Source organism: Balaenoptera musculus, chromosome 20 (assembly GCF_009873245.2).
Source record: "Balaenoptera musculus isolate JJ_BM4_2016_0621 chromosome 20, mBalMus1.pri.v3, whole genome shotgun sequence".
NCBI lineage: Eukaryota > Metazoa > Chordata > Mammalia > Artiodactyla > Balaenopteridae > Balaenoptera > Balaenoptera musculus.
The window spans coordinates 20,004,837-20,076,925 of NC_045804.1; the positions used below are offsets into that span (position 1 = coordinate 20,004,837).

The 72,089-nt window shown below is 37.9% G+C and overlaps 7 protein-coding genes across 7 annotated transcripts in view; all 7 read right to left on the minus strand.

Moving 5' to 3' along the window:
* Positions 1-10,049: 10,049 nt before the first annotated feature.
* Positions 10,050-16,510, minus strand: KRT39 (keratin 39). The gene is given in 8 exon segments (XM_036835979.1): positions 10,050-10,209; positions 10,211-10,294; positions 11,682-11,902; positions 13,231-13,356; positions 13,469-13,630; positions 14,280-14,436; positions 15,092-15,174; positions 16,034-16,510. Coding segments are annotated over 8 exon segments (1,470 nt in total).
* Positions 16,511-26,126: 9,616 nt separating this feature from the next.
* Positions 26,127-29,824, minus strand: KRT40 (keratin 40). The gene is given in 6 exon segments (XM_036836728.1): positions 26,127-26,182; positions 26,185-26,231; positions 26,749-26,963; positions 27,903-28,059; positions 28,326-28,408; positions 29,378-29,824. Coding segments are annotated over 6 exon segments (1,005 nt in total).
* A 3,814-nt stretch (positions 29,825-33,638) lies between these two features.
* Positions 33,639-34,587, minus strand: LOC118886367 (keratin-associated protein 3-3-like). Its single transcript, XM_036835990.1, has one exon. It carries the CDS (start codon positions 34,298-34,300, stop codon positions 34,004-34,006), a length of 297 nt encoding a protein of 98 aa, XP_036691885.1. The 5' UTR covers positions 34,301-34,587; the 3' UTR covers positions 33,639-34,003.
* Positions 34,588-40,072: 5,485 nt separating this feature from the next.
* On the minus strand, positions 40,073-40,369 carry LOC118886369 (keratin-associated protein 3-3). The gene has a single exon (XM_036835991.1). It carries the CDS (start codon positions 40,367-40,369, stop codon positions 40,073-40,075), a length of 297 nt encoding a protein of 98 aa, XP_036691886.1.
* Positions 40,370-49,725: 9,356 nt separating this feature from the next.
* On the minus strand, positions 49,726-50,324 carry LOC118886370 (keratin-associated protein 3-1). The gene has a single exon (XM_036835992.1). The coding sequence runs from the start codon at positions 50,283-50,285 to the stop codon at positions 49,989-49,991; it is 297 nt and encodes a 98-aa protein (XP_036691887.1). The 5' UTR covers positions 50,286-50,324; the 3' UTR covers positions 49,726-49,988.
* Positions 50,325-68,279: 17,955 nt separating this feature from the next.
* On the minus strand, positions 68,280-68,711 carry LOC118886362 (keratin-associated protein 9-3-like). The gene has a single exon (XM_036835985.1). The coding sequence runs from the start codon at positions 68,709-68,711 to the stop codon at positions 68,280-68,282; it is 432 nt and encodes a 143-aa protein (XP_036691880.1).
* A 3,155-nt stretch (positions 68,712-71,866) lies between these two features.
* The window catches only part of LOC118886363 (keratin-associated protein 9-3-like), a 432-nt gene continuing 209 nt past the window's right edge, over positions 71,867-72,089 (minus strand). Inside the window, exon 1 of the mRNA XM_036835986.1 lies at positions 71,867-72,089. This exon is cut by the window's right edge and continues 209 nt beyond it. Coding sequence (XP_036691881.1) covers positions 71,867-72,089 — 223 coding nt within the window.

Consider the following 72,089-nt stretch of genomic DNA (forward strand, 5'->3'; position numbering starts at 1 on the left):
GTCATAGAAGCAAACTATAGAACAGTGGTTGCCAGGAGCTTGGAGGAGGGGAAAAGGGGGAGTTACTAATCAACAAGTATAAAATTTCCGTTATGCAAGATAAATAAGTTCTAGGGATCTACTGTACAGCATTGCACCTATAGATAACAAAACCGTATTGTTCACTTAAAAATCTATTAAAAGGGTAGACCTCATGTTAAGTGTTCTTACCACAGTAAAATAAAATTTAAAATAAACTCACTTAGTCTATGAATTTCTGGACAAAGAGAAAGATCAGTGCTAATGACATGAAGATTCCTTTGATGGTTTCTCACTAGAAGTAGTGACAAGCAAGCTGGAGAAAGGTGCTTTGAATTGTTGAAAATAATCTGTTGCTACTGTGAATTGTTTCTGTTCTTGGAGACTGATTATATAATGTATCAGGTGCTATTTTGACCTTTCCTAAGGAAATCAAAGTACTTAAAGTTCAGTCTTTTTATTGAAAGGCATTGAGTGAGTCTCTTCTCTATCCGTTGGTTTCTTTATCTTTTTTTGTATTTTAATTTTTATTTTCTATACAATTTTGAAAGGTTACTTTCCATTTACGGTTATTACAAAATACAGGTTTCTTTATCTTTTAAATGGGAATGTTAATAGTAGCTACTTCATGGTAGTGTTGTGAGGATTAAATGAGTTAGTAACACTTAATGTATTTATTATTAATTAACCCCACTTTATAAACAGGTGGATGGGTATGTGGAGGAGGAACTGTCTACAAGTGTGGTCATATATCAAGCTAGTGTCAGAACCTAAAAGAAAGCCTTGAAAAGGCATCAAGTCAGCCAGATCTTTAAACCAAAATGCACTTGTCAATTAGAAAGCAGTGGCTTTTAGTTCAGCATACATTCTTCAGCTGAAGATTTTTGTTTAAATTTGAATTTTAGGTTCCCACACCTGGAGATGCTAATGTAGGAGGTCTGGGGTAGGGCCCCCAAATTTGAATTTTACAAGCTTTCCAGGGGATCTGGATGTAAGTGGTTTCTAGAGAAATCCTGGTGGAAAGTAATGAAAGGGGTTATCACTAACCCAACTCTTGGGGAATAATTTTTAGGCTGCTTCTTCTAGCAGAAATTTCTGTTAGTAATTATTATCAATATTGATAATAATAACTAACATTTATTGAATACATGCTGTTTCCCAGATACTCCTGTAAGTTCTTTACACGCTTTATTTAATTCTCAGAATGATCTGGTGGTAGGTACTGCTAATATCCCTATTTCAAAGATGGGGAAAGTGAGGCCCAGGAAGGGTCAATAAACAGCTTGAGGTCTCACAGAGAGGAATCAGAGGTGGAATTTGAACTCAGACTCCAGAGAACATGCTGTTTCCTGATTCATGGTTGTCTTTTGAGCTGTGATAAAATTATACTTTTAAAAGAATTTATTTATTTTTATTGAAGTATAGTTGGTTTACCATGTTGTGTTAGTTTCAGGTGTACAGCAAAGTGATTCAGTTATGCATACATATATCAATGTATCTATTTTTTTCAGATTCTTTTCCCTTATAGGTTATTATAAAATATTGAGTATAGTTCCCTGTCCTATACAGTAGGTCCTTGTTGGTTATCTCTTTTACATATAGTAGTGTGTATAAGTTAATCCTGAACTCTTAACTTATCCCTCCCCCAACTTCCCCTTCATTAACCATAGTTTTTTTTTTTTTTCTTAATTGAATCCCTCCTTTCCCTCTCCAATAGCCCCTTTTCTACTGCAGCTGCGGGCCTATGTAAAAAACCCTTTAACTCTCTCCTGTGGCTGTATAGAATATTGATTTAGCTTCCTTATTACATTTTACTTTATTTATTTATTTTTATACAGTAGGTTCTTATTAGTTACCTATTTTGTACATATTGGTGTATACATGTCAATCCCAATCTCCCAATTCATCCTTCCCCACCCTGATATCCCCCCTTGGTGTCCATACGCTTGTTCTCTACATCTGTGTCTCTATTTCTGCCTTGCAAACCGGTTCATCTGTACCATTTTTCTAGATTCCACATATATGTGTTAATATACAATATTTGTTTTTCTTTTTCTGACTTACTCCACTCTGTATGACAGTCTCTAGGTCCATCCACCTTTCTACAAAGGCCCCAATATTGTTCCTTTTTATGGCTGAGTAATATTCCATTGTATTTATGTACCACATCTTTTTTATCCATTTCATGTTGATGGGCATTTAGGTCGCTTCCATGACTTGGCTATTGTAAATAGTGCTGCAATGAACATTGGGGAACAAGTGTCCTTTTGAATTATGGTTTTCTCTGGGTACATGCCCAGTAGTGGCATTGCTGGGTCATATGGTAATTCTATTTTCAGCTTTTTAAGGGACCTCCATACTGTTCTCCATAGTCGCTGTACCAAATTACATTTGCACCAACAGTGTAAGAGGGTTCCCTTTTCTCCACACCCTCTCCAGCATTTGTTGTTTGTAGACTTTCTGATGATGCCCATTCTAACCGGTGTGAGGTGATACCTCATTGTAGTTTTGATTTGCATTTCTCTAGTAATTAGTGATGTTGAGCAGCTTTTGATGTGCCTCTTGGCCATCTGTATGTCTTCTTTGGAGAAATGTCTATTTAGGTCTTCTCTTCATTTCTTGATTGGGTTGTTTGTTTTTTTAATATTGAGCTGCATGAGCTGTTTATATATTTTGGAGATTAATCCTTTGTCCATTGATTTGTTTGCAAATGTTTTCTCCCATTCTGAGAGTTGTCTTTTTTTGACTTGTTTATAGTTTCCTTTGCTGTGCTAAACGTTTTAAATTTCATTAGGTCCCATTTGTTTATTTTTGTTTTTATTTTCATTTCTCTAGGAGGTGGGTCAAAAAGGATCTTGCTGTGATTTATGTCATAGAGTGTTCTGCCCATGTTTTCCTCTAAGAGTTTGATAGTGTCTGGCCTTACATTTAGGTCTTTAATTCATTTTGAGTTTATTTCTGTGTATGATGTTAGGGAGTGTTCTAATTTCATTCTTTTACATGTAGCTGTCCAGTTTTCCCAGCACCACTTATTGAAGAGGCTGTCTTTTCTCCCTTGTATAGTCTTTCCTCCTTTATCAAAGATAAGGTGACCATATGTGCGTGGGTTTATCTCTGGGCTTTCTATCCTGTTCCATTGATCTATATTTCTGTTTTTGTGCCAGTACCATATTGTCTTGATTACTGTAGCTTTGTAGTATAGTCTGAAGTCAGGGAGCCTGATTCCTCCAGCTCTGTTTTTCTTTCTCAAGATTTCTTTTGCTATTCGGGATCTTTTGTGTTTCCATACAAATTGTGAATTTTTTTGTTCTAGTTCTGGGAAAAATGCCAGTGGTAGTTTGCTAGGGATTGCATTGAATCTGTAGATTGCTTTGGGCAGTAGAGTCATTTTCACAATGTTGATTCTTCCAATCCAAGAACATGGTATATCTCTCCATCTATTTGTATCATGTTTAATTTCTTTCATCAGTGTCTTATAATTTTCTGCATACAGGTCTTTTGTCTCCTTAGGTAGGTTTATTCCTAGATATTTTATTCTTATTGTTGCAGTGGTAAATGGGAGTGTTTTCTTAGTTTCACTTTCAGATTTTTCATCATTAGTGTATAGGAATGCTAGAGATTTCTGTGCATTAATTTTGTATCCTGCTACTTTACCAAATTCATTGATTAGCTCTAGTAGTTTTCTGGTAGCATCTTTAGGATTCTCTATGTATAGTATCATGTCATCTGCAGTGACAGCTTTACTTCTTCTTTTCTGATTTGGATTCTTTTTATTTCTTTTTCTTCTCTGATTGCTGTGGCTAAAACTTCCAAAACTATGTTGAATAATAGTGGTGAGAGTGGGCAACCTTGTCTTGTTCCTGATCTTAGTGGAAATGGTTTCAGTTTTTCACCATTGAGGACGATGTTGGCTGTGGGTTTGTCATATATGGCCTTTATTATGTTGAAGAAAGTTTCTGGAAGGTTTTTTATCATAAATGGGTGTTGAATTTTGTCGAAAGCTTTCTCTGCATCTATTGAGATGATCATATGGTTTCTCTCCTTCAGTTTGTGAATATGGTGTATCACATTGATTGATTTGCATATATTGAAGAATCCTTGCATTCCTGGGATAAACCCCACTTGATCATGGTGTATGATCCTTTTAATGTGCTGTTGGATTCTGTTTGCTAGTATTTTGTTGAGGATTTTTGCATCTATATTCATCGGTGATATTGGTCTGTAATTTTCTTTTTTTGTAGTATCTTTGTCTGGTTTTGGTATCAGGGTGATTGTGGCCTCATAGAATGAGTTTGGGAGTGGTCCTTCCTCTGCAATTTTTGGGAAGAGTTTGAGAAGGATGGGTGTTAGCTCTTCTCTAAATGTGTGATAGAATTCACCTGTGAAGCCATCTGGCCCTGGACTTTTGTTTCTTGGAAGATTTTTAATCACAGTTTCAATTTCATTACTTGTGATTGGTCTGTTCATATTTTCTATTTCTTCCTGGTTCAGTCTCGGAAGGTTATACCTTTCTAAGAATTTGTCCGTTTCTTCCAGGTTGTCTATTTTATTGGCATAGAGTTGCTTGTAGGAGTCTCTTATGATGCTTTGTATTTCTGTGGCGTCTGCTGTAACTTCTCCTTTTTCATTTCTAATTTTATTGATTTGAGTCCTCTCCCTCTTTTTCTTGATGACTCTGGCTAAAGGTGTATCAATTTTATCTTCTCAAAGAAGCAGCTTTTAGTTTTATTTATCTTTGCTATTGTTGTCTTTGTTTCTATTTAATTTATTTCTACTCTGATCTTTATGGTTTTTTTCCGTCTATTAACTTTGGGTTTTGTTCGTTCTTCTTTCTCTAGTTCCTTTAGGTGTAAGGTTAGATTGTTTATTTGAGATTTTTCTTGTTTCTTGAGGTAGGATTGTGTTGCTATAACCTTCCCTCTTAGAACTGCTTTTGCTTCATCCCATAGGTTTTGGATCATCGTGTTTTCATTGTAATTTGTCTCTAGGTATTTTTTGATTTCCTCTTTGATTTCTTCAGTGATCTGTTGGTTATTTAGTAACATATTGTTTAGCCTCCATGTGTTTGTGTTTTTTACGTTTTTTCCCCCTGTAATTGATTTCTAATCTTATAACATTGTGGTCGGAAAACATGCTTAATATGATTTCAATTTTCTTAAATTTACCGAGGCTTGATTTTTGTCCCAAGATGTGATCTATCCTGGAGAATGTTCCTTGTACACTTAAGAAGAAAGTGTAAACTGCTGTTTTTAGGTGGAATGTCCTATAAATATCTATTAATTCTATCTGGTCTCTTGTGTCATTTAAAGCTGTGTTTCCTTATTATTTTTCTGTCTGGTTGATCTGTCCATTGGTGTAAGTGAGGTGTCAAAGTCCCCCACTATTATTGTGTTACTGACAATTTCCTCTTTCATGGCTGTTAGCATTTACCTTTTTTATTGAGATGCTCCTATGTTGGGTGCATATATATTTATAATTGTTATATCTTCTTTTTGGATTGATCCCTTGATCATTATGTAGTGTCCTTCCTTGTCTCTTGCAACATTCTTTATTTTAAAGTCTATTTTATCTGATATGAGTATTGCTACTCCTGCTTTCTTCTGATTTCCATTTGCATGGAATATCTTTTTCCATCCCCTCACTTTCAGTCTGTATGTGTCCCTAGGTCTGAAGTGGGTCTCTTGTAGACAGCATATATATGGGTCTTCTTTTTGTATCCATTCAGCAAGCCTGTGTCTTTTGGTTGGAGCATTTAATCCATTCCCGTTTAAGGTAATTATTGATATGTATGTTCCTATTACCATTTTCTTAATTATTTTGGGTTTGTTTTTGTAGGTCCTTTTCTTCTCTTGTGTTTCCCACTTAGAGAAGTTCCTTTAGCATTTGTTGTAGAGCTGGTTTGGTGGTGGTGAATTCTCTTAGCTTTTGCTTGTCTGCAAAGCTTTTGATTTCTCTGTCGAATCTGAATGAGATCCTTCCCGGGTAGAGTAATCTTGGCTGTAGGTTCTTCCCTTTCATCTGTTTAAGTATATTCTGCCACCCCCTTCTGGCTCGTAGAGTTTCTGCTGAGAAATCAGCTGTTAACCTTATGGGAGTTCCCTTGTATATTATTTGTCAATTTCCCCTTGTTGCTTTCAATAATTTTTGTCTTTAATTTTTGTCAATTTGACTACTATGTGTCTCAGCATGTTTCTCCTTGGGTTTATCCTGCCTGGGACTCTCTGCACTTCCTGGACTTGGGTGGCTATTTCTTTTCCCATGTTACGGAAGTTTTTGACTATAATCTCTTCAAATATTTTCTCGGGTCCGTTCTCTCTCTTTTCTCCCTCTGGGACCCCTTTAATGCAAATGTTGTTGCGTTTAATGTTGTCCCAGAGGTCTCTGAGGCTGTCTTCATTTCTTTTCATTCTTTTTTCTTTATTCTGTTCCACAGCAGTGAATTCCACCATTCTGTCTTCCACGTCACTTCTCTGTTCTTCTGTCTCAGTTATTCTGCTATTGATTCCTTCTAGTGCAGTTTTCATTTCAGTTATTGTATTGTTCATCTCTGTTTATTTGTTCTTTAATTCTTCTAGGTCTTCGTTAAACATTTCTTGCATCTTCTTGATCTTTGCCTCCATTCTTTTTCCGAGGTCCTGGATCATCTTCACTATCATTATTCTGAATTCTTTTTCAGGAAGGTTGCTTATCTCCACTTAATTTAGTTGTTTTTCTGGGGTTTTACCTCGTTCCTTCATCTGGTACATAGTCCTCTGCCTTTTCATTTTGTCTATCTTTCTGCGAATGTGGTTTTCATTCACAGGCTGCAGGATTTTAGTTCTTTTTGCTTCTGCTGTCTGCTCTCTGATAGAAGATAGAGATAGAATGAGGCTATCTAAGAGGCTTGTACAAGCTTCCTGATGGGAGGGACTGGTGTTGGGTAGAGCTGGGTGTTGTTCTGGTTGGCAGAGCTCAGTAAAACTTTAATCCTCTTGTCTGCTGATGGGTGGGGCTGAGTTCCCTCCCTGTTGGTTGTTTGGCCTCAGGCGACCCAGCACTGGAGCCCGCAAGCCCTTTGGTGGGGCTAATGGTGGACTCCAGGAAGGCTCACACCAAGGAATACTTCCCAGAACTTCTGCTTCTAGTGTCTTTGTCCCTGCAGTGAACCACAGCTGCCCCCTGCTTCTGCAGGAGACCCTGCAACACTAGCAGGTAGGTCTGTTTCAGTCTCCTATGGGGTCACTGCTCCTTCCCCTGGGTCCCGATGAGCACACTACTTTGTTTGTGCCTTCCAAGAGTGGAATCTCTGTTTCCCCCAGACCTGTCAAAGTTCTGCAATCAAATCCCACTAGCCTTCAAAGTCTGATTTTCTGGGAATTCCTCTTCCCATTTCTGGACCCCCAGGTTGGGAAGCCTGACGTGAGGCTCAGAACCTTCACTCCAGTGGGTGGAATTCTGTAGTATAATTGTTCTCCATTTTGTGAGTCACCCACCCAGTGGTTGTGGGATTTGATTTTATTGTGATTGTGCCCCTCCTATCATCTCATTGTGACTTCTCCTTTGTCTTTGGATGTGGGGTATCTATTTTGGTGAGTTCCAGTGTCTTCCTGTTGATGATTGTTTAGCAGTTAGCTGTGATTCCAGTGCTCTTGCAAAAGGGAGTCCAGACTCCTTATTACCTTTAAAAGGTTTGACCACTCATGTACAACTTCCAGTAGATGGTTTTATCTTCCCTTATATAGAGAAGACACTTAAGAAATCTATTAGCTCTTGAGTGGTTAAACCCCTTCTTACCATGCAGTTTATAATAACTTATTTTGATCGTGGAAGGCATGTGGGATACTTTGCTCTGAGCAGGAGGAAGATGTCCTATTTCTGGGAAAAGTTGACAATGGCATTGCCATATCAGCCTGAGGTTTGCCTGAGTCCAGCGAGGCTCCTAAACCCTGAATCTTGTTGGAATCAAACCTCAGAGCAGACCGAGCAGCTCTGACCCGTCCCCAGTTGATTTCCCAGTTAGTGTTGATGGCGTGTATGGGGTCTACTGGGGACCATCTCTGAACCAGACACAAAGGAAGAAGGTATGGAAGGAAATGACATATGCCTAGTTTTCAGCATAGGGAATAAAAACTCCCTTCTGCATGGCATTTTACAGCTTACAAGACCCTTTCACCATCATTATCCCATTTAATCCTTCCAGCCATGCAGCAGGCAGGGCCCAAGTTGTTATGTCCCTTTTATTCAAGGGCATAGAAACACACAAGCTGGGATGAGACTCTGTCCTGGGGTTTCTGAGTCCAAGCCGTATGCTCTTTCCACGTTTCGATCCTTCAGTCTGAGACAGTATGCAAGTAAGTGCTGACCAGGAGTAATCTGAGCATTCAGAGAAAAGAGAGATTATTGATAGAAAAGAGATCCCTCTGGCAGTTCTGCATTCCATTTGCTTAGTGTAAATTGCTACTTGTCTGGTGGAAGTGGATGGCTAAACTGTGAGCTAAACAATGCTTTTGTCTTTGATGTGGGCATCAGTCATCAACTGATATCTGATACATATGCCAAGACTTCAAAAATGCTTTCTTGAGTAGAATTGAGGGCTTGATCACAGGAAATATTGTTCTATTCTTTTTATCCCCCAAAGCCAAACACTGTTAAAACTCCAAAATCATGACTGGAGAACTAAATTCATGGAGAAAGAATTTTAACATGAGATAATAATGACATAATTAGGTCTAGAGCTTATATAAAAATAACATTTGTATAGTACTTTTCAGCATACAGAGCAGCATTACATAAAAATTTCATTTGATCTTCACAACAACCCTGTGAATTAAGCATGATCCTCATTTAACAAACAAGGAAATTAAATTTGATGAAGCCTAAATGTTTTGTCCAGTGTCACAGTTAGGAAGCGGCAAGTATAGAACTTCAGGACTTTTGACTTCACATTCTGTGTTTGACCTGGAATTATTTACTAAAAACTCTGGAAATGTCAAATATTTTTTGTAGGGACTGACTTAAACACTCTTGACCCTACTGTAAGAAGCTTTGATAAAGACTGGTTCCTAAATGGTGCTTTCTCAAACTGGGACTGCCTTGTGCTAGCAAGCAGCAATTATTCATGATTACTTTTCTGCAAAGTTTGTTGCTATTAAGTCCATTTCTCTCTGATGGATAGATTGAAGTAAGCATCTAAGTTATTTTTTCATGGCACCTGTCACAGGGACATAGAGGAGCAGGGTAATGTCTTGATAGTTCCAGCTACATGTTCCTTGTCAAACAATCAGAACCCAATCCCATTCCCTAAAGAATAGAAAGAGAAATAGCAAACATTTAATGAGAGGATCCATGCTATTTCTTCAAAATGCTCTAGATTCACTCCCCACAACGATTCCTGATTCTCGATGAAAATATTTGGAGAGCCTGATGGTTCACAGAATTTTGGAGAATGTGGACATCTTTAAAAATATCTTAGGGCGGGTGAAGTGTGTACGTGTGGATAAACAGTAATTGAGACAGCAGAGGTGAATAGGATTCAGACTCATGACTATTCAAGGAAACTAAGTATTAAAGATATTTTTCTCTGTTCATGCTGTTACCATATAAGCTTCTTTCTATATCCAAAGAAGGGGTTTAGAAGGGAAGGTTGTAGATTTTCACCCTCACGTGTCATGGCCCAAACCAATTCTTGAACTTGTCTGACTGGCTCTAAAGAGGAATGTAAGTAAACAAGGCCTGAATGAACACAAGAGAAACCTGCCCATCACCTGTGGAGTCAAGTAATGTAGGTCACCTTCTCTTGCACCTATAAATCAGTGCCTGACCCTCAGATAAATGGGAAATGTGCTTCCAGAGAAATGTCATTTATTATCATGTTGGTGGCAGTGACTTAGGGAAGGAGCAGAATAAAAGATATTCTATCTAGCGATGGGGACCCAATCTAGTAGCAAGAAAATAAGTACCTTAAGGAACTGGGAAGTTCTTAAACCTCTCTGGCAGGAGCAAGTATTGGCCTCTCTTTCATGAATGAGGGTCATTTTTATCACCTTGGGATGTCAGACTTTGGCAGTTCTGGTGATGAAGCAAGGCTGCACGTGCTCGTGAGAAGAAATGACTCTCCCATCCTTAATCTCCTCGGTGATGGTGCAGATTTTAACCAGAATTCTCAGCAGGGTTCTGCAGGCACCGTGGGACTCGTGTATCCCACAGGGGGTGAGGATGATGTGTGAACTAGGGCTCTGCCTTACTGGATATGCAAGTGGAAGGCTCACATTTGGTGGCACGTGAGTGACAGGGAAGCCTAGGAAAAAACAAAATTTTACCTGTGGTTGAAAGAAGGCAACAGTGGCTATGGAGAAATGGCAGTGGTTAAGTTTTCAACATTTGTCACTCAAAACAAGTACTTCCCAATGCTTGATTATTCATTTTGTACAGTCATTAGTTGAAGAAAAGGAATCAGACCAGACCCATGGGAAAGCAGCATCCCAGGTTTAGAAGTGCTAGATTATGTAAGCTGCCGTTACAGCCAATGCCAGAGCATTGGACAAACACTCCAATAGTCCAAGACTGGGGTTGAGCCCAGCTCTGTCATTTGCCAGCTGATGACCTCAGATAAGTCAGCTAACCCTCTTGAGCTTTAGTTTTTCATCTGCAGAATGGATATAGTGGGAACTCAACAGTGATAAGGGACAAGTCGAAGAGCTTACTATCTGAGGAAAGCAAGTTAATCTGGTATTTTTCTTAACCAGAGAGTTAGTCACAGTACTTTTGGTGGCCTGGTCCCCATCTATGGAAGAGTCCTCAACGCATCATCCAGAAGCTCTAAGGTGCCTTCTGGGTGTCTATAAATGAATAATCTTTAGAGAACTGGAATTAGGAGGAGTTAAAAGTAAGAACCCTTTTTAGAAAGCATCATGTGATTCAAGGCACTTTGGTACATTTGGTATATTGGAGCTCCTCAGGGTGATTGCATAGGTTGACATTGTGCTAGAACAATGTGGACATGCCAGTTAAAAGATTTCTGTGAATGGCGTTCACTGATTGTTTTTGGGATGGATGTCCCCTTAGCAATTGTAACTAGGTCTACATTTGGGGTGTTAGTTTGGACTGAGTTGATTCAAAGAGCTCATGCTCCATGTCATTTCCTTATGAGTTGGTTAGCTTCTTATTTAAAAACTTACAACTTCTATAAAAAATGCTGATGCACACATAGGTACATGCTGTTGTTGGCCATCAAAGACAAGTGGCTGGACAGGGCTGGGGGTTTCAGCCTGAGCAGAATGTTCCTCCAAAGGAGGAAGCAGGGTTGTCCTGTTTGATCTTGTGAAAGTCAGATGTTCATCTTAGTAGGGGGAAATCTGTAAATTGCCAGGAATGTTCATCTTTGAGGAAACCATTTTTTTCCCCTAGTAATTTTTAAAACTCTAAGAAGTTAGCCAACCTGTAAGGTGTCAACCTGGAACACTGGCTCTTCAAAACGACTCAGTTCAGCTAACCCTTCAAATTTGGACTAGGCTACAATTATAGGTCTCCAAATGGCACAGCTTGAGAGAGTGGATTGACTCTCCCGGCCAAAGCTCTCCATCACTGGCAAGAAGACCAAGGCACTTGTCCCCCATTGCCAGTGGCAGTACATACATATGTGTGTTTGAGCCTCTTTCTTGCAGAAACTGGTTTTATTTTCATACTTGCCATCTGAGCTCTCCAGAAGGCTGCGGTATGTGGTAATCTCACGCTCTAGCCGGGACTTGACGTCCAGCAGAATCTCATATTCTTGGTTTTGTCTTTCCAGAGTCCCCCAGATCTCTGCCAGCTGAGCCACTAGGTTATCGATCAGACACTGGATCTGGGCCCGGAAGGCTGTGTAGCGGGCCTCTGTCTCTGCCAGGGCACATTCCTAGGACTATCTCTACCATGGAGGAGAAAAGGAGGATTTATAATGATGACTCCTTTAAACCCAAGTCATTTGTGATCAGTGTCATTTTAAACAATGGTTTCTTGATGACAGGTACTAATGAATCTCCAAGGCTTCTTGACTTCTTATTACTTCCTAACCAAATAAATCCAAAAATAAAATTATCAACTATGCTAAAGCTTGCTTTCCTTTATCTTCTTTTCTGGGGCTTCTCTTTAAATATTTACTTATCTTCTCCCTCCTTAATCACCAGACAATCTCCTGCCACACTCTCCTACCTAGGACAGAAAAAAAATTCCAACTTATTTCACACCCAGGCATTAAAAACGCATTACCACAACACCTCTTTCTATGAGGGTTTCTACCTAAAAAGGAAGTGAGCAGCGTTTAGCCATAAACAATTTCTTTATAGGTAAAAATGAGAGTTGAAACTTTGATAATTAAATTTCTTTCCTGATCTATCATTCTGTAAGCCTATGGATAATGGAATTTTAGTTTTCAATAACCCATTACTTGCATGATTATTCCAATTTTTATAGATGAGAAAACTGCGGTTCAAGAGGTTAAATGAGTTGATTAGCTGGTGACAAAACCAGCTTTGGGGCAAGGTCTTCTTAATACCCTTCATATCAGAGCATTTAAATAAGTTCCTACTTCAGAGAGGCCATGCGTAGAATGAGGAAGAAGTGGTTCCAGCTTTGGAACCTGTATTCTGGCTCAGACTCTTACTTCTTTTGTGACTTTTGACAAGTTACTTAATGCCTCAGGAGCTTGTGTCTTCATCCACAAAATAAGTGAAATGAAACTTATCTTGGATTTGTCTTGGTAAAATCACCAAGATTTTACCAGATGAGCTTTCTGAGCCTCATCTGTAAAACTGGCTTAATAATTATGCCACCTCCTTCATAAGATTATTTTATAAATTTGATAGTTTGTAAAAATGTTTTGCATGCAATAAAATGCTCTCTTAGTGTTTCCCAAAGCGTACTCCATGGATTATCATTGCCATGAAATGCTCTTTAAAAAAAGGAGTCCACAGTCAAATGAGTTCTAAAATGCTGAATACCAGATATCCCCTTCTTGGAGAGTCATGGTGAACATCTGCTTATTAAAGGCCCGAAGGAAGGTACCTTGTTTAATCTTTGTTTAATCCAGCATTTCCCAGGCTTATTTGACCTCAAAGTCCTTTTTTGGCCACAGATCCTTTAAAAAACAGAGGAACTGCTGTTCTGAAGGACACACTCTGGGAAACACTACACCACACAGGTGTCAGGGACTACTGCCATCACTGCTGTGCTAGGTTTGGTCAGTGTTTCAGGTACCATTCGGTGCTGGGCCTGCAGTTCAATCTGTAGAGTGTTCATGGTGCATCTCAGTTCAATGATCTCCTTCTGGAAGCATGGCTGCTGTTGAGTGCTGGTCTCCACCTGCTGGTTCAGCTCCTCCATCTGAAACATAGTCAAAGAACATGGATATCATGAAGGAAAACTTGACTGTGATTAAAGAGCCTCTGGAAATACAATGTCAACTCTTTGTTTTTGACTTATCTACCCTCCCCACCTGTGCGTTGAACCACTGTTCCACATCTCTGTGGTTTTTCTCCGTGATGGACTCATATTGACATCTCATTTCTTGTAGAAGCTGATTTAGGTCAACAGAAGGGGCAATGGTCACTTCAATGTTGAGTCTGTCCCCAAGCTGGCTCTGTAAGGAATTGATTTCCTATGGAAAGAAAAAGAATGTGAAGTCACTTGGTGAACAGATGACTCCCTTGTGTTCTTGTTTCAGCCTAACAGTGATAATTTAGCTTCACTGCATCTGAAATTGAGCCCACAATAAAGGAATATGTGATTTATAGGCACTATGAAGATGCTATAAAATGACTTAAGGCTATTTCACATATGACTGTGTGTTCAGATATGTTCAACATTGAAAAGAATTGACCAGCAAGATCAGGATTTTAAAGAATTTAGATCATTTCCAGGGGTCATGGGTGAAGTGGCATAGGGGTGGAATTTATAATGAGAGACCATAGTCTCCATGATGCTAATATGTGCTTATGCCAATATCGACTTATACCAATAGTGGCGGAAGTCTGTGCAGAGATGCCTACAAAAAGATGGGAAACATGTGCTCACAGGAAATTGGGTTGCTTCCTTATCCTGGAAAAGCTGGAGAAGACAGTGGAGGCTTCAGTTATTGTGTTGTGGGTAATGGATTTGAAAGACATTGAACCAATGGTAGTAGCAGTAGGTATAATCAGGTATAACAGTAGTGTCTAGTTGAACTCAAACTGTCAAATTCAACTCAAAGAAATTGATGCTATTTTTAGAGGCTCAGCTTGTAAGGACTCTGTTGGTCTTTCTCTAACCTCTTCTTGGTTCTTTCTGAGGCAAAGGAGCTCCTCCTTCAGAGACTGGACTTGTGCCTCCAGGTCAGCCTTGCCCAGGGTCAGTGCATTCAGTATCTGCTGTAGGTCATTGGCATCTGTCTCCACTAGCTCGTGTAGGGACACCTTGACTTTGTACCTGTAAAAATGGTACATGAAAAGAAAAGCATTAAAATGTAGGTGGTGTAAATCCGGCCAAGCAGAACTTTCTTCTGCATTTTCCTCTGGGCTTTTCATTTCCTATATTTCTATTGTAGGTTTTCTTCTGTTTCGAGGTGAAACCCTTTGAAAAACATCACTACTTAATTAGGCTTTCTAAATTAGTTTGAGTGATGCTACCTTGTTATTTGAGATGAAAGAGTTTATCCTCCTTCCCCTGCCCCTACAGGCAGTGCAGTGGAAGTGGAAAGAGCAAGAAATTAAGATTTAGCAAGCCTGTGTCCAAGTTTTGGCTCTGTCTTGTACTAACTGCATGTCTTTGGATAAATAGCTGGATCTTGTTAAACCTCAGTTTTCTCACCTTAAATGGGCTAGTAATATATTAGCTCTACCTATTTTATTGACTATTGTGCAGGTAATCAGATGGGTTCATATGTTAGAAACTACAGATACTGTATAAATGTGAGTGGCTATGAATCTTAATCATTTATATCGAATTTGAAGGTCTTCTCTGGGCTGGTGCTGACATAGTATGGGCAGGAGGGTTAGCAGACTCAGACACGATCTTACTGGGTATGTGTAGCATCAGATGCAGGGTGAATTCTATCATGAACCACAGAGCTGGGTGGGCTTACTTTGCTCTCAAGTCATCAGCAGCCAGTTTGGTGTTGTCGATTTGTGAGACCAGTCTGGAATTCTCAGCCTTGGTACACAAGATCTAGAATTAAGAAGCTGTACACACAAATGAGACAAACACCAAGATCTCCTTCTTTAAAAGCGTCCAAGGGACTTGTGTGTGTTTCAATTAACAGGGAGAGGCTAGTTAGGCTTTTTATAGCTACGCTTAGGATGCTTGGGAAACCTTGGAACTTTTTGTTATTTTCCTAAAAGATCAGCAAAAATTACTTCAATAAAAACTTCTATAGATGTTTTACTGTTAAAATATAAAGTTCATCCTAAATTTGCATAACATACCACCGTCCACTAGAATGTAAACGCTATGAGGGTAAGACTTTTTTGTTCATCAGTATGTTCCCAAAACCTAGAATAATGTCTGGTGCGTTGTTGTTGGTGCTCAGTAAATATTTTTTGAAAAAATATAACAGAATAAATCCAGCATGTGTAGCAGCCGCGTATCACTCTGATTAGGAAACTTAGGTTTGGTGTGGGAAGAAACTATTTAAACAATTTAGAGATGACGTAATGAACATAAAAGGGGAAAAGAGTGGTGATGGTTGAAAAAAATGGATAAAAGTTAAACTGTTTAGGAACTTATTAAAACAAAATTCTTTTCCTTAGATCCCTGTTTTCTTATTTTTGTTAAAGAAATGGCAGCAGTTGTTAATACATTTTGGTCCTGTGTTATCTGGTTTAAATGGCAGAGTGTATTTCTGGAAAATGAAAAACTATAAAACTCTAAATATTGCCTCAAGATGACAATTTCATTCAAGAGATTTTCTTATTCTACAAAATATTGTTCAGCATAAAAGGAACTAAGATATTACAGTTTAACAAATGACTATTGCTTGGAGGACATCAATTCACAACGTGATTATACACATTCCTGAGAATCTTACTTTCTGCTAGAGCTCCTCAATGGTAACATAGTAGGACAGGTAGTCAGGACATATGACCCGGAGCTTCTTTGTTACACTCTTCCTGGATTTTACGTTTTGCCACTGCAGTGTGGCATTCTCTCGTTCCAACATTCGTACCTTTTCCAGGTAGTTAGCAAGGCGGTCACTCAAGATTTGCATGGTCTCTTTCTCATTACTGTTGGTGCCATCACCACACCAGCCACAATCATCCAGAGAGGAACAAGCATTGACATTGCTTATTAAGCAGAGGGGTGTGAGACAAAAGCAAGGAGTGGATTGGCAGCCCTGGGACTGGGGAGCTCTCAGAACATGGCCAGGTGGTTGACAGCTGTTGGCTTCAAGACCACAATGCTGGCAGCTGGTGTTAGAAAAGATGGTTCTTAAATTTGCAATTCTAGAACAGCTTTGGCATGGCGTTGAAGAAGACATATTTGTTTTACAGCACTTGGTATCCATAGTGTGTGCCCAGCTTTGGTTTATTTCAAAGTCTAGGTCTTTGGTATCCAAAGCTCAAGACAACCATGACTGAGTCTAAATTCCAAGCCTCTTGGCATTTTCCTGTTTGAAGTGCTTGTATAGGCTTTGCTCTAGGTGTGGTCACAGCAGGCAGGAAGTTTTCCTTTCTAATGTTTATATAAAATCCCATAGGAACATCTTATTAGTCTGTTTTTTACTTGCCTGAGAAGAGTTACTTGTCTCATAAAAATGTGCACTTAGGCTATTACTGAGTTATTACCCATCACAACTACTACTTGTCATTGGGTTCAGAGCTTCACCTTATGTCTTCAAAACGACCTGTCGTCATGGTTCTAACAGCATCCATTATTAAGCAAGTGTGAGTATATTAAGTTCATTAAGTCCTTGTTGACCTCTTCCTCTGGCATTGAGCTTGACCAGGAATGAGTCCATCCTTCTTCTCCTTTCTTCTCTAAAAAAGGGAAACTATTGATATCTAATAATTATTGATGAACTTAGAAATCAATATATTATTTCGGTCTGTCCAACTGATTTTCCCATTTTCGTTGTTTGGACATTGTATGGATTAAAATGTTGGTCTTAAACAAGACTCTTTTTAAAGGTAATTGCTGGGTTTCTGTTTTAGCTTTCCAGGTAAGGTTTGATTGCTAACAAGAAATTCTTTGGAAAAGAGGCTGGTTACCTTTTGATTTTCTGTAACTCACATTCTATGATATTTTTAGTACTCAGTGTTTGCTTGTCATACTACATTAGCTAAAAATTGTTGTGGTGTTGGTTTACATTTGCTGTTTAAACATGATCTGCTGAAAGGTAAGTGTGTTCTTTCTTAGTAATACTTAGCATTGTTCTTAAGGAAGCTCTTTGTTCCTGATCCTTTTTGGAGGCCCTAGGGGAGAATCATTTCCTTGCCTTTTCCAGCTTCTAGAGGCTGCCCACATTCCTTGGTCTATGGCTCCCCTCCATCTGCAAAGCCAGCAATGGCCAGTCAAGTCTTCCTCACATCACATCACTCTGACACTGACTCTTCTGTTTCCCTCTTCCACATTTCAGAAAGAACCCTTGTGATTATATTATTCCCACTCATATCATCTAGGATAATCTTCCTATTTTAAGGTCAGCTGACTAGTAACCTTACTTTTCCTTTGTCATGTAGACTAACATATTCAAAGGTTCTGAGATTAGGACATGAACATCTTTGGGGGCCCATTATTCTGCATAACACACAATGGAAGGAAAAAAACACAATTTACAATAGCACCAACAAATATAAAATATGCAGGAATAAATTTAGTTAGAAAGATACAAGATCTACAAGAATAAAATGTTAAAATACACTGAAGAACAGAAAACTAGAATAAATGGAAAGATACATTATGTTCTTGGACTGAAATACTGTAGTCATCATTAAAAAATAATCAATTATATCTACATTAATTTCACTTAGATCTCAATAAACTTGAGATTGTCTCATTAAGTGACTTTTTCAACTAGACAAGATAATTCTGAAGTTTTATGAGAAAAATAAAACCAGTTAGAATGGCCAGGAAAATTCTAAAAAAGAAAAGCTACAGAAAGACCAGTACTTCCAGGTATTAATAATAAAATGTATTTTAAACCTCAATAATTAAAATGTAGTATTGATGCATGAATATTCAGACTGACCAATAAAATAGACTAAGAAGTCTAGAAATAGATTCCCAAAGAGCTTGAGATTTAGTGTATGATAAATGTGACATTTAAATCAATGGGGAAAAGACAGACTATCATATACAGTTTGGGGACAGTTCTGTATCACTCAGGATTGGGGAAGGGGAAGGAATGTTCAATTCTGTATCACTCAGGGTTGGGGTAAGGGCAAGAGATGTTGGAATCATACCTAATGCCTTATAGTAGCACAAATTTACAAAAATTCAAATATGAAAAAATAATATCATAAATGTACTAAAAGAAAACATAGGAAAATCCTTTTATAAATTTGCAGTCAGAAGGCCTTTCTAATAATGACTCAAAATTAAGAAACCATATAAAACTTATAAATTTAACATCAAATAACTTGTGCATGGGTAAAAAAAAAACCTATAAAATCAGAAGAGAGATGACAAATTGGGAAAGAACATCTGCAATTATACCACAGACGTGATCAGAAGGAAAATAAGGAAGGAACTTTTAAAAGTGCCTTAGAAAAAGTGTTCAATGTCACTAATAAAAAAGGAAATGTAAATTTAAACTACACTGAGATATCATTTTATTTTTCCACCTAACAGACTGAAAAAAAAGTCAAAGTTTGATAACAGACACATTGTATTGTGTACAACCTCTAATTTATTTCTGGTGGGAGTGTAAATTCATATAAGTTACTATAATGCTACTATAATCAAGGCAGTTTGATATTGGCATAAGTGTTGGCAATTAGATCAGCAAAAAAGAATATAGAGTCTAGAAATAGACTCAAATATGTGGTCAATTGGTTTCTGACAAAGATTCCAAAGTAAGTCAATGAGAAAAAGATAGTCTTTTCAATAAATGTTGCTCAATTAATTAGATAATTATATAGCAAAAACTAATACATCTTGAGCTCTACCTCACACTATACACAAAAATTAATTAATGATGGATTAAACACTTAAATGTGAAGGTTACATGTATAGGCATGCCTTGTTTTATTGCACTTCACAGATTTTGCATTTTTTACACATTGAAAGTTTGTGATAACTTGCATTAAGCAAGTTTATCAGCATCATTTTCCCAACAGCATTTGTCACTTCATGTCTCTGTCACATTTTGGTAATTCCTACAATATTTCAAACTTTTTCATTTTTGTTATATTTGTTATGGTGATCTGTGATCAGTGATCTTTGATGTTACCATTACAAAAAGCTGACAACTTGCTGAAGGCTCAGATGTAGGAAGGTTAAAAGACAAAACTAGTGAAATCATCTATATCTACAATAAATAATTAAGGGATACACAAAACAAAAAGATGTGAACTATAACAAAAACATTAAATGTTGGGGGAGGGAGAGTAAAAATGCAGGATTGTTAGAATGCATTCAAATTTAAGAGATTATCAACTTAAAATAATGGTCAAATATATATTATATATGTTATATATATATATATATGATATGGACCTCATGGTAACCACAAACCAAAACCTACAGTAGATACACACACAAAAAAGAGAAAGGAATACAAACGTAACACTAAAAATAGTCTTCAAATCCACCAGAGAATAGAGCAAAAGAAGAAGAAATGAATAAAAAAGAACTACAAAACAATGACAATAAGGACACACCTACCAATAATTACATTAAATGTAAATGGACTAAATGCTGCAATCAAAAGACACAGAGTGTCTGAATGGGTAAAAAATCAAGACCCATATAAAAGCTGCCTATAAGAGATTCACTTCAGATCTAAAGACACACACAGATTGAAAATGAGGAGATGGAACAAAGTATTCCATGCAAATTGAAATGAAAAGAAAGCTAGGGTAACAATACTTATATCAGAAAAAATAGACTTTAAAACAAAGACTATAACAAGAGACAAAAAGGACGTTACATAATGATAAAGGGATCGATCCAACAAGAAGGGATAACAATTGTAAATATATATGCACCCAACATATGGGCACCTAAATACATAAAGTAAATATTAACAAACGTAAGGGGAGAAATTGACAGTAACACAATAATAAAGGGGAACTTTAACACCCCACTTATATCAGTGGACAGATCATCTGGACAGAAAATCAACAAGGAAACACTGGCCTTAAACAGCATGTTAGATCAGATAGAATTAATTGATGTATACAGAACATTTTACTCCCAAACAGCAGAATACACATGCTTTTCAAGTGTACATGGAACATTCTCCAGGATAGATCACATGAATCTATGGATCTAGGCCACAAAACAAGTCTCAATAAATTTAAGCAGATTGAAATCATATCAAGCATCTTTTCTAACCACAACAGTATGAGACTAAAAACAACTACAAGAAAAAAACTGCAAAAACAACAAACACTGGAATGTAAACAACATGTTACTAAACAACCAATGGGTCACTGAAGAAATCAGAGAGGAAATCAAAAAATACTTGAGACAAATGAAAATGGAAACACAATGATCCAAAATCTATAGAAAACAGCAGAAGCTGTTCCGAGAGGGAAGTTTATAGAAATACAAGCCTACATTAGGAAACAAGAAAAATCTCAAATAAACAATCTAACCTTACACCTAAAGGAACAAGGAAAAAAAGAACAAAGCACAAAGTTTGTAGAGGGACAGAAATAATAAAGATCAGAGTGGAAGTACATGAAATAAAGGCTAATAAAACCACAATAGAGTAGATCAATGAAACTAAGAGCTTGTTCTTTGAAAAGATAAAATCAATAAACTTTTATTCAGATTCATCAGGAAAAAAAAGAGAGAGGCCCCAAATAAATAAAATCAGAAATGAAAGAGGAGTGGTTACAACTGATACCACAGAAATGCAAGGGAACATAAGAAATTACTATGAACAATTATACACCAATAAAATGGACAACTTAGAAGAAATGGATACACTCTTAGAAATGTACAATCTGCCAAGACTGAATCAGGAAGAAATAGAAAATATGAACAGAAGATTACCAATAATGAAGTTGAATCAATAATACAAAAAACTCTCAACAAACAAAAGTCCAGGACCACATAGCTTCACAGGTGAATTCTACCAAACATTTAAAGAAGAGTCAATGCTTATCCTTCTCAAACTATTCCAAAAAGTTGCAGAGAAAGGAATGCTTCTAAACTCATTCTATGAGGCCAACATCACCCCAATACCAAAACCAGACAAGACACCACAAAAAAAGGAAAATTACAGGCCAATATCACTGATGAACACAGATACAAAAATTCTCAACAAAATATTAGCAAACTGAATTCAACAATACGTGAAAAGGATCATATACCGTGATCAAATGGGATTTATCTCAGAGATGTAATGATGGTACAGTACCTGCAAGTCAATCAACATGATACAACACATTAACAAACAGAAGAATAAAAACTATATGATCATCCCAAAAGATGTAGAAAAACTTTTGACAAAATTTAACATCCATTTATTATAAAACTCTCAACAAAGTGGGTGTAGAAGGAACATATCTCAACAAAATATGGGTCATATATGATAAACCCACAGCTAACATTTTACTCAATGATGAAATTTGAAAACATTTCTTTTAAGATCAGGAACAAGATGACGCCCACTCTTACCACTTTTATTCAACATAGTATTGGAAGTCTTAGTCACAGCAATCAGAGAAGAAAAAGAAGTAAAAGGAATCTAAATTAGAGAGGAAGAAGTAAAACTGTCAATGTTTGCAGATGACTTGTTACTATATGTAGAATATACTAAAGGTGCTACCCCAAAACTATTAGAATGAATGAATGAATTCAGTAAAATTGCAGGATATAAAATTAATATACAGAAATCTGTTGCATTTCTATATACTAACATCAAACTATCAGAAAGAGAAATTAAGAAAACAATCCCATTTAAATTACATCAAAAATAATAGAATATCTAGGAATAAACTTAATCAGGAGGTGGAAGACCTGTACTCTGAAAACTATAAGACGTTGATGAAAGAAACTGAAGACTGTGCAATCTTTCATGGATTGGAAGATATAAAATTGTTAAAATAACCATACTACCCAAGACAAGCTAGAGATTCAATACAATCACTATAGAAATACCAAAGAAATTTTTCACAGAACTAGAACAAATAATCCTAAATTTTGTATGGAGCCACAGAAGATCTCCAAATAGCAAAAGCAACCTTGAGAAAGAACAAAGCAGGCAGTATCACACTCCCTGATTTTAAACCATACTAAAAAGCTACATCATCAAAACAGTATGGTACTGGCACAAAAACAGATGCATAGATTGGTGGAACAGAATAGAGAGCCCAGAAATAAACCCACACACATATGGTCAATTAATCTATGGCAAAGAATGCAAGAATATACAATGGGGAAAAGACAGTCTCTTCAGTAAGTGGTGTTGGGATAACTGGACAGTGACATGTTAAAGAATGAAACTAGACCACTTTTTTTCACACCATATACAAAAGTCAACTCAAAATGGATTAAAGACTTAAGTGTAAGACTTAAAATCCTAAAACTCCTAGAAGAAAACATAGGCAGTATGCTCTCTTTGACATTGGTCTTAGCAATATATTTTTTAATATGTTTCTTCAGGCAAGGGAAACAAAAGTAAAAATAAACAAATGGGAACACATCAAACTAAAACCTTTTGTGCAGCAAAGGAAACCATCAACAAAATGTAAAGGCTGCCTAATGAATTGTAGAAAAGATTTTCAAATGATATATCTGATAAGGGGTTAATATTCAAAATATGCAAAGAACTCAGACAAGTCAACATCAAAAAAACCCCTATCAACCCAATCAAACATGGGCAGAGGACCTGAATTGACAGTTTTCCAAAGAAGACATACAGATGGCCAACAGACACATGAAAAAATTCTCAACATCACTAATCATCAAGGAAATGTGAATCAAAATCATAATGAGATACCACCTCACACCTGTCAGAATGCCTATCATCAGAAAAACAACAAATAACAAGTGTTGGTGAGGATGTGGAGAAAAGGGTTGTGGACAAATATAAATTGGTGCAGCCACTATGGAAAACAGTATGGAGGTTCCTCAAAAGATTAAAAATAAAATGCCCTGTGATCCAGATATTTCACTTCTGAGTATTTACCTGAAGAAAACAAAAACACTAACTAAAAAAGATATATGCAATCACATCTTCATTGCAGCATTATTTACAATAGCCAAGATACAGAAGCAACTTAAGTGTCCATTGATAGATGAATGGATAAAGAAGATGGAATGCTCAGCCATAAAAAAATGAAATCTTGCCATTTGTGACAACATGGATGTATCTAGAGTGTATTATGCTCAGTGAAATAAGTCAGAGAAAGACAAACACCATATGATCTCACTTATATGTTGAATATAAAAAACAAAACAAACAAACAAACAAACAAAAAACTCAAAATGAAAACAGACTCATAGATTCAGAGAACAAATAAACTTCCACTAGTTTATTTTGAGTATTTTCACTACTTTTTTGTTGTTGTTAAATCAGGAGAGTGCTATGTAAAAACATCTAGCATAAAATTTTAGGTCTCAAACTTGGTTTTTCTTTAAACCTACCGTGTATTAACTATTATTAGGTGCTTTATTTCTTAGTGCTCGAAAAAATAGAAATAAAAAAGTGAAAAGAAGAACTTTCCTTCAGCTTTCTACTGTGTTTTAAAAAACCTCTTAAATTTTAAAACAATAGATTCACAGTAAGTTGTAAAGATAGTATAGAGAGGTTCCATGTACCCTAGTTTTCTCCAATGGTTATATCTTACTCAACTGTTGTACAGTTGTAAAATCAGGAAGTTGGCATTGATACAATGCATTTGTTTAGTTCTATATAATTTTTTCCACATGTGCAGATTAATGTAACCACAACTGTAATCAAGATGTGCAACAGTTCAACCACCACAAAGATCTCCTTCATGCTATATCTAATTTGTTCTCCATCTCTATAATTTTGTCATTTCAAGTGTGTCAAATCATACAGTATATGACCGAGACTGCCTTTTTTCACTCAGCATAATGACCTTGAGATCTTGAGAACATTTTCGTTGTTTGCAGTTGTTGACTATTACAAATAAAGCTTCTATGAATAATCATGTATTTTGTTTTGTTTTCAATCCCTTTACTTTCTTTTTAATTTTTTATATTTTTTAATTTTTTAATTTTTAATTTTTATTTTATATTAGAGTATTGTTGATTAATAGTGTTGGTTAATTTCAGGTGTACAACAAAGTGATTCAGTTATACATATACATGTATCTATTATTTTTCAAATTCTTTTCCCATTTAGGTTATTACAGAATATTGAGCAGAGTTTCCTGTGCTATACAGTAGGTTCTTGTTTGTTATCTGTTTTAAATATAGGAGTGTATGTGTGTCAATCCCAAACTCCCAATCTATCCCTCCATCCTCCCTTCCCCCCTGGTAACCATAAGTTCGTTCTCTAGGTCTGTGAGTCTGTTTCTGTTTCGTAAATAATTTCATTTGTATCACTTTCAACCTACCTATATCATTATATTTGAAGTGAGCTTCTTGTTGAAAGTATATAATTGTGTCATGCTTTTTTATTCCTTATGCCAATCTCTGCCTTTTAATTGGTGTATTCAGATCATTTCCATTTGCTGTAATTGATATGGTAGGGCTTAAGTCTACATTTTATTTTTTGTTTTCTGTTTATTCCCTGTTTTTTTCCTTTCATTTTTCTTTCTTTTTCCTGCCTTCCTGTAGGTTACTTGAATACATTTTAGAATTCTATTTTGATTTATCTATAATGTTTTAAAGTGTATTTCTTTGCATATCTTTTTAAGTAGTTGCTCTAGGTGTTGTATTATACATATATAACTTATCATGGTCTACTGGGCTTGACGTTTTATCAGTTCAAGTGAACTATACAAATCTTACCTCTGTTTACCTCCCTTTACTCTCCTCTTCTTAGAGCATTTTTTTTTTCTGTCTGCGCCAGCTGGTGTTTCTGGGTTGTTGGTTTCTCTAGTTTCCAACTCCAGGATATATGAGGCAAAAAGAAACCCCAGGGAACTCATCTGTTGTTCCTTGTATATCAAGGACTCTAGTTGGTTTGGCTTCTTCCACATTCCAGAGTCTGCTTTTATTTGTTTTTATATGTGATTTCTAGGATTTTTAGCCATACTTAAGAAGAGGAATGGGGAAATATACATCTACTTCATCTTTCTGGAAATTCTCTACTTTGCTGTTTAAATGTGTGAGAATATTTATTCTTATATCCTAAATGTCCAGTAACAGATGATTGTATATAGAACTTGATGTACAAGAAAGGCAGCACCACAAAGGTGGCAAAGCCATCTTCATGAGGAAAGAATAGATTGCTTAGAAAGTGTGTTGATAAAACTGGTTTACAGTATGATGAAAAATTAAGTTAAATCCCTACCTTACACTAAATACAAAGGTAAACTTCAGATAGCTTAAAGTTACAAATAGAAATGTAAAACAATGAGGCTAATGGAAGAAGAAGCAGGAGAATATCTTTGTGACTTAGGATGGGGAAAGGTTTCTTAAACAAGATCCCCAAATACAAAACTTAAATCACTAAGATGTATACTTTAAATATCTTACAATTTTATTTGTCAATTATACCTCAATAAAGCTGAAATTTTAAAAAAAGACAGTAATAAGCTACAAGGCTGTATTTACCATGCTAAAGGAATGAAAACATTTTATTTGGAGATCAGCAAGAAAGCTTTATAAACTCCTAGGATATCACAAATAAGCAAGCAGAAGAGGAAATGATAAAACATAAATACATTGTGGATGCTTAGAGGAGAAATTTAGAATATGAAAGCCTTCTTGACTTGAGTTTCAAGTTCGGATGTCCCTGATTGAAGCGCCATCTCCTTTCCAGGACGCTGCTGGCTTCCATTCCTCCATCTGCCGTGCTGGGTGTTTAACCTTCATGTACAGCAGTTTTCCATTGTTCAAATTATGTTTGCCAAGCGTGGCTCACAGTGTTGTTTGACATGCTTGTTGCAGAACATGGGTTACAGGGAAGCCTGTGGAAAATCCGTTTTTAACTAAGCTTAATATGGGGAAGCTGGATAAAATGTCAACTCAGAAAAAAATCTGCTAAAATTTGCCCAGCAAATTATGTTCTGAAGAACACTCTTTGCAGAGTAACATTTGACTGAAGCCTATTTTATCCCTGGACCCAGAATTGTCACTTCATGCTCACTGAAGCATTAACAGTTGAATAAGTTTTATGTATTTTCTTCACTTGGCAAATGCCATCTTATGCGTGTTCTTGAGTTTCCTTTAATGGAAGACAGGAACAAAGGGAGACTCCCAGCTTGAAATGTCATATGTAATATTTTTTTTGCTTTAGAACTTTGGAATATTTTGAACATTTCTATTGTCATGTGATTAGCCTCGCTGCTTTTCGTCACTCTTTAAGAAGATCTTTTAACACATTAAGGAGGTTTGACCTTGGCCAGATCTTGGGGAAACAGGATTGTCTTACATGAGTCTCTTTGTGACTCTGGGGGATTTTGAGAGTAATTGTGTGGAACTTGTCTGCAGTCCTCGCTCTCCAGCAGCCCCCAGTGTGTGTTGATCTCACACTCCAGCCGGGCCTTGGTGTCCAGCAGCACCTCCTACTCCTGGTTCTGCCGTTCGAGATCGCAGCGGATCTCGGCCAGCTGCTTCTCCACATTATCAGTCAGGCACCGTATGTGGGCCAGCTGGGAGCTGTACTGGGCCTCGGTTTCTGCCACGGTGCATTCCAGAGATTCTGTCTGCAGAAGGAAAAGAGTGTAAAAAAAGCTGTTGTAACACAGTCTCTGGTGCTAGATGGCCTGTTTTTCAACCTTGCTCTATCCTTTTTTTCCAGTGTGACTTTGGGAAAATTACCTAGCTTCTCTGAGCCTCAGTTTTACTCTATAAAAAATGAGGAATGAAAAGTACCTATCTCATAGGATGTTTGGGAGGGTTAAATGAGTAAATATATATAAAGTGTCTAAAACAGGGTCTGGAAAAAATTTAAGGGTAGTAAGTGTTATCATTACCACTATGACCACTGCAACCTGAAACATACTGTGTAGCCTACAGAGGATCAAAAGCATTTGAGAGGAAATGTATATGTGCTCCAGGGTCCTAGTGTGGTTAAGAGAAGAGGTTCTGGGATTGAACCACTTGGATTCAGCTTCCACTTTTGCTGCTTAAAAATTGCATGACCTCCTATTACTTAATCTCTCAGTTTTCCTCATCTGTATAATGGGGTCAGTAAAGGGATTTACCCCATAAGGTTATTGTGAGGCTTAAATTAGCATTGTGCCTCTTGCAAGATGAATGCTCAGCTATTATTCACCCAGGTATTCTCTATAGGACCTGATGTGGCACACACAGTGGTGCTGTGATTATCAGCCTGATTTTCATACCTTATGAATTGGATTAGAGTTAGGAGTAGCATAAAGCATCCAGGAAAGCCATTTGTGGAGTTGTCTCCTCCCCAAAAGTAATGGCAGGTGAAGGGTTTGGTTCCTCCATCTGGCACTGTCCAGTGGTCATTTCATATTTACATTCAGAGACACACCAGAATGATCAGACTGCCTAGAGTAATTTTATTCCACGTTAAGCAACATCTACCCAAGTTCCATTTATATACACAACATGAGCTCTACCAGTTTAACTTTGTCACTCTTAGATCCCTTCAGTGATTTTGCCATTTTCCTCACCTCTTCATGGTTTTTCTTAAGGCAAAGGAGATCATCCTTCAGAGAATCCGCGTGGGCCTCCAGATTGGATTTGCACAGGGTTGGCTCACCCAGGATCCCACGCAGGCCACTGATGTCATTCTCTACCAGCTGGCGAAGAGCCAGTTCAGACTCGTACCTTTCACAGCAAAAGAGATATAGCCGACGCTTACTCTGCAGGACACTGCGCAAAGTGCTGGGGCACACAGATGTGACACATGACCTCAAGGAACCCACATGCCTTAATTTCTTCGACACCCCAAATCATGAAAAATTCAAGTTTTGTGAGCATTCTTAGCTTGAAAAATATTATATAGAGAATACTTGTGATGTGTGTGTGTAGGTAGGTGAGAGAAGGAGAGAAAGAGGCACCATAAACTGTTTTCAAATTCAAATTAAACTTACTTTGACCTGAAGTCATCGGCAGCCAGTTTGCAGTTGTCAAGCTGTACAGCAACTCTAGAATTCTCTGCCTTTGTACACGAGATCTGGGAAGTAAGTTATTATGTCATAAATGGTTCTTTGAAAGAAACCCACATATGTACATGGTTAACAGCTATGCCATTGTTTATCTTTTAAAAGTCTTTATAAGAAAATATAAAATAGCTTTCAGCCTGCTTTTATTAACCATGTCACTTCATGAAGAAAAAAGGAGTGCCAATTTATAGACAAAATAGAGCAATAAAAAGGTTTAGTTTTTTTAATGACCTAAGACATTTTGCAATATTCCTTGGCCATCGAACTCCGGTTTTTCTCCAGAGGTAGTTTGTATTATGACTATATCCGTATCCATGATAATAAAAATTCATCAGTAAGAAAAGGACATAATTACTAGGTAAAATTATATGATTAAAAAGATGACATTTAAAAAGCTTTTATTGACACATATACACTATTGATACTACGTATAAAATAGATAGCTAATGAGAACATACTGTATAGCACAGAGAACTCTACTTAATGCACTGTGGTGACCTAAATGGGAAGGAAATCCAAAAAAGAGGGGATATATGTATAGCTGATTCATTTTGCTGTACAGTAGAAACTAACACAACATTATAAAGCAACTATACTCCAATAAAAATTAATTTTAAAAAATAAAGTGACGTGGAAAAAAATGACATTTCAATATCTATGTTAAAAATAATGTACACGTACCATGTTGCATACAGAAGTAATTATAGATATAACACAGTTTTTCCTCATTCTCTAGCTGATAAAGGTAAATTCAGAGGTAAATGAGTTTATTATGGTCACTTACTAATTAGTGGCAGCACAGGGGCTAGTGTTGATGTTTGCTAACCTTTTGTCCAGTGCCCTTTCCTCTACATCACATTACCTCTGGGAAGTCCCTCACCTTTACCTGGTTTCCTTCCATAGAGCAGCCTCTTGCAGTATAAAGATAAAGTGCATCACAGACTGGGAAGGTGAAACATTCGGGCAATGAGATACTAGACCTTTTGCTGGATATCTTCAATGGTGTCGAAGTAACACTGATAATCAGGGCACACCAAGGGGACATCCTCTTCACACTGTTCTCGGATCCTGCATTCCAGCTCCGCATTCATCTCCTCCAGCCCCCGCACCTTCTCCAGATATTTGGCGAGTCTGTCATTCAGAAACTGCATCGTCTCCTTCTCGTTGCTGTTGAACATGCCATCCTCACACCAGGCACAGTTCCCCACCGAGCACGGAACATTACAACTCCCAGCAAAGCAGCACGGCGCGAGGCACCCAGTTGGCACGCGAGACCTCGATAGGAAACTGGGGGCCTGGCATCTGGATGTAGCACAGGCACTGGGGAGACAAGTGGTTTCCACGGAACAGGTTGAAGCGAGTGCCCAATCAGAAACCCTGACACCCGACTCAGAAGAGCAGCAAGTGGAGGAATAGTCAGAAGCCATCCTATCAGAAGTGAAGGACAAGACTAATTGCAAAACTCTGACTGCCTGCCTTCAGAAGTTTCATTCCTTCCTGAGACTTTTATAGAGCCCCTCAAATGGCTATTTACAGAAGGCACCGGATGTTTTCTGGTGCCAGTTTTCATATGAACGTTCATTAGTGTTGCTTTTTGCTGAAGAAGAGTTTTATGCCTCATAAAAGAGGCATAACTTCAGGTTACTAAATAAGGACACAATCTCCATGTGCCAATAGGATAAAATACTAGTTTCAGAAAATCTTCGTAGGAAGCATTGTCCTTTTGACAGAATAAGGAAAAAAAGAAAATTTGGCCAATCAGTAATAGTAGATACAACTGATTACACATGAGGAAAATAACATTCCTGCAGATTTTGATCCTGTGCATTGAAAACTGTTTATGTCTCTTTTAAAATTAATATTGCAACTCATTTAAATGTCATTTATTTGTTTGTGCCACCACCATAAAAGTGTTCTGTGCGATTAGCAATCTTTGCGATGCTTTTTGTGCTCGCATGGTGGAGTGAGGTGTGTACTTGGTTTCAAGTGTGTGTGTATGAACCATACCTGCCTGTGTGCAAATTGAAAAGTCACTTTACATAACTGATGGGCATCATTTTTGCCCTCTAGGCCAAAATAGAAATCGATTCTCAAGACATGGACTTGGGATTTTTGATTTCCTGAAACTTGCTTTCTCCACATTTCCTATGCCTCATTTTTATATCAGGGATACTATTTTTTACCTGTATCTCTAATAAGAATGAAATGCAAATTGTGTTATAATCTTTTAGTCTCTCAGGAAACTAAACCCTCATTTATGACACTTCAGAGTAAGGGCAAGAAGCTACAGAAGGCTTTTCTTCTGGGGCATGGAAACTGTTTTCTCTTATTTTCTTACTTATTTAATTTTGAAGGGCCAATTTCATGAAAATTAAAAATACTGGAAGTTGGGAATAAAATTCTATAGTATAGGTTCCAGCAGTTCCATTGGATAAAATCCCTGGTGCAGTACTGAATGGATAGGGATTTGAGATATAAGTTTTTTGGATTCTCTCTTAAATTTTATCTCCAACTTTCACTTTTCCTGGCTTTAATTGTGGTATTTATTTCATTAAAAAAGTGTACAGAACAAACTGTCTGCAGAATCTTTAAGATATTTATGGGGAAAAAAACCCCATTATTCTGACAAAGTTAAAGTTTTCATGATTCAGAATAAATGATTTTTTTTTCTAACTCTCAGCACTACTTCCTTAGATAGCTGATAATGGAAAAACAAACAAACAACTAAAACCAAACCTGGAGACTTTAGATACATGGATTAGAATAGTCTCTTAGGATTTATTATTCATTGAGCAGAGTTGGTTTTGATTTTAGTAATTCTCTTTATCCTTTAACACTTTGGCTAAAAGTTCTTAACTGAATACAAATTAGACATTCTGTTTCTGTTTGCTACCCTCTTTTTAATGTGTATTTCCCCCTCATCTTTTAAAAGATATTCTATTAATTTTTGTTAATTCAGCAGTTTGACTATGATATATCTAGATGGGGTGTGTGTGTGTGTGTGTGTGTGTGTTTAAGTTATATTTATCCTGCTTGGGATTTGTTGAGATTCTTGAATTTATTGGTTAATAAAATATATCACTAAATTTGGAAAATTTTCAGCTTCCCCTCCGCCCAATTTTTCTGCCCACTTTCTCTCTCCTATCATTCTTGAACTCCAATTTCATGTATGTTTGACCACTTGATACTGTCCTAGAAGCTCAGGTTCTGTTCATTTTTCTTCTTTTTAGTTTTCTCAATGTTTTAGTTTTAACTAAAACATTAGTTAGTTGGTTTCAACTAACATTGATAATTTTGTTCTATTTTAAGATTATTTTGATTATTACTAGATTATTATTTAACTAGCCGTTTCTATTATGATATTAAGGACATCTATTGAATTTTTGACTATACTCTTTAGTTCTAGAATTTTCATTTGCTTCTCTCTTACTTAATTTAAATAATTTAAATTTAATTTATTATTTATTAAGCAGAATTTTAAAATTTCACTTTTTCTGGTGAGATTCCTCATCTTGTCCACTCTTTCTTTCACATATTGTTCATCTTTCCCTTTAAATCCATGAAAATATTTATAATATCTGTTTTAAGATTGTTGTCTGCTAATTCTAACATCTATGTATCTATGGACTTATTTTTATTGGCTGCTTTTTCTCTTGATTATAGATGAGATTTTCCTGCTTCTTCACATGTCTGGAAATTTTAAATTATATGCTGTCCCTTTTAGATGATATATTTTAGGAAATATCAATTATGTTGCAGAGTTTTAAGTGTTGAGTTTTGTTCTGACAGGAAGTTAAATCACTGGAAGATCCTCTTGATCTTCTCAGGCTTGATTTTAGGTTTTTCCAGGGCAGGAATAATTTGGTGTGTTCTTTACTCAAGGCTGTGATCCTTACTCTTTTGGGGTGTTCTTCTGGAATATCAGTTGAATGCCTAAGGTACTCAGAGTTTTCCCACTCTGGATAGGCTGGAAATTCAAAGTCTGTTAGTATTGAATGACTTTTGGTATGTCCATTCAGCTGTTTATCCCCCAGCAGCCACTCTATGCTAACTTCATGGAATTTCATCCTGTGTGCATGCAACCCAGCCTTCTGCAAGTACTTGACAAGATCTTTTACTCAGACTTCTGCACTTCCCCGCATACATCTTCTTCCTTCTAGAACACTATTGTGCAAATTCTAGCTGCCTAAACTTCATTTAGATTTGCCACTTGTGTCTTGACTTGTCTAGAGCAGAACTCAGTATTTCCTTTTTTAATTCTCTCCTCCGTCTCTGCTCCCATGTTCAGTTGGTGACATAACACCACTACCTAATCTATCTTTGACTACATCTTCTTTTCCATATTCTTTTGATCTCCAGCTCCAGTCAATTTACCTTTGATTATGTCTTTATTCTCTTTATCACTGGGGTATCAATCTTAATTTCCTAATTTTTCTCAATTTTGTGGTACTATAGCACTTGACTAATGCTACTGGTAGAGCACTTATATTTTTATTATTATATAAAGCCTGGCATTCAGTAAATAGTTATTAATTGTATGAGGGAGTGAGTGGGTATTGTGTGTGTATCTGCCTCACCTTCCAGACCTCACCTTCAGCTCATTTTTAGCAGTGTTAGTAAAATACAGGGTACATAACAGGTATTTAATATGTTTATTGAATGAATGATATTATTGTTATTATCTTTTTGCACAAATAGATCAGGCATCTGGATTAGTTGATATATTAGATCATGTTTGGTCTTTGGATCATATTCAGTATTTCCCAGCCTACCTTAAACCATTTTAGGGGGAGGACAAGTCAGGGAAATTATGCTGATATACTGGACCATTTTTTTGTGGTTTATTTTTTTTTAAAGATTTTTTTTTTGATGTGGACCATTTTTAAAGTCTTTATTGAATTTGTTACAATATTGCTTCTGTTTTATGTTTTGGATTTTTGGCAGCGAGGCATGTGGGATCTTATCTCCCCAACCAGGGATTGAACCCACACCCCCTGCATTGGAAGGCTAAGTCTTAACCACTGGACTGCCAGGGAAGTCCCAATTGGACCATTTTATATGCAAGGCCATTTAGTTTTCTTAAAACAACAAGAACAACAAAAGCAAGAAATATTTGTCTGTACTGCCACCCTTTTCAGTTTTGCAGATGTTCTCTGTTTCTTAAAGTGCTGACCTTTGGAATTAAGAAACTCATTTAATGGATTAATAAAAATAAACAGAAGTAATTGTAGACATTTGTGCTATGCCAGAGACGTAAAATTTATTAGGATAATCATGAAGAAGTGCCTCAATTTCCAGAAAGATACCTTTCAAGACTGGAAACAGAATTCCCAAAGCACCCAAAGAAAGATACACTTTAAAATGAAGGAACTGAACAACTTTGGGAAACGTATTAGACATCCACCTATTCCAACTGTCCTTGTTTACTGATATCCGCTACATGGACCTTGAAAGTCTCTCGGTTTCTTTTTTGCGGGGGTTGTCAGTGATAGCGCCCTCCTTGTTCCAACTTCGAAAGCAGAGCCAATTAGTTGCAGGTACTGAAACAGGTGAACACTTCTGGGTTGACTCTTCCCATGTCAGGCACTGAGCGAGGCAGCCGTCAGTCAGTAGCACTTCGGGATGCAGGGCTCACAGCAGGGCTGAATGAAGGTTGTGAGGTTGATGCTTTCCAGGCCTGGGGTGGGCTGGGCAGAGTGGAGCAGGAAGCAGGTGGGCACACAGGGCTGAGGAATGTGGCAGGGTGGAGGGCAGTTGTCACAGCAGGTTGGCCCCAGTAACCAAACCGTGTGTGGGCAGGTGCTGGGTAGGCAGACTCCGCACCGACAGAATTTGTCAGAGGAGCAGACGGTGGTGGCAGGGCCGGTGGGGACGCTGCAGCAGTAGGGAGCGCAGCAAGCCATGGCGTTGGGAATCTGTGGTTTTTATTGGTTTGGCTTAAAGAAAGATGAGGCTCCTGAGGTGTGAATGTCTCCTCTTGCTCTGGGGCTCTTATATACCCTCTCCAATGGGTGTTGGTCCAACCAGAGGGCTTCTTTCCTGGTTCTTGTTTATGTTAATGTACCCATTATCCTTTTGATTGGTTTGACATTTAGATGCTTGTAAAGAGTCTTTATCTTCCTAATTAACCTTTATTTGAGTTCCTTGCTAAATCTGAACTGATTACTCTTGCTATTTGTCACTGGAACACAAGCTTTATGAGGTATCACCTAAGGCTTCTGCTACTATAATTCCACCAGCCCTGGAGGGGAATATGCATGACAGTACACCTGTAGTATGTAGGTCTTTTCGCTAGCGCTGGTCGCTGGTCAGTTTTTATTCTCTTTACCTTTATCTGTTACCAATTGATCTGATGAACTATTCTTGTTTTAAAGAGCACTTCATTTTAGTAACTCTCGTTTAGCTTTGGGAACTTTAAAAAAATTAACTAATTTTTAATTGACATATAATTGACATGTAACATTGTATTAGTTTAGTTTTCAGACTTTTGAAGATCAAACTTACATTGATATGGAGAGATATGCTATTATTCCATTTTTATCATAAAATATTATAATACATATTCATTAAAAATTTGGACTATATAGAAAAGTATAAAGAAAACAAATTATCCATAATCTTATCATCAAGAGAAATTCTCTGTTAATGTTTACATATGTCCCTCTAGTCACTTTTCATACATTTGTTTGTCATTTTATTACATCACTGGAATCACATTGTACATACGGTTCTATAACTTGCATTTTCACTTAAACATATACATTTTCATTATCTTGTATTCTTAAGTATATTTGATAATGTCATTTTTAACATTTCCTAGCGTTCATCATATAATTTACTTCTAAGTTGCTTAAAAATCTCATATTATTAATCATTTAAGCTATTTGCAACTTTTCCCTGTGATAATTGTGGCAAGAGTAACAACTGTGTATGTAAATCTTTATGCACATTTCTTATCATTTCAGAAACAGGGCTAATTATTAGGTAGAATTATTGATGCAAATGTTAATTAATGATATTTTAAGGCCTTTGATATTCATTGCCATACGGCTTTCCAGAATGGTTCTATTTACCCATTTTTTTTGTTTACATATTCCCACCAGCTGTGCTTGAGAATTCCTGTTTCCCTACACTTTTGCTAGATATTTTATTTTTAAAGTGTTTGCCAATTTGGTGGGTGGAAAATGAAATTTCATTGTTGTAGTATTTACATTTCTTTCATAACTGTTAGGTTAAAACATTCTTTCATAAGGACATTTATCTTTCTATTGAGAACTGGCTTGCTTTGTTTCTTTTTCTGCTGAGTGTGGGAAAGTTGAACTTTTAGCTTATGTCTACATGCTAAGTAAAAGAATAACAACACCATGATACTAATATCGCTACCAATGGAAAGTGAAGTTAGGGACCTAAGCTAATATGTCCACAATTGATTTTGTTCACGTTTTTTTTCCCAAAGTAGTACATTTTCTCCCCAGATGAAATGTAGCTGTGGTAGGAAAGACGTGGATTCTAGCTCCAGTAGACCATTTAGACTTCAAGCATAGTTCAGCATATGAGAGGGAACAGAGAGTGGGCTCCTGTCCGGGGTCACCCTGACGACTCAAAGCATTTCCACTCAACTGTGACTCACTCATCCTTCAAGCCATGGTTCTTCTCTCTTCCTTTAAGTCTACCTGAATCTCAGTGCATGATGGGAAAGTCTGTGTGATTTTTTCTGGAGGGGATGTGGATTCAATAGGACCACATTAAGAGTTACAAGAGTTCTTTACTGGTCCCAGTACTGTTGGCTAACTTTCTTGCTATGGCAAGCAATTAACTTTTTGGAGCCTCATCTTTCTCCTCTGTAAAATAAGGGTAATTATATCTACATTCTTCCACTCTGAAGATTATTGTGAGGCTCGCATGAGATAAAAATGGATTAAAGTACATAGACAATCATAAAGTGCTACACAAAGATAAATTATTACCATCATTATCCAAGCAAGTTGCAGGTCAAACTTAGGGGAAGAAGAAGGGGAAGAAAGTAAGTAAAAGAGCAACCTTACTGGAAATGGCAAACATTTACCTAAAAGTTCTCACCTACAGTTAGAGAAAATGACTGGCACGGAAATTAATAAATTTCAAATTTAAAGAAATTCTCTATGGCTCTGCTTGGAAGAAAGGGTTCGTGATATTTGCTGGTGTCCCTGGATTTCCCCTAGATTGATCATTGAGTGAATACCTGCCAAATTGCTCACCCTTTTACTCAGCGCTGATTATTAAGAAAATTATTTTGACATTTTAAGAAAAGCATTATAAAGGGGTTTGCAGACTCTCACAGTTAGAATTTCATGGCAGAAAAATATCAATCTCTTATTTAGAAAGCATATTATTTTGAGTCAACCTTATAAGGAAAAGGAATTGTTACTATTCTGTGTGGAATATTATGTTTCTATAACTAGAAATAAGACTTTAGGTTACAGATTAGAAACAGTTGTAAAATGCCAAGTTTATGAATAAACTCATTTCTTTTATTGAAAAGACCTGTAGTGCTTTATTAGAATTTATCTTCTCTGCAATGGTCTAAGAGACCTGGGGATAACTCTCCTTTTTTATTAATTAGGATCATGAGTCCTAGAGAGGTGAGATAATTTGCCTTAGATGGCCTGGTGGTTGACTTGTCAAAAGCTAAATATAGGACATTTTGGGATTAAGCTACCTTTCATGTGGTTTAAAATGCAAATTTAAAGAATGTGTCAGAGATATTAAGCATATTTATTTTTAGAAACAAAGGGTACCTTTTTTCTTTAAGCAAGTGCAGGAAAAACGTGATGATTCTTGATGAGATGGTAGATTTTCAAAGTGCTGAAAATTTACACACACACACACACACACACACACACACAAGAGCTAGTTCAGTTTTTTCTTTGAAGTCTAGTTGATTTACAATGTTGTGGCAATCTCTGCTGTAAAGCAATGTGACTCAGTCATACACAGAGACATTCTTTTTTTTATATTCTTTTCCATTATGGTTTATCTCAGGAAATTGAATATAGTTCCCTGTGCTATACAGTAGGACCTTTTTTTTAACTTTTAATTTTATATTGGAGTAGAGTTGATTAACAATGTTGTGATAGTTTCAGGTGTACAGCAAAGTGATTCAGTTATACATGTACATGTATCTATTCTTTTTCAAATGCTTTTCCCATTTAGGTTGTTACAATATTGAGCAGAGTTCCTTGTGCTATACAGTAGGTCCTTGTTGGTTATCCATTTTAAATACAGCAGTGTGTACATGTCAATCCCAAACTCCCTAAGTATCCCTTTCCCCCACCCTTCCCCCCAGGATCTTGTTGTTTATCCATCTTATATATAATAGTTTACATCTGCTAATCCCAAACTCCCAGTCCTTCCCTCTCCCACCCCCCTTCCTCTTGGCGACCATAAGTCTGTTCTCTATGTCTCTGAGTCTAGAACTTGCCCAGTTTTAATTACACGTTTCTATGGTCAGTGGGGGTATCTGGACAATGAAGATATAAAGATTGATAATAAAAAGAGATAGAAGTAAAATATGGTTGTTAGTCTCTTGTTTGAAATCTCTCATTGCTTCAAGGGTTCAGCCTGAACACCCCTGCTGGGGGGTCCCACCTCAGGGTCTTTGGATTTCTTCTCTCTCCCTGGCCTCAGTCTCTCCCATCTTTAAAGCATCCATGAGTTAGTAAGCTGCTGTTCTGTCTGGAAGAGCTTCTCTTTACCTCTTCTGCTTCATCACCTTTTAATGCTTAGCTTGGATAGCTCGAAGGCTTTCCATAACTGTCCCTCACCCTAACACTGACTCACTAAATAAATCTGGGTTTTTAGTTACCCTGTCTGTGTGCTTGCCTGGCATACTGCTCACATCTCTGTCACAGCAGAAATCACAAGGCATTATAATTATGTTCATACAACATACATAGAACACATACTCTGTGATTATAATAATTTGTCTCCTTCACGAGATTTGAGAGAAACTTGAGGGCACTTTAGGTAATAACATTTCTTTAATGTTTATACTCTTGGTATGGATTTGGAGCCTGGCATGGGAGAGGCATGCAAGAAATATTGGCCAAGTGAATGAGTTAATGGACTAAATCCCTTGTCGACTGTATCCTAGGTTGTGTTCCATCTTCTTACTCCATGGCTTCTAAGTTCTGTTCATTCAGAGCTGAGCTACTAACAAGCCTGTGGGATCCTCTGAGAAATCCTTCTCTGAAGAGACTGATAGGCAAACTGAGGACATTTAAGAACATGTTTATTTCAAGGCATTTGCTTCTCCTCTTCCTTGCTCTCTTTTTCTTTTTCACACGCATTCTTTCGGTTTTAGCTCAATGCTTTTTCGGATTTTGACATATGTATTATACGTATATATGTATTCATATATAAATATATAATATATACTTATATATTATCTATTTTAAGATATATTTATATTTATATATATGTAATCTAAGGCTGGAAAAAATAATCTGCACAAGAAAAAAATTAAGTAGTTTTGTAAAATGAAGTAAAATTAAGTAGTAGATTAAACCATGTTTAATCAGGCTTTGGCTCTGGATCTCACACTATCATCTGGAAAATATTGGCATTCTATTCATTACTGGGGTAGTATTGTGGCAGGTAGAGATATATTCCTAGTGCCCTACTACTAGAATTGACCACTTTAAGTTCTCTCCAAGGGGAAATGTAGTCAAAATGGTAAGTCCACTAAATGACCCAGATCTTAGAATTGAATACCTGACACTTTTAATCTATGAGCCATTATATCTTTTTCTATTACAATTGGAGGGGATGATTTTGTTAAAGGTTCTTATATTTTTATTTCTCTTGCATAGTTTTAGTTAATGTCATAACTGTGTTCATTAAGCTTCTGTCTCTATTAGCATTGGAGGCTCTGTGATGTGGTAGAAAGAATTGGGCTTTAAAGCCAAACAGATATACAAGGAGCTCAGTCCTGGTTTTCTTAGTAACTAAACTTTGTGGCTTTGAGAATGTTGAATCGCTCTTAAAGCTTCATTTTCCTATTATGCTGTTTTAAGGGTTACATGAATTAATACATGTGATTTACCTGGCAAATTGCAGGTAAATAAATGCTGGCTCACTCCCAAATTGTATTTGTCTGAGGAGGAGAAGAGAAGGTGAACATAAAAGATAAGCAATTTAAAGTTAGCAAGCCATGTTAGTAAGCTAGTTTTAGTTATCCCTCTAAGAGCTTCTTTTTTTAAAGAAAATAATTATCTTTCCTTTACCTTTTTTTTTAATGAAAGAAATATACCAAAAACTCTAACATAAACGAAGAACACAACTTGCCACAGAAATAAAGTTTATTGGATAACCCATCAAGATATTTTTCCTCTATGAAGATGCCCAATACAAGAAATGGCATGCAAGAAGCAACATGACCAAGAAAATACAGTTTGAAGTCTTATAGATTTCAATACTATTTTGATAATAGATGACATTCACCTGCCCAAATGAATCAAACAGTTAGCCAAATAACCATAAAAATTTCTTGATTTTCTTTCCATTGAGATGAAAAGTAGGTTTTCCATATCTACGCCATCTGGTCTACCTCAATATTTGATAAACTACTGAGGCAAGTGAATGCTGAATAGATAGCTTCTGTGTTATTGCCAGGTACTGAGCGAGGCAGCCATCGGTCAGCAGCAGCTTGGGATGCAGGGCTCACAGCAGGGCTGAACGAAGGTTGTGAGGTTGATGTTTTCCAGGCCTGGGGTGGGCTGGGCAGAGTGGAGCAGGAAGCAGGTGGGCACACAGGGCTGAGGAATGTGGCAGGGTGGAGGGCAGTTGTCACAGCAGGTTGGCCCCAGTAACCAAACCGTGTGTGGGCAGGTGCTGGGTAGGCAGACTCCGCACCGACAGAATTTGTCAGAGGAGCAGACGGTGGTGGCAGGGCCGGTGGGGACGCTGCAGCAGTGGGGAGCACAGCAAGCCATGGCGTTGGGAATCTGGTTTACTCTTGGTTTCTTGGAGAGAAAGATGAGGTTTCTAGGATTAAATATCTTCTCTCACTTTGGGGCTCTTTTATACTCTCCTCATTGGGTGTTGGTCCAATCAGAAGGCTTCCTCCCTTTTTTGTTTATGCTACCCGTTTCCACTAAGGTTCTCTAATTAGTTTCTTATTTACTTGTCCATTAAGAGTTCCTGCCCTTATTAAATTAATCATGCGTTTGACTCATTGATTGGTCATTTTTGTCATAAGATGATCACATTTTATCTTCACAGGGTCCTGGAATGCCAAATCTTACATGAATTATGAATAATTAGTCTAAGTGACAATTCAGCTATAGTTTCAGAGGATAAATTCTTCTCATTTTTCCCCCCTTAGTTTTAGATAATATGCATAACATAATATGATTTTTAATGGCTAACTTCAGAATATGCAGCTCAAATGATTAATTGGCTCAACAAAGACATGGCAACTTACAGATGAATGTTGCTTATAACTTTATGCATCTCAGTTATATTTGTTGATGCTTATTTATTGATGATATAATTCAGTTTCTATTGCGCAAGCAAGGTGACAGACAGAATGGAATAAGATGAAACGCTTTTCATTATTTTTGATAAATCTATAGTGAGTTTCCAAAGGTTGTATTACTCTATGGGTTTAGGGGTGGTTTTTTTTGTTTTTTGTTTTTTAAACAGTCTCTATTCTCAAAGTTGTACCAATGTTGTAGTGAGTCAGAGTGTAAATTCACTGGAAGGAAAGATCTACCCAGTTGATTTTTTTTTGTTAAATATACCATTAAAAGAAAATCACTTCAGTATTCATTCATTTTCACAGGAATTATTTACTTTAAAATAAGATGAAACAGGAAAGAAGAATCATAAGATTCACAAAATCACAGTGGGTTCTGGAAGGGGTTGTGATCCATTGTTATTTAGCACTGTGACATTCATAGAAATCATGTTTTTTTGCACTGACTTAACTCCCTACTTTGTATGTTTACTTGTTTTCATATCCTAGATCTTCAGTTAGGTTGTAAATTCCTTTGAGGAATGCCTTATACACATTCTTCAGCTCAGTTGGCCTTGATTTGCCTTACTGCAGGTTGGCAGATGAGGAAGTTGAACCAAATAATCTCTAATGTGTAATATGCTATGATTCCAGCATTTCCACATACTTCCCCATGAGCAGCGCAAAATTATTCGGATAGTGGAGTCTAAATTACATAATTCGTTGGCTAGCAAAAGGTTGTTGAATAAACGCAGAGTACAGAATCTGTTGTCTCTGAGGGGACCTTAGGGAAGACCAGTCTAGCCTGCTTAAAAGAGAAGAAAGCTAGCTAAAAACAAAAACCCCAATTTGCTACTTCTCAAATCCTACTCATCCCTCAAGCACTAGCTTGAACATCCTTCATGAAGAAATTTTAGGGGGTTCTTCTAGATGTTTTCATTCTTTTCTCTGCTCTCACAAAGTGTGCTGCCTATCTTTTCATCTAAGTCTTGTTTTATTCTGGTATATATTACAGTTTCTCATTTATATGTGTCTTCCTTACTCCAATGCAAACTCCTTGAAAGTGGGAATTGCGTCTTAATCTTCTTTGTCTCTGTCAAGCACTTGGGGCAATGCCTGGAACATAGACATTTGATAAATATCTACTGAATTGTATTAAATAACAGATAAGAATGAAAAAAGTTATGTATTTATTTTTAGAGTAGCCCCTTATAATAATATAAAACTTTACAAATCAGAGTGACTTATTTCATTTGTGAAGTGTTTTACAGTTCAAAACAGTTTTACAGGGACTTCCCTGGTGGCACAGTGGTTAAGAATCCACCTGCCAATGCAGGGGACACCGGTTCAAGCCCTGGGCTGGGAAGATCCCGCATGCCGCAGAGCAACTAAGCCCATGCCCCACAGCTACTGAGCCTGAGCTCTAGAGCCCGCAAGCCACAACTACTGAGCCTGCGTGCCACAACTACTGAAGCTTGCGAGCCTAGAGTCCATGCTCTGCAACAAGAGAAGCCACCACAAGGAGAAGCCCGTGCACTGCAACAAGAGTAGCCGCCGTTCGCCGCAACTAGAGATGGCTGATGCACAGCAATGAAGACCCAACACAGCCAAAAATAAATAAATAATAAAATAGTTAATTAAAACAAAAAAAAGTTTTACATTCCAAGCTTCACCTAAACGAGACAATGAAAAAATGTGGCTCAGCTCAATGTTTGGGGTTCCTTCTGTGAGTTTGTTGATCTCTAATTGCCAGTTTCTCAGCCTCTTTAAAGATGTATGTGAGTTACAGAGGCAGGGAAAAAAATTAAACTTAAAAGTAGGTGCTGACCTTGGAATTTAAAATAATTCTAAGCTTAGAGTTTAATATATTTTATTATCCAGGCAATTTTCTTCATGTATTTACATATCCTTGTGAGGCCTCTTCTTGACTATGAGATTTATGTTGATGTCATCAGAAAGTGTAATTCTGCTGGACATATTTATAGGTTTATGATGCATGCATGTGTCAAGAGTCAGGTAATTATGGCATTAAACATTGAGACAGTACATGGTTTGGGGAAGAGTGGTGTTTATTTAAAGTAAGGAGGTCCATGATAGCATTTTTTCCACTTCTAATTTGAAATCATTGTTCAAAACATAGAGAGAACACTTCTGCAAAACTGAAGGCACAGGGTCAGAACATTTTTTTTCCAGAGCTTCTTATTAAAGGCTATTTGCTGGGCAGCTCTTAATGACTATTGCAGTCCCTTAGGGCAATGTGGGCAAGCTCGTTGAGATATCTTTAGCTAGCAGGGTTCTGCTTCACCCTCACAGGGCTGGATGCAGGTTGTGACAGAGATCCCGCTCAGGTTTGGAGTAGGGTGGCAGCTATTGAGCAGCCAACATGATGGCACGCAGGAGTCAGGCACACAGCAGGGTGGGGGGCAGGTGTCACAGCAGGTGGGCTGAAAGAGGCTGATCTCATGTGGGCAGGTGCTGGGCAAGCAGAGTCCACATTGACAGCACATGTCAGAGGAGCAGGTGGTGGTGGCAGGGCCGGTGGGCACACTGCAGCATCCTTGGAGACAAGACTCACAGGAAGACATAGAGACAGTGGATCAGGTAGACTTTTGTTGCAAAGGAAGGTTTTCTTCTACAAAGTTGTCCTCTGTGAGTCTTTTACAGCCACCCATCTCAAGGAACATGGCTTCCGTCCATCAGAATGTTTCCTTGTTGTTGTTTGTATAATCCCATACAAATAACTCACTAACTTATTTATCAGCCATGGGATGAGCACTCCTTCAGTTTTATTTCGTTGTGTTGCTACATTCAAACTTGTTCCTGTTGCAGTTTCAAAATGGTGTTGATGTAGGTTCTCCACTTATTCAATCACAGGTAAATACATCAGAAGCTACCCTGACTTTCCTCTTTTTTACCAACCAGATTGTGTTCTTACAAGTGATCCCTGCTGAGTGTGAAGAATTAAAAGTGATTTCCCTGAGAAGTAAGAAATGATCCCTCTCAAAATGTGTGCCCTGGATATATTTGAGAAGTCAAAACCTGTGACATGTTTTTTTCCAGCAGATTCACCTTGCTATCTTTTCATGGATTTGAGAAAATAAAGGAATATCAAAGATATGTAACATGATCTTGATTGAAAAGTTCAGAGTCTGCTAGATGATTTTCTATACTGATCCACTACATTATCTACATATGCAATTATGTATAAACATAAGTAAGTTCTCAATTTTAGAAAGGACATCAGTTTCTTAGCCAGAAGTCAGAACATATTAAAACATAGGTTCATGAGACTATATATAGCCTGAAAAATGAATTTGGCTCTCTTTGCAAAACAGCATGAAAAGTTCTTTTTTTAAAAGAAAACCAAACTGCCAACCTGCCCATTCCATTTTTCAAAACCACCGCTTAAGCTGATAATCACCGTCTATCAAACAGACAGGTACCTTTAAAAATTCCCTTCCATTTTACTTCAGTTATAGTGTTAACATGACATGGCTAAAACTAGTATGTAACTAGAGTAAAGGAGGCTGATCAACAAACCCACTTGTTATAAGTCAAGTATTTATTGAATCTCTAACACATTCTGAAGACTGCCTGTCCTCAAGGAGTATGTGGTCTGATGGAAAAGACTAGAAATCCCTTTACATATGATTCAAACAACATATAATTAAGTACATGGCAGGGAAATAAAAGAGCTTCAGAGATAGTTTTGAATCCTGATGATAACTTACATGTTGTGAGACCTAGATCAAGTTATTAAACGTTCTGGGCTTTAGTTTTCTCAACTACAAATTTTGGGAAAAATAATAATCACCTGCTATGGTCTTATTGCAAAAGTTAAAGGTTGAGAATTACTTATGCAAATTATTCAGCATTGTGCGTGGTACCGTAGAGTTCTCTAATAAATGGCAGTGTCTCTTCCAGGGACTGTGAGAATTTGCACAAGAGGAAATACGATGAAACAGAGCTGAAAGGACCAGACATCTTCATGGAGGATTTGGATTAAGCTGTTTTGATGAGAAACACTTAGAAAAGAGGTAAGTGCATTTGGGACAAGGAAAAAAATGAGTTCTAAGACACTATTCTGTCCCTACTCTCTTCATGGCCATAGCAGAACTGGTCATGCCATCCTTTGTGCCTCCATGGCACCCCATATCCACCCAAATAACTTTGCTGCATTTTTTGTATACATGCTGGTTCTCGTTACTAGAATGTAATCTGCAAAGCAGGAACTATGTCTCATTTTTCCTGGTTTCTCTGTTACCTAGCATAGAGCCTGGATCATGAGGTGGATTCTGAAGGCTGGAACACATGGAATAAATACGTAAGGAAGTTTGGAAAATAATGACAATCAGCATTTATGGAATGTTTCTGTATCTAGTTTAGTCAGGAAAACAAGTGAACTAAAACACCCTCACGAGAGGTATTTCAACAGAGAGAATCTTAAGATAGGGAATTGGTTAAATAGGTATGGGAGGACTTAAAAAGAAAAAAAAAAAAATGGTTACAAACACAAGAAGCAGCTACCAGCTAGAGGGCTGCGAATGAAGAGAAGAGGTTCGTGATGACTGGACCTAGGAGCTTGGAAGAGTGGTCCTGCAGAGCTGGGCTCAGACCCCAGGTGTTGCTCAGCTGGTGCTCTTAACTCAGAAGCTCAGAGGAGAGGTCCCGTGGGGCCGGGGCTTGGACCTCTGTGGGAGGGAGGTGGGGAGTCACTCCCTTGCTGATGCTGGTATTTCTGAGGAAGCTAAATGATGTTGTTTTTTGAAGAGTGAAAAGAAGCTGGAAAAGACAACCCAGTGCTGCTGCCGGATGAGGGACTGTTGCTGGAGCAACAAGACCCTTCTTTCTTCCTCAGGGCATATGGTCTTATCCTAGTGCACTCTATTGGTGGAATCTAGTAGAAAACCAGCCAAAGGAGAAACAGTCCTCATCCCAGCATCACAGAGTATTAAAAGGTGGATTAGAGGTTGAGAGTCAGTACACACTATTCTAAGGGCTGAACATGTTTTAATTAATTTAATATTCACTACAGTTTTAGGAGGTATATACTTTTTTAAAATTAGCTTTTTATTTTTGAATAATTTTGGATTTACAGAAATGTTGCAAAGAGAGTATAGCATTCCTGTATATCCCTCACTCAAGTTCCCTTAATGATAACACCTTACAATATCATTGTGCATTTGTCAAAATTAAGAAGCCAACACTGGTACATCACTACTAATTAAACTTCAGACATTATTCAGATGTTACCAGTTTCCCCACTAATGTCCTTTTTCTGTTCCAGGACCCATTTAGTCATCACGTCTCCTTAGTCTCCTCTGGTCTGTGATAATTTCTCAGTCTTTCCTGGTTTTTCACAATCTGGACAGTTTTGTGGTGTACTGGTCAGAAATTTTGCAGGGCATGTACTGTCTTTAATCTTACTTAACAGTTAAGAAACCTGAGGCATAGGGAAATTAAATGGCATGACCAAGAACACATAACTAGTGAGTGATGGAAGTACCATTTAAACCAAGACAGTCTGGTTTCAGAGACCACTCACTTGACCATTGAATAGGGGCCATTGCTCTGACTAGAGTATAGAATTCATGTTGCCCCAAGATTCGTAGCAAAGTAATAATTGGTGAAAATGATTGTACCAGGTTATTGAGGGTCTTAAGAGCCACACTGAAGAATTTAGACTTGATTCAGTAAAAACAAAAATAGTGAGTCATCCAAGTGTTTTGAGTAACTCAATTTAACCAATATTTGTAGACAGATAAAAGCCTATTCTGACAGAGATATAGTTTGTGTGGAGGGAGAGTCATGGAATACATGACTCAAGGTCAACTAGGAGACTGGCTGTGATCAGGGGTGTGGTGATCAGAGTCTAAATTAGGCTAGAGTCCATGAAGATAGAAAGAAGGGCCTGGAGGCCAGGAACAATCTGAAAGAAAAATGACATGACTTGGTTTTCTATTCTATTCTCAAGGATAAACAACCTTTAAGGGTAGTTTGTTTTATCTTAAAATAGGTCATTGAAACTCATTAGAAAATTGGAAATGTGTCTGAGTTGACAAACATTCTGCATTTCAATGCAGGCTTAATGAGCCAGTCAATATTTTTCCTGTGCTGATGTTTCTCATCAGTGTTTAAAGTTTGACTTTCAAAAAACATGATTTGTTTTCACCTTAGAAACATAAACAGTTTTTCCTAGGCTCATTGTGTGCACTCATTTTGTCTTAAGCTCTAAGCACCACAGAGAAAGCTGTTACCCTCTACAACCAAATAGACAATCTAGAGGGGTAATAGAGTAGGTATTGTCAAGTAGCATATGCTTTCTCCTGGGTAAAGACAGCCATGTGTGATCATATTTCTCTTGGGCATGTTGTTGTTTGCAGAAGAGGCAGATGCTTTGGTGCGGCGGTAAGAGGAAGGACTCTGAATTCAGAGAGCTCCTCTGTCACTATCTATGTTACTTTTGCAAGTAACTTTCTCCATCTCAGTTTTCTCACCTATAAAGTGGGGAAAATAATGGTGGTGACTTGTTAGTTTTTTTGTTAGGGATAAGTGAGATAATGTACGTACAGCACATATGAGAGTGCCCAGGATGTATTCACCAAACGTTAGCTATTATGACTGAAAGAGGTAAAAGTAATATGGTGAGATGGGGTTGATTAGTGGCATGGAGTATTTGTTACTTAAAATGCTTCTGCATGATCTAGAGCCACAGAATGTTCAAACTGAAAGTGATTTTAGAGAGGATTTGGTCAACCAACCCATTTTACTGATGTAAGACCTGAGACCCAAAGAGCTCAAGTGACTTGATCCGGGTCACAGAGGCAGCCTGAGGCAGAGCCAGGACTGGAACACATATCACCTGGTTTCCATTTGGGGCTATTTAACTAGCCAAGGGCCCTTGAATGCATAAAGGCCGACAGTGGTAATAAAAGGACACAGAGTTATTTTCCGTATTAAAAATAAAATCTAAATATTTATCCCTTATAAGCATATATGAAAACATCAGACTTCTTTGCTTTTGGCTGAAAAAGAGGTAACTTGGAATGGTAACAAGGGTTATCTTGTATTAAGCCTAAAATTCAGACTATACCACAAAGCTACAGTAATCAAAACAGTATGGTACTGGCAGAAAAACAGACGCATAGGTCAATGGAATAGAATAGAGAGCCCAGAAATAAACCCACACACTTATGGTCAATTAATCTACAACAAAAGAGGCAAGAATATACAATGGAGAAAAGACAGCCTCTTCAATAAGTGGTGCTGGGAAAACTGTAAAAGCTACATGTAAAAGAATGATATTAGAACATTTATATAAAAAAATTAATTCAAAATGGGTTAAAGACCTAAATGTAAGAGTGGAAAACATAAAACTCCTAGAAGAAATATAGGTGGAACACTCTTTGACATAAATCATAGCAATATTTTTTTTGGATCTCTCTCCTAAAACAAAAGAAATAAAAGCAAACATAAACATATAGGACTGAATTAAACTTGAAAGCTTTTGCACAGCAAAGGAAACTATCGACAAAGCAAAAAGACAACCTACTGAATGGGACAAAATACTTGCAAATGATATGACCAATAAGGGGATAATATATAAAATATATAAACAGCTCATACAATTCAACATAAAAACCCCAAACAAGCTGATTAAAAAATAGGCAGAATACTTGAATAGACATTTTTCCAAAGAAGACATACAGATGGTCAACAGACACATGAAAAGATTCTCAACATCATTAATCATTAGAGGAATGCAAATTAAAACCACTCTGAGATATCACCTCACACCTGCCGGAATGGCTATCATCGAAAAGACCACAAACAACTATTGATGAGGGTGTGCAGAAAAGGGAACCCTTGTACAATGTTGGTGGAAATGTAAGTTGGTGCAGCCACTATGGAAAACAGTATGAAGTTTCCTCAAAAAACTAAAAATAGAACTACTGTATAATCCATCAATTCCACTCCTGGGTATATATCCGAAGAAAACGAAAACACTAATTTGAAAAAATATATGAACCCCAGTGTTCATAGTGGCATTATGTACAGTAGCCAAGATATGGAAGCAACCTAAGTGTCCATCAACAGAAGAATGGATAAAGAAGATGTGGCATATATATATATATATATATATATATATATATATATATATATATATATATATATATATATATATATATATACATACAATGAAACACAATTCAGCTGTAAAAAAAGAATGAAATTTTGCCATTTGCAACAACATGGATGGACTTGGAGGGTAATATGCTTAGTGAAATAAGTCAGAGAACAACAAATACTGTGTGATATCACTTACATGTGGAATCCAAAAATTAAAAAAAAACTAGTGAATATAACAAAAAAGAAGCAGATTCACAGATAAAGAGAACAGACTAGTGGTTACCAGTGACAGGGAAGACGAGAGGAACAAGATAAGGCAGGGGATTGAGGTACAAACTACTCTGTATAAAATAAATAAGCTACAAGGCTATATTATACAGCACAGGGAATATAGCCAATATTTTACAGTAACTATAAGTGAAGTATAACCTTAAAAAATTGTGAGTCACTACATTGTACACCTGAAACTTATATAATATTGTAAATCAACTATACCTCAATTAAAAAAAAAGGAAAAAACTCCTACAAAATGACCTGCTGAATTTTTCACTTTTCAACCTATCACAAAGAACCGTATCATTTTTCAGTGATTCCACCATGAGAGCTCTCATTCTGCTGGGGTAAATCTTGGGCAGTTCCGGTTTAGGTAGGCATTCCACTTTCTTAAGAAGAAACACAGGAATAAATAGTCACAAAGCCATATTTGCTAGGTAAGAATGAAGTTTATTAATGAGTAGTCAAAACGTACAAAGTAGTCCAAAGAACAAATACCCTAAAAGACAGAAAGAAGGTCTCCAACTCCACCCAAAAGAAGAAAGAATTAAGAAGTTGGGCAAATGCGTGAAAACACCGCCCTGGCCATTGGGATTGATTTAATCTGATGTAGGTAGTAGCGAGTGTTGAAGGCCGGATGATGCATAAGACTTGAGCAGCACATCACTGAGCCTGTGCAAAGATGTGGCCGCTTAAGAGCAGGGCTCACAGGGACTTCCACAGCCAGGCTGAATGAAGGTCGTCAGGTTGATCCCACTCAGTCCGGGATTCGGGTAGGAAGAGCTGAGCAGCCAGCAAGTTGGCACATAGGTGTCAGGCTCACAGCAGGGTGGAGGGCAGTTGTCACAGCAGGTGGGCTGGAGGAGGCTGATCTCGTGTGGGCAGGTGCTGGGTAGGCAGACTCCGCACCGACAGAATTTGTCAGAGGAGCAGATGGTGGTGGCGGGGCCGGTGGGGACACTGCAGCAGTAGGGAGCACAGCAAGCCATGGTGTCAGGGATTGGATAGTTGGTGGGTTGAGAAGAGAAGTCTCTTTGTGTCTCGATGCTTCTGTCTTCTCCCCTGGCTCTTATATACCCACCTCCCAAGGCGTCAGCCTATTACCGAGATGTTTTCCCCCCATGTTTCAGTTTATAGCTATCGCCATAAAATCATCTAATTACTTAAGTGTTTATTACTTCAGACACACTCCTTACCTCATAAAAGGGATTTAGTTTGCTTCGTTGTCAAATTAGGACTCTTTACATTGGCTGTTTGTCACTGTACAGACATTTCATTTGTCTTCAGAGGTACAGAGTCATTATCTTCCAATCATTACGCATCACTAATGATGACCTGGTATGCTAGGTATCTGCAAATCGTTCCCACATTTTTTGTCTACTTTTCAGATGAAGAGAGAACTAGGCTTTTCAATTGCTATTCTACCAGCAACCAAAGACTCTATGTGATGATTTAAGCCTTCTGGCTGAAAAAGTGATACAATTTTAAGATCTGTTTTTCATGGCTCCAAGAGGCTGAGTTAAGATGAACAGATGGAATCGACAGGGAAAGAGATCCTCGTTCTGTGTTAAGAAACACCTTCTTACAGAGCTGTAACAAATCATTTATTCTCCATTCCCTTCACTTGTGCTTTGAATGATAACTTGTCAGGGGCATGTAGATGCGAGTTCACACCTGCATGGGTGACATTGATGGATGCCCTTTAAAAGTCCATCCAATCATATTATGAATTAAGATTATTTATCACCTAAAAACTAGTTGTATTGGGCCATTTAGAGGCTAAATGGTGCAGTAGTTCCTCAAATGAGTTTCATGAACACTTGTTCCAAAGAACATTAAAGGGTTCTCTGGTAAAAAAAATTTTGGGAAATACTGAATTCTTTGTTGGTGGACCTTTCAGAGCCTTTAATATGCTAAAGTGCTTTGTGACTTTTCAAAGGGATCTAGCATATATTTTTCTCCAAACTTACTTGACCATGGAATCATTTTTATTTCTTAGTTTTCATAGATTAGTGTTCTATGGTGCACACTTGGGGAGATCCCCCAATTACATTTAAATCACTAAAACCTTAATAATAAAATTATTTAAATAAGTGAAGGCATAAAACTTAGTATGACATTTTAGCATTACTTTAGACTAGGAAAAATATTAAAGTGGTAAATCTTTAGAAATATTTTCCTTTGAAAATCTTTTTTTTAAAAATATATTTTCTTGACGCATCTTCAAATAAAATGACTCAGCCTCTAAAACTAAGTAGAAAATTGTACAACATACATGAATCAGAAGCCAAAAGAGATGCAAATCAACACGATGATGCATCCAAAAGATGCTCAACATTAAAACTGCTTTTATTTTAGCCATCTTCTTACTAGAATAATTTTATGATTTTGGATCCCTCTGCTAGAATTAAGTTTGTTGTTCACATCACTTCAATAGATATCAGTCAAACACTCATTGCTTGAACACCTGATGTAAGTCAGGCATTATGCAAAAAAGAAGCAAATAGGTTCCTGCCCTTGAGGAGATCATAGAGAAGAAGAGACACAGAGAAGTAAACTGACAAATGACAGACAACACAGGTTGTACATCCAGGTTTTCTACGAAAGATGTGGGAGTTTAGAGGTAGGTGCCACTGTCTTTCCCTGGAAGATTTAGGGAGCGCTTGGTGAAAAGGGAACATCTGTGTGGGCCTTAGAAGGATGAACAGGAGCTTAGCAGGTAGAAGGGAATAGGAAGGGAATTTCAGCAAGTAAAGCAGAGAAACAAGATGCCATGGTGTGTTCCTGGGATGGCAAAATTGTCGGTTGATTAAAGCACAGATTCTGGACCTCCTGCAGGGAGGCACTGGAGGAGAATAAGGAGATTTGAAGTTACAAAGTTGGGTTCGTGCCACAGTAGGAAGAATTTGCACCGTGCTTAGTGTCCTAAACTTAGGATTTTTAATTTCATCCTATTGGCAATGGACATTAATTAAAGGTTTTTGAACATATATATGGCATGTTTGGGTTTGTATTTTAGAAAGATGACTGTAGTTTTTAGTGTAAGCTTGACATCATCATCATCATCAGTAAGTGTCAGGCCTTGTGCTGAGTGCTTTACATGTGTTATATGTTTCTCACCACAAGCTTATGATGTGTGCCGTGTTACTCTCCTTGCCATTTTACAGATGAGGAACCAGGCATGGAGAGGCTAAGTAACTAGTAAGTAAGTGATGGAGCTGGCATTTGAAGCCAAGCAATCTGGCTCCAGATGCCCTGCTCTTAACCACTGTGCCGTATTCCCTCTCACTGTGGGCATGTTGTTCTAACTAGAGTGAAGATGACCCTCAAGGTTAGTTGAGTGTAAGATTGGTGGGAGGATGGAACCAGGTTATTGAAGTTCTTGAGACCATAAGATTTTGGAGGCTATTTTCTTAACCAAGATACAATGCTGTAGAAAGGCGATAATTTGAAGGCAGGGACAATGGTTGGGAAGCTACTTGGATGTTCTGCAGGAGTGATGAGGGGGACATGATTTCTGTCTTAGAGGGTATGGTAGCTGGTGGGAATAGAGAAAAGGGGACAGATCTGGGATTTCTCATCACATCATTCAGTTTTCTGAGGACCATTATCTGGGTTTCCACAGTAAAAGGAATATTCTGTTTTTTAAGATAACTAGAGCATCCTAATTTTATCCTCCGCTAATAGTTAGCATTTACTGAATGTAGACCATGTGCCAAGCATAGAGCTAAGTATTTTATGAACATCTTCTTCCTTATTTCTTACACCTTTATAAGATCAGGACGATTACTATACCCATTTCCCAGATGATGAAACTGGGAGTGGGGATATTAAATAATAATTTAAAGTCATAGAGCTAGTGAATGATGGCTCATCTTACAGCAATACTTCACACTTATTAATAAAAATCAGTATCCTGTGGAATTAAATTTTATATAATTATAAATTATGTTCATTCATTTTTTCATTTATTAATTCATTCAGAAGAGTGCTTAGCACCATGTTAGGTGCTAAGCATATAGAAATAAATAGGTCAGCTAAGGTTCTTGTTTTCATGGTGTTCCTTCTAGTGGGGGAGACAGATAATAAAAATGTAAACAAATGAATAAATAATAACTTCAGACAGTGACAAGTGCCTGAAGGAAATAAAACAGAGTAATGTGACAGAGAGTGATTGAGAGATAGTGCAGGGAGTGTGCCTGCTGTGGTTAGGGTGGTCAGGGCTGGTCTTTGCCAGGTGGCTGGAGTATAGGGAAAGAGAAGGAGTGAGATCAGAGATGAGGTCAACAAGGTAGGCAGGTACCAGGCCATGTAGGATTTGTCGGTTGTTCTGCAGAGTTCAGATCTTATTCTGAGGGCATTGAGAATCTACTGGGTGATTTACAACAGGGAGAGATCAGATGTGAGTTATGTTCTATGGAAAATGAACAGGGCCAAAGTGGAAACAGGCAGAATAAGTAAGTGGTCCAGGTGAGAGGATGAAGAGTGATGCCCGTGGTTGCTGAACTGGTAAGAGGTGGTAGAGTCTGGGAGGCAATTTTGAAAGTAGAGATAGTAGGTCATCCTGATCAAGGATCACGTTTAGGTCTCCGATTTTTCTCCTAGGTTAGAGGGGACCTGAACCAAAAACCTGCCATCTGGAGTGATAGTGAAGAGGTCTATGACGAGTTCAGTGTAGGACCTGCAGAGGGTAAGCAGCTTGAAGCCCATGAGAGGAAGCAGAGCTGAAGATTTGGGAAGCTCCAACACACAGATGAAAAATGTGCTTACTACCAACTTCCTGGACTGAGATAAAAGATCTCTTTTATGTGTGTGAGTCACAGTTTGTTGTGAACCTGTGTGTGCCTTACCAGCATCTGCCTCCCAACCACTCGGTGGATTTCTGGGTTGCTGTTGGGAAACCCCTCCCAAGACAGCACCTCCTGCGTAGGCAGGAATGTCAGTGGTGGGAGGTTTCACACTGTGCAGTGACACAATTTTCTTTAAGCCTGATGGAGCGCTTCATCCCTTCACAGAAGCAGGATATAGGAACCTTTCCAGTTTGTCATCCTAATAAAAATGCTTGTAAATAAAAATATTTGGTCTTTATTTCCTGAATTGCAAGATCTTTTAAATTTCTGGGAACTCCTTTACAACATGGATTGGGAGAAAGAATGGCTGGTATAAGGACTGCCATAGACATCAATCTTTTCATTGCAGAATGTCCGTTTTGCTCTTTGTTGAGCATGTAGGCAAGGAATTCAGAGTTTGGGTTAAATGGTGGACTTTGGGGGCCTTTTCCAGTTGCGTCAGGAGATTTTGTTTAGTGCGTGGTTATAGTCAAGACTGGTATAACTCTTGCTAGCTTTCTAACCTGCAGTGAAAATTATTCTCAAATTGGATTTCTTTCAAATGGAAGCAATGTTGTTTTGCCACTTGAGGACAGCTGATATTGGCTATATTTGTGTAGGTGTATATGACCTAAAGGGAGTGGCTCTTCTGCCCTGTATCACGTGGGCATGTATGTTCCCATTGCAACATGCCAGAGTGGCTCTCACAGCACTCCATCACCCAGCACATGCAAGCTCCCTTTGGTTGGAAGTGTTGCCTATTTTTCTTGAGGATCCAAGGTTTTCAGTTCAATTCTCATGTATTACTGCAGGCTATAGAATATGCAGGTAGTAACAGAGAATTATATGCAGTTAAGTAAGGTCTAAATATATTTGATAACTAACATTAACTTGATTAGGAAAAAGAATGTTCAGTGAAACTTGAATGCCTAATATATGCCAGGCACTGGGAAAATAAAAATTTCAGCTGTTTACTATGTTAAATCTACGATTGAGATATTTAAACTTACAATCATTTTATCGTAAACTTTAGATTTTTTGTCCTCGGAATTATTTGCTAATAATAGTTGTATCTTGTAATTTTATTTTGAATCAGAGATGTTTTTGTCCATTAGTTAGGCAAATCTTGTTACTGGATTGAATTAAATAACCACTGGTTTTCCAAAGAGCTCCTGTAGTACTTGAAAAAAATAATTTTTTAAAAAATTTTTATTTATTTATTTATTTATTTATTTGGCTGTGTTGGGTCTTTATTGCTGCGCGCGGGCTTTCTCTAGTGGCAGTGAGCGGGGGCTACTCTTTGTTGCGGTGCACGGGCTTCTCATTGCAGTGGCTTCTCTTGTTGCGGAGCACGGGCTCTAGGCACGCAGGCTTCAGTAGTTGTGGCTCGAGGGCTCTAGAGTGCAGGCTCAGTAGTTGTGGCGCACGGGCTTAGTTGCTCTGCGGCATGTGGGATCTTCCCAGACCAGGGCTCGAACCCGTGTCCCCTGCATTGGCAGCAGGATTCTTAACCACTGCGCCACCAGGGAAGCCCCCAAATTTTTTTTAAATGGAAAATTAAATGTTTATGTATTTAAATATTAGTGGACATTATGACTTTAAAATATATTTTGAATTGTTAGTTTAGTTTGCTAAATATACTAGTTATATAATATCAGCAAACACTTATGGAGCATTTACTATGTAAGAGATACAGTTCTAAGTGCTTTACATACATTATGTCACCTAATTCTTACAACAACCCTATGAGGTTGGTATTAAAGTTATCCTCTGTTTTACAGACAAGGGAAACTGAGACAAAGAGAAGTTAAATAAATTGCCTAAGGTTAGTAGGTGGTAAATAGTGGAGTTGGGATCTGAACCAAGGCTGTCTGGTTCCAAAGTCTGTATTCTTAATTAGCCATACACTGATACATCATCTCTCAATTATTGATTATGATATTTTTCAAGATAAAATAAATAATTTAGTTTATGTCAACCAATCTTTGTTGAGCACCTGCTGTTTGCCTTGCACTGTGCTAAGAGATTTGGGACATTCAAGGATGAGCAGGAGATAGGTGTACTCTCAGTTATTTTAGGTTCTGTGGTTGCTCATTGGACACACAGGACTGGAACACAAGGCAGAGGAGTCATTCCAGCTGTAGTGAACAGCAGCAATAAATGAACAGAAGTGGAAAAGAACAAATTGTCATTAGGAAGCAGTGTGTAGTGCACCGTGTCTAGAAAACAATTATGTGAGATAAAAGCTAGACACAGAGAGTCTTGACTCCTGGAATGAGGAGTTTGGACTTTATTAGGTAGATCATTGAGAGCCACTGGTATATGTTTTTCTAAAGCAGGGAAGTTACTTTATTAATCTCTTCATATGTAAAATATGGCTAATGTTGCCATCACATTGATAAAATGTTTCAAGAATAAATTAAATAATGCATTAAAATGTTTAATGCGGTGTCTGGAACATAGTAAGTGCCCAAATGGTTCTAATAGGTGTGGTAGTTATTATTAAGTAAGCTGAGGGAAACTGGAGCTCTTTCCTCATCATTTTAGGTATCAATGATGGAGAGATCTAGGGGTAAATCTTGGAGTATAGCTTTCTAGTCTCTCATGTCTGCAAAATCTTCTGCCTGTTCATAGTCTTCACTATAACTTTTGTAACCGGTAGGGACCTTACCACCACAAAGGAAGGACTAGTGGCTCTCAGCCTTGCGTTTCTGGGACCCTGAGAGACTCTTAGGAGGCATTGTCTGCTTCTCAAGTACCTTCCGCCATGTTGCCTTTTGTGGACGCAGTTATCCCAAATCCCCAGTAAGATTTACTACTCAGGGGGACTGATGTAAATCTCTATCAGCTTGAGTATCGAATTTGTCCCATTCTGTATTTCTCATTAATATCTGTGATTTATGTGAAGAGGTGTTATTCACATTTAAATCCAGTTAGAAATTTTAGCTAGAGAAAAATATGTAATGGGACAGCTTGTAATCATAGTTGGTCAGTGTTCCTCAGTGGAAATTTGGCTTCTTGATCAGTTGGGAAGAAGTGTTTGATGAAAGAAAAGAACACAGTTTTTGCTGTGTAACAGATACAATTCTAAGTGTTTTACATATATTATGTCATTTAATTCTTACAACAGTGCAGATGAGTTGGATAAAGAAGGACCAACCAACTGGAGTAACACATCACCCTGGGAAGTCTCCTTCTAGTTTTCTCAGCTTTTTCCCCACACTTGAGTATCTGGACATTGTTATTCTCCCGATAGTCAACAGGATTTTTTGTTTCTAAAGACGTACACTGAAATGAAGAAGAGGAAGAGAAAAAAAATTATTTCTTGAGCACCTACTATGTGCCAGGCATATTACCATTGATAAGTTTATTTGATAGTCACAGAGACACTGTGAGATATTAGAACCCTCATTTGATAGACAAGGTAAAAACTGTGCTTCTGAGAAGCTACAAGATTTGTCTAAGGTCACAGTCAGTCAGTCAGTGGGTAGATTTGGGATTTTCAACTCAGATCTTCTGATTCCTTTTCTCATCCTGCTCTCTGTCCCTCCCTACAGTTACTAAAAGTATCTTTAGAGCGATTTAAATGTACAAAATATACTTGAATATAACATAACAAGTTATTTGTTTGGCTTAGTACATGTTAACACATAAAACAATGTTCAGTATTACTCCCAGTCTCAGCTGGTTCACAGCAATATCTGTTCCCAACCTTTGTGTGGCTCTCTCTCTCTCATTTTTGTCTTTTCTGTCCAATAAAACAATAAGTGTTGGGGTGAAGTTTCAAAATACTAACCTCAGAGTTTCCTCAATTCTCTCTTTAGGATTCTGTTACATTGCCTCCCTCCTCCCCCGACTCACCACCTCAGGGAAGAACCACGAATTCTTCCTACTTTTAGATCTTTGTGACTAAATTTCTGTCATCTTTGACTCTTCTCACATTTTCTCATGCTTCCTGACCTCAGTTGCTCTGAAAATCCTGAGTTCCTTCACTTCTTCATCACACAATGTTATAAATCTACTTGGATCTTTTTTTCCTGGGTCTACAGGTCTCATCTTTTGAACAAATGAGTAGTATCTTACAAATTACCTAATTGTATTACTTTAGTCTGGCCACATTCAGACCAAGATTCCTCTGATCCTTTAGGGAAAAGATTTGATTTGTCTCCTCCACCTAAAATAAATACTATATTAAAAAACTGAGAGGCCAAAAGTCTTGAAATTTTATGTTTTAAATATTAGCCATTTAAAAGCCAGAAATTTTGATTTTAGGATCAGGAAGTATACCAATCCTGTTTCTCAGTCTCATATTTATAGTGCAGGAACGAAGAAGAAAAAAAAAAGAATGCTCTAGAAATGAAAAGATTCAATATGGACTAATACTTGGTGGTTTGAATTAGTCTCTCTCAACCTCACAAAAATAATTTTACTTAACACTCAAATCCCCAGTCTTATCCAAATCCCACATGCTTCAGTTGATGTGATGATTCAACATTTTCACCCTTGAAGTTTCTCAAAATCCCTTTGTGTCCTTGGGCTTTTAAAACCGATTTTGCTTATTGGCATTTAATAGGATAATCATGCTGGAAAGCAGGTTTTGTAGGCCAGAGTTATGGTTTTGAGGGTAAGTCAGTAACAAAGGGCACAGCTCACTTTACGTGGAAGATTTTTAATAAAAATGGTGGAACTTACTTAACTACAGAACTAAATGCTGCTAAGTAATCTTTCTAGTTCTTCCACCAGATTCTCTCAGGCCTAAAATGTTGCAATTCTCTGGCTGCCACCTCCAAAGCTCAGAGACTAATTTTTTCCATAAACATCTACTATGATTAAACGAAAGGAGTAAGTGAAAAGTCTGAACAAATGGTTCACTAAATAATCTGAAATTTTAAAGGCATTACGGGTATAACAGGGTTCAGTCTGGAGACAAGAACCACACTCATTATTTGAATCAGGTGAATGTTATATGAAGAATTTTATTTTTTTTTATTTTTAAAATTTTTATTGGAGTATAGTTGATTTACAATGTTGTGTTAGTTTCAGGTGTACAGCAAAATGAATCAGTTACACATATACACATATCCACTCTTTTTTAGATTCTGTTCCCATACAGGCCATTACAGAATATTGAGTAGAGTTCCCTGTGCTATACAGTAGGTGCTTATTAGTTAACTATTTTATATATAGTAGTGTGTATATGTCAGTCCCAATCTCCCAATTTATCCCTCCCCGCCCTTACCCCCTTGTAGCCATAAGTTTGTTTTAAACTAAGTTGTTAGGTAACTAAAAGAATAAAAGGGGGACGCTGAGATATTACAAATGTAGGAAATGCAGAAAGCCGTAGGAGTGATATTTTCTTTAAAGGGAAAAGGGAAGGAATTAAAACTTAGAAAGGTAGATGAGGGGAGGTCATCCTGTAGAGCTGAGATGCAGGCATTTCAGGAGAACTGGCTGGCTGGTGCTGGCGATTCTAAACTGCAAACCGAATTTCGGTGCTGCTGTAGAAAACATCTGTAGCTGCTGGAGTGAAGAAGTGTTACTGGGGTGATAATCCTCAGAACCATTAGCATACAGGAAGCCTCAATTAGGCAGAAGGAACAGTCCCTTCTTCCTCCAGCCTTGCAGTTTTCCTCTGTCGCCCCCTAGTGGCAAAGCCTAACATGGAGCCGCTGGTGAGGCCACAGTGCAGTTGGCAGCGCCCTCTCTCAGCATCACAAAGCTGAGTACGGAAAGGAGCCTGTGAAGCTGAGACAAGATAATTTCACAGCTGGCACAAAGAAGCCCACAACTCCAAAAACAGCCATCTTTAAATCAGCTGAATCTCGCCACACCATTCTTGACTTCCAGTTTCTTAATTTCATTGTCTCTTTATGAGTTTTAGAGTCAGAGTTGGGTTCATATTTCAGTTTTTATGTAGGAGCTGTGTGACTATAAGAAAGCTATTTAAACCTCATTTATTTATTTTATAAAAACCACTTTATTGAGATATGATTGACATAAAAAAGCTATAATATTTTATTTATGTATATATAAAACTTGAGTTTGGAGATAAATATACACCCTTTACCACAATCAAAGCTATAAATATATCCGTTACCTCCAAAAGTTTCTTCCTGTCCTCTTTTTTTTGTGATAAGAATACTTAATATCTATCCTTTCATCAAATCTTTTAGTAGAGAGCACAGTATTGTTAACTATAGACACTATGGTGTACAGCAGATCCCTAAGACTTATTCATCTTACATAAGTGAAACTTTGTACCCCTTGACCATCACCTCCCCAATTCCCCCACCCACCAGCCTCTGGTAACCACCATTCTACTCTCTACTTCTATGAGTTTTAGATTCATCATATATGTGAAATAATCTAGTATTTGCTCTTCTGTGTCTGGCTTACTTAACTTATAATGTCTTCCAGTTTCATCCATGTTGTTATAAATGACATGATTTCCTCCTTTTTTAAGGCTGAATAATATTCCATTGTATGTAAATACCACATCTTCTTTCTCTATCATCTGTTGATGGACATTTAGGTTGCATCCATGTCTTGGATACTGTGAATAATGCTGCAGTGAACATAGGAGTGCAAATCTCTTTGAGATATTAAACAGTATGCTACTAAAAAACCAATGGGTCACTGAAAATATCAAAGAGGAAGTAAAATCCATCTGGAGAAAAATGAAAATGGAAACACGGTGATCCAAAATCTATGGCACACAGCAAAATCAGTACTAAGAGTGAAGTTTATAGTGATAAAAGCCTACCTCAGGAAACAAGAGAAATTTCAGATAAACAACCAACATTACACCTAAAGGAACTAGAAAAAGAAGAACGAAAAAAACCCAAGGCTAGCAGAAAGGAAGAACAAATAAAGTGGAAAGAAATGAAATAGACACTAAAAGAACAATAGAAAAGATCAATGAAACTAAGAGGTGGTTCTTGAAAAGATAAACAAAATGGATAAGCCTTTAGATAGACTCATCAAGAAAAAAAGAGGGTCTAACAAATAAAATCAGAAATGAAAGTTACTCCCTCACCTCTCTTCATACAAAATTTTAAAATATATAATAAAATAAAACATGGGCCAAGACTCCAACTATCACCTGGCCATCATAAGTCTTAGCTAATGGGTGGGTCCAGGTCCCCCCATGGCTGGCTTGCATGGCCAAGGGGCTCCAGGACTGGTGTCAACCCCTGGTGGTTGGGTAAGCCCCTGGTGCTAGTAGGCTAGAGTGAGGACTCCAAAATGACACTTGCCAGTACCAGTGTCCTTGTGGTGGAACCAGTTCCCCAAAATGCTGCTGTCAGAGTCTATGTCCCCAGGGAGAGTCCCCATTGCCCCCTGCCTCCCTGAGAGCCTCTCCAAGATCAGCAAGTGGATCTGAACCAGGCTCCTTTCAAATTCCTGCCTCTGTTCTGGGACTTGGAGCATGTGTGGTTTTGTGTGCACCCTTGCAAAGCAGGGTCTCTGTTTCTGACTGCCCTGTGACTCTCCTATTCTTGAGCCCTGTTGGCTTTCAAAGTCAGACATTCTGGAGGCTCATCTTCTCAGTGGAGGAACCCCTGGCTGGGGAGCCCAATGTGGGGCTCAGACCCTTTTCTCTTTGGGGAGACTTTCTGAATTGTGATTATCCTCCTGTTTGTGGGTCAGCCACCTGGGGGTTTGGATCTTGACTATACTACATCTCTGCCCCCCCCACCCCATCTCACTGTGGTTCCTTCTTAATATATTTAGTTGTGGAAAATCTTTTCTGGTAGTCTTCAGGTCTTTCTCACCTGAAAGTTTTTCAGTAAATAGTTGTAATTTTGGTGTGCCCATGGGGGAAGGTGAGCTCACGGTCTTCCGGCTCCATCATCTTGGCCACACCTCTCCTCAGCCATCACTTTCATTGGTGGATCAGAGTGATATTTTTGGTCTCTAGGAATTAGTGTCAACTCAGTGTCTAATAATCCCTGTGGTAGGCAGAATTTTGGCCCCCATGACCTCTGAGTCATTGTTTTAGGCCCATGAATTTGTTACTTTATAGTACAAAAGGGACTTTGTAGATGTAATTAAGGTGACTAATCAGTTGACTTTAAAATGCAGAGAGTATCCTGGATTATCCAGATGGGCTGAGAGACAATAACTTAACAACTGGCTCAAAGGAGGAAATTATTCTGAAGCCCACAGCTTCCAAAATAGCTATCTTTAAATCTGCTGAACCTCCCCACACTTTTCTTTACATCCAGTTCCTTAATTTCATTCTCTATGAGTTTTGGAGTAAGACGGAATTGTGTTCAGATTTCAGTTTTCTTGTTTTAGTTTTGTTTGGTTTTGACGTATAAGAATATGTGACTTAAGCGAACTATTAGCTTTGTTTAGACTTACTTTCCTCATCTACAAGCCAGAATAGCAATATCTATCTCACAGGATTGATGTAAGTGTTAAATAAAATAAAGTTTGCATGAAGTATATTTAGCAAGTGGCACCACATGTGGTGCTAAACAAGGTCACATTGGCTCCCATCTTTCTCCTTCATCTGTGTCTTCAACCATCATTCTTCATTGTTTCCTTTCTGCCTATTGCTGCTGATCTTTTCATCGTGCCTTCTTCTGAGTTTTTCTCCTCTATGTTGTTCTTTTCTCTTCCTTTTCATTCTTTTCTCCATCTTTTATTACCATAAACTAAGCCCCACCCCATATTTTCTCCTATCCCACTTGTTAACCACCTACTCATGTTATGGTCAATGAACCTCAATAAAAAGTGTTCCCCACTATTGCTTTAGCATCTGTAATTGATGTCCTTTTGCCATCACTCAAGTGTTTATGCATCTCAAGTTCTCTTAGGTGTCATATGTAGGAAACTGCCATTTTTGAGAGCTTACTGCAGTCTATTGCTTAGTGTAACAGGAATGTTCTAAGTTTCCAGTTTTAGAAAAGGCAACAGGGACTTCCTTGGTGGCCCAGTGGTTAAGACTCCATGCTTTCAATGCAGGGGACATGGGTTCAATACCTGACTGGGAAACTAAGATTCCCCCATGCCGTGGGGCATGGCCAAAATAAAAACATTTTTTTTAAAGGTATGGGAAAAGCCAACAAATATTGGCTTGATCAAAGGATCTATTCTTCTCACAGATAGGCATCTGCTAGCATTGGTTCAGAGGCTCAACTATGTCAGAATCTCTTGGGATTTTGTAGTTCTAGGAATCATATCTGTGTTTTAAGTAAGAAGAAGAGTCAGGGTGAAGAGGAAGTGGGAGCACCAGCTGTATGTGTCCTTTTTAACAACAAAGGGAAGCTTTCTCAGAAGCTCGCAGCTGGCTTCTGTTTAGATTTCATAGGCCATTCCGGTGTCTTTATATTTCTGTAATTTTATTATTTTAAATCCATAAACTTGCATTTTAGTGTTGGACTACAGGCATCTGCAGGGCATAGTAGGCAGGACGCTTTGGCCACCTTTTATTGTCCTAAAGTTTTGCCTTTTTCAAAATGTCATTTATTTGGAATCATATTCTATGTAGGTTTTTCAAATTGTCTTCTTTCATTTAGCAATTTGCATGTAAGATTCTTCCATGTCCTTTTGTGGCTTGTTAAGTCATTTCTTTTTATCACAGAATAGTATTTCATTGGATTGATGTAATACAGTTTGTTTACACATTCATGTATTGAAGAACATAGTGGTTGCTTCCAATTTTTAGAAGTTACAAATAAAGCTGCTATAAACGTTTCGTGCAGGTTTTATCATAGGCATATGTTTTCAGCTTATTTGGGTGAATATTCAGGAGAGAAATTGCTGAATTGTATAGCAAGTCTATATTTACCTTTGTAAGAAATTGCCCAAAGGTCTTCCAGATTAAAGTGGCTGTATCGTTTTGCTTTCCCACCAGCCATGAGCAAGTGTTTCTATTGCTCCATGTACATGTCACCAGCGTTTAGTGTCATCAGTGCTTTGGATTTTATCAATTCCAACAGGTGTGTAGGTTGAGCTATTTATTTATTTAAAAAATTTTAAGTTGAAGTATAGTTGATTTACAATATTATATTAGTTTTAGGTGTACAGCATAGTGATTCAGTATTTTATAGATTATACTCCATTAAAAGTTATTACAAAATAATGTGCTGTACAATATATCCTTGTTGCTAATCATTTTATACATAGTAGTTTGTATCTCTTAATCCCATATTCCTACCTTGCCCCTCCCACCATCCCTCTCCCCAATGGTAACCATTAGTTTTGTATATTTGTGAGTCTGTTTCTCTTTTGCCATATACATTCATTTTTTCTATTTTTTAGGTTCCACATATAAATGATATCATACAGTATTTGTCTTTCTCTTACTTGTTTCCCTAAAGCATAATATTCTCTAGGTCCATTCACTTTGCTGCAAATGGCAGAATTTCATTCTTTTTTTTCTGGCTGAGTAATATTTCATTGTATATGTATATATACCCATCTTCTTTATCCATTTGTATGTCGATGGACACTTGGGTTGCTTCCATGTCTTGGCTATTGTAAATAGTGCTGCTATGAACATTGGGGTGCATATATCTTTTCAAACTAGTGTTCTCATTTTTTCCAACTATATACCTGGGAGTGGAATTGCTGGATTGTATGGTAGTTCTACTTTTAGTTTTTTGAGGAACCTCCATAATATTTTCTGTAGTGGTTGCACCAATTTACATTCCCACCAACAGTGTACAAGTGTTCCCTTTTCTCCACATCCTCACCAACATTTGTTATTGGTAGACTTTTTGATGATAGCCATTCTGATAGGTGTGAGATGATCTCATTGCTGATTTGATTTTTATTTCTCTAATAATTAGCTGTGTTGAGCATCTTTGCATGTGCCTGTTGGCAATCTGTATGTCTTCTTTGGAAAAATGTCTATTCAGGTCTTCTGCCCATATTTTGAATGGGTTGCTTGTTTTTTTGATATTAAGTTGTACAAGATTATCTCAGTAGGCACTCATGATAAAAACTCTCATCAAAGTTTCTATAGAGGGAACATATCTCAACATAGTAAAGGTCATTTATGACAAACCCACAGCTAACATCATACTCAACAGTGAAAAGCTGAAAATATTTCCTGTAAATTCAGGAACAAAACAAGGATGACTGCTCTCAACCTTTCTATTTAACATAGTATTAGAAGTCCTAGCCACAGCAATCAGATGAGAAAAAGAAATAAAAGGCATCCAAATTGGAAGGGAAGAAGTAAAACTGTCACTATTCGCAGATGACATGATACTTTATATAGAAGACTCTAAAGTCTCCACCAAAAAACTATTAGAATTAATGAATAAATTCAGTAAAGCTGCAGAATACAAGATTAATACACAGAAATCTATTGCTTTTCTATACACTAATAATGATCTATCAGAAAGAGAAAGTTTAAAAAAAAAACCCGTTTAAAATTGTATCAAAAAGAAGAAAATACCTAGGAATAAGTTTAACCAAGGAGTTGAAAGACCTATATTCCACAAACTATAAAACACTGATGAAGGAAATTAAAGATGAAACAAGGAAATGAAAAGCTATCCCATGCTCTTGGATTGGAAGAATTAATATTGTTAAAGTGGCCATACTACCCAAAGCAACCTACAGATTTAATGTGATCCCTATCAAAATACCCATGACACTTTTCACAGAACTGGAACAAATAATCTTAAAATTTATATGGAACCACAAAAGACCCAGAATTGCCAATCATGAGGAAAAAAGAACAAAACTGGAGGTATCACCCTCCCTGACTTCAGACAATACTACAAAGCTACAGTAATCAAAATAGCATGGTTCTGGCACAAAAAACAGACACATAGATCAAAGGAACAGAATAGAGAGCCCAGAAATAAACCCATGCACCTACAATCAATTAATCTACGACAAAGGAGGCAAAAATATACAATGGAGAAAAGACTGTCTCTTCAATGAGTGATGCTGGTAAAACTGGACAGCTACACGTGAAAGAATGATATGAGAACATTTCCTTACACTATATACAAAAATAAACTCAAAATGGATTAAAGACCTAAATGTAAGACTGGAAACTATAAAAATCCTAGCAGAGAACGTAGGCAGATCACTCTTTGACATAAACCATAGCAATATTTTTTTGGATCTGTCTCCTAAGACAAAAGAAATAAAAACAAAAATAAACAAATAAATAAACTTAAAGGTTTGGCACAGCAAAGGAAACCATCAACAAAATGAAAAGACAACCTACTGAATGGGAGAAAATATTTGCAAATGATATGACTGACAAGGTGTTTAAGTAACACTTTTCTTTCCATTTAGAATGACGCTGAAGACCCACTTCAAAGATTACCTCCCTCGTGAGAGGCTTCCCTGAAGCTCCCCCCGGATACCCCCTGCCTGGTCCCAAGTGATCTCTTCCTTTTGAAATCCTGTCTTTAGCACTTCTGTATCTTTGCAGTCTAAGTAACCCAAGATGTTGCTTTCCACAGCATTGACTATACAAATTCCCTCCCACAGTTTCTGGGAAGTTCCTAAGGCATTACTTTCTTGTGGTCTCCCTTGCTCCATCTGGCTTCTGGGCTGTTTCCATCTTCCCTTGAATCAACTCAGACAGGATACTTAGCTCTTTCACTGGTTTTCACAGGAAAGTTGATCCATACCCAAGGATTCTGTGAGTTTGGTAACTTAATGGGGAGGGATAATAGAGTAATATTCATAACTTCCTGACTAGATCGCTCGTCTTTTTTTTCTCCTGACTCCCTTTATGGAGTAAAAAGTGTTCCTCTCTTTGTTTCATGTGTAATCATTTCTTATCCTTTTGGGGTTGCCAATACACTTGTCCCATGTGGATGCACCTATTGAAAGTTCACTGTCAAGGAATAGTGGCCACAAAAGCATCTATCGCTAAGAGAGAAGGAGTTTTCTTCTATCAACTGCTAGAAGAATACAATTTATCTTGTCATATTCTATGTAACTACTTTCACATATATACTTTTTCTTTTTGGATAGTAAGGTCCTCAAGGATAAGAATTAACTCTTCATCTTTCTTTTAAAAATTATTTTCAATTATTTATTTATTTACTTATTATTTATTTATTTTTGGCTGCATTGGGTCTTCATTGTTGCATGGGCTTTCTCTAGTTGTGGCGAGCAGGGGCTACTCTTCGTTGTGGTGTGCAGGCTTCTCATTGCAGTGGCTTCTCTTGTTGCGGAGCACGGGCTCTAGGCGTAAGGGCTTCAGTAGTTGTGACATGCAGGCTCAGTAGTTGTGGCTCGGATGGGCTTAGCTGCTCGGTGGCATGTGGGATATTCCCGGACCAGGGCTCGAACCCTTCTCCCCTGCATTGGCAGGCGGATTCTTAACCACTGCACCACCAAGGAAACCCCCAGTTCTTCATCTTTCTCACCTCCATAGTTCCTGCTTTAGAAGTGGTGGTCAATAAATTTTTACTGAAGAAATGAATGAGTGAATGATTACACTATATATGACTTAAGTCTTTTAAAAAGAAGCAAATGTATTTCTTTCAAATAGGAATTCTTGAATTATAAGAAATTAACCCATTTTATGTACAAGTAGAAACAAAGACCATGGTTTCTTTGCCCAGTATATAACATTTATTAAGAAATGACAGGAGACAGTGTATCACAGATATAATTGAAATAGCAAGTAGGCGAGATCATTCTTAACCAAAAAAGGGGAGAATGGAATCAAATGTTGAAATATGGAAAAGTCTAGTCTCCTTCTTAAAAACTGACTGTTGGGTGAAAGGCTTCTATTCTCTCCAGGGACATGTGAAGATGTCACTTGGCTATACTCTGGTGCCTTTGATGTTGGAAAATTTTTCAGGTAAACAGAAGCTAAAAATAGATTATAAAGCGGGGAAAAATAAGCTTGTGGACAGTTCACAAGGATAAATTACACAATATGTCAGCAATTTTCAATCTTGCATGAAAATCAGTAGTATATTCAAAGCAATTTGAGGATCAGCAGGTGGTTTGCACCATTTCTGTGTCCATAGAGGAAAGTCAAGATACTCATTGCAGAATGGAATCAGATAAAACTCATATACTTGGTAGCTCCCATAACAAAAACCCAAATGGAAGCCTAAGAACTTGTTAGTTGTCTACCAATGGGTGGTTGAGAGGATAAGTTGTTCAGAGATACTGTGTCCTGGGCAATTGAAATGAGCAACCTGGCTTTTAGCAGGTGGGCTGCCAGCAAGTGGGCTCACAGCAGGTGGGCTGGCAGCAGCAGGCTAGGCGGCAGCAGGACTGTCCACAGTAGGATGGGCGGCAGCAGGAGGCCTGGGCATGGTGCAGCTGGCAGCAGCACGGGGGGGTGCAGCTCACCACACAGCAGGGAGGCAGGCAGGTGCCCTCCACGCGGCAGTCAGGTCGGCACCACCTGGTGCGGCAGCTCGCAGCTCCACTGCCTCCCTCCTGGCCACAGCCAATGCTACCAGCAATGCCACAGCCAGTCTCACAGCCACTGGTCTGGCAGCAGTTGGTCTGGCAGAAGGTTGGCTGGCAACACCCGGGTTGGCAGCAGGTTGGCTGGCAGCAGCTGGAGCCACAGGTCCCACCAGTGGAACAGATGGGAAATCCACAGAAGCTAGTGGAACAGCAGGCCATGGTGTCAGGAGTTAGGTTGAGAGTTGACTTGTTAAGAGAAGTCTCTGAGTTTTGGCTGCACTTCCTACGTCTGGCCTTTTATATATCCTGCAGAGCCGTGTATTTCCCTAACATTTAGCATTTTTCCTTGATACCATTGCGAAGTCAGTCTCTGACTGGCTAATACCTGAGTTGTTAAGGTTATAAATAGCATTTTCAATGGACTGCTTGGGTCATTGTTCAATTAAATCTCATTATGTTTCTTCTTTGCCCTTTGGATCAAGCCAAGGCTCATTATGGAAGTCACATGATAGTCTAGACTTGGGCCAACCATTGCCCTGGCTTGCTTTGTCATAAATGTCCTTTGACAACCTTGAGGCAGAGTTTATCTAAACTGAACATTCTCTTCCTAACTGGTCATTCAATTAAGGATCATGATTTCGTAAACAATTTGTCTTGACTTGGAATGGCTACCATTAGTGTCATCAAAACGTGAGCTATCACCTGATTCATCAACATCAGAAGAAGTATGCTTTTCTGTGTTCCGTTTGTGCAAGTTACAGGATCCTCAGAACTCGAACAAGTATTTTTGTTATCAATGTACATATTCCCAACTGAAACCCTTAATGACTTTTCTCGTGGATTGTTTCCTGACTCTACTAAATTAAACGTGATATGCTAGTAATAAATACACATTTTAATAAGTCAAACAGTAGGCAGGCATATAAAGAAAAGTTAATGTTCTTCCTCCTTTCCCCAAAACATACACATCCCTTCCAAGACTAGTACTTCAGAGATAATCAATATTAATACTTTTGGTGCACGTACTTTGACACATTTCTCCCTGCTTGTGCAAACATAAACCAGTGTATGTACACATATATTGTCTTGCTTAGTAAAGTTGGGGTCACCTATACCTATTTATTTAAAAACATTTTCATTGTAATAAAATACACATAACATACAATTTACCATCTTAACCATTTTTAAGTGTACAGTTCACTAGTGTTAAGCATATTCACATCGTTGTGCAATCAATCTCCAGAACTCTTTTTGTCTTACACAACTGAAACTCTATATCCATTAAGCAACCACTCCCCCATTCTCCCTTCCCCAAGCTCTTGGCAGTCATCATTCTAATGTGTGTTTTGATGAATTTGACTGCTCTTTTTGTACCTCGTGTAAGTTGAATCATACAGTATTTATCTTTTTGTGACTGGCTTATTTCACTTAGCGTAATGTCCTCGAGATTCATCCACACTGTAGAATATGACAGAATTTCCTTCCTTTTTAAGGCTGAATAAGATTCCATTGTACGCTTGTTCCACAATTTGTTTATCCATTCATCCCTCGATGACACTTGGGCTGCTTGCCCCTTTTAGCTATTTGCGGTTAGTGCTGCCAGGAACATGAGTGTACAAATATCTCTTCCAGACCACGCTGTCAATTCTTTGGGGTATATACCTAGGAGTAGAACTGCTGGATCATCTGGTAATTCTATTTTTGATTTTTTGAGTAACTGCCATACGGTTTCCCATAGTGGGTGTATCATTTTACATTCACGCCAGCAGTGCACAGGGGTTCCAATTTTTCCATGTCCTTGCCAACACTTTGAGTTACTTGAGAGTAGCCATTCAAATGGATGTGAGGTGGTATGTCACTGTGGTTTTGGTCTGCATTTTCCTAATGATGAGTGGTCCTGAGCATCTTTTCATGGGTTTTTTGGCCATTTGTATATCTTCCTTGGAGATATGTCCATTCATGTCCTTTGCCCAGTTTTTTGTGGTTGTTGTTCTTGTTTTGTTGTTGAGTTGCAGGAGTTCTTTATATATTGTGGAATACTAACCCCTCATCAGATATATGATTTGCAAATACCTTCTCCCATACAGTAGATTGCCTTTTCATTTTGTTGTGTCCTTCGATGCAGAGAAGTTTTTAATTTTGATGTAGTTCAGTTTGCCTATTTTTTAACTTTCATTGTCTATTCTTTTGGTGTCATATCCAAGAAATCATTACCAAATCCAATATCACGAAGATTTTCCGCTGTGTTTTCTTTTACGAGTTTTATAGTTTTAGCTTTTATATGTAAGTCTTTGATCTATTTTGAGTTAACTTTTGTAGATGTTTTGAGATAAGGGTCCAACTTCATTTTTTTGCATGTGGACATCTGGTTTTCCCCACACCATTTGTTGAAAAGATTGCCCTTTCCTATTGAATGGTCTTGGCACCTCCGTTGAAGATCTTTTGACCACATATGTGAGGGTTAATTCTGGGCTCTCTATTCTATTCCATATTTGTGCATATGTCTGCGTTTATGTCAGTACCATGCTGTTTTGATTACCGTAGCTTTGTAGTGTAGTTTGAAATCAGAGCATGAGATGCCTCCAGCTTTGTTCTTCTTTCTCAAGATTGCTCTGGCTATTCAGGGCCTTTTGTGGTTCCATAGAAATTTTGGGATTGTTTGTTATATCCTGGAAAACGCCATTGGAATTTTGATAAGGATTGCATTGAATCTGTAGATTACTTTAGGTAGTATGGACATTTTAACAATAGTAATTCTTCCAGCCATGAGCATGGAATACCTTTCCCTCAATAAACCCTCAGATATTTTTAGTTTGTGCTCTTTATGGGGATTAACCTCCCCTGGATTTGATCATGTATCCTAACATGGTGTAAGAGGAGTACCACGGGATATCAAAGTCAGATTAGAATCTTTTTGGCGACACTCAATGAAGGAAAAGAGATACGTTTGCCGTACCAAATATGTATAATTTATTAGACCTTGGTATATTATTCCCCTTTCATAGGAAGTGAAAGTTGCAAGACGGTGGAGTTTAGGAGGTGAATGTGTCTGAGAAGGACAGATGGTTCTCCCTCAGCTTTGGCAGCACTGGGCTGTGGAGAGGAGGCTTGCTGAAGGTCAATCCCAAGGCAAACTTGTTTTCCCATTTCTTGGGTCAAATTTGTATTTTGGTGGCCTTAGTGGAGAGATCAAGATCTTTCTAGTATTGAATGGAATCAGATAAGTCTGTGAAGTCCAAATATTTGGTAACCCCTCAGAAAAAGTCAATTGAAGTTCAAGAACTTGTTAGTGTCCAGGGGTGGTTGAAGAGATAATTACTTCATGGATTGAGTTGGAAGTTGAACTTTCAAGTTGAAAATCAGCAACCTGGCTTTTAGCAGGTGGGCTGCCAGCAAGTGGGCTCACAGCAGGTGGGCTGGCAGCAGCAGGCTAGGCGGCAGCAGGACTGTCCACAGTAGGATGGGCGGCAGCAGGAGGCCTGGGCATGGTGCAGCTGGCAGCAGCACGGGGGGGTGCAGCTCACCACACAGCAGGGAGGCAGGCAGGTGCCCTCCACGCGGCAGTCAGGTCGGCACCACCTGGTGCGGCAGCTCGCA

What these genes read in the sequence shown, in the direction of transcription:
- LOC118886362 (XM_036835985.1), bottom strand. Translation starts at nt 68,711, where the DNA reads ATGGCCTGCTGTTCCACTAGCTTCTGTGGATTTCCCATCTGTTCCACT.
- LOC118886367 (XM_036835990.1), bottom strand. Translation starts at nt 34,300, where the DNA reads ATGGCTTGCTGCGCTCCCTACTGCTGCAGCGTCCCCACCGGCCCTGCC.
- LOC118886370 (XM_036835992.1), bottom strand. Translation starts at nt 50,285, where the DNA reads ATGGCTTGCTGTGCTCCCTACTGCTGCAGTGTCCCCACCGGCCCCGCC.
- LOC118886369 (XM_036835991.1), bottom strand. Translation starts at nt 40,369, where the DNA reads ATGGCTTGCTGTGCTCCCCACTGCTGCAGCGTCCCCACCGGCCCTGCC.